Source organism: Phyllobates terribilis, unplaced genomic scaffold (assembly GCF_046119375.1).
Source record: "Phyllobates terribilis strain yellow unplaced genomic scaffold, ASM4611937v1 Scaffold_10__3_contigs__length_209671492, whole genome shotgun sequence".
Taxonomy (NCBI): domain Eukaryota; kingdom Metazoa; phylum Chordata; class Amphibia; order Anura; family Dendrobatidae; genus Phyllobates; species Phyllobates terribilis.
In genome coordinates, this window is record NW_027362770.1 from 193,969,746 (window position 1) to 194,029,593 (window position 59,848).

The 59,848-nt window shown below is 49.6% G+C and overlaps 1 protein-coding gene across 3 annotated transcripts; it reads right to left on the reverse strand.

The window, feature by feature from the left end:
* Positions 1 to 20,175: 20,175 nt before the first annotated feature.
* Positions 20,176 to 50,126, reverse strand: USP18 (ubiquitin specific peptidase 18). Of its 3 annotated transcripts, none has more exons than XM_073649470.1 (11): positions 49,999 to 50,117; positions 41,842 to 41,988; positions 41,338 to 41,434; positions 38,536 to 38,681; positions 34,806 to 34,885; positions 34,290 to 34,436; positions 34,025 to 34,117; positions 33,697 to 33,864; positions 24,237 to 24,368; positions 21,944 to 21,993; positions 20,176 to 21,840 (listed from the first exon to the last, which is right to left on the reverse strand). In XM_073649470.1, the coding sequence occupies exons 2-11, from the start codon at positions 41,957 to 41,959 to the stop codon at positions 21,762 to 21,764; spliced, it is 1,110 nt and encodes a 369-aa protein (XP_073505571.1). In that variant the 5' UTR covers positions 41,960 to 41,988; positions 49,999 to 50,117; the 3' UTR covers positions 20,176 to 21,761. The 3 variants fall into 3 exon arrangements, with proteins under 3 accessions (XP_073505571.1, XP_073505569.1, XP_073505572.1); XM_073649468.1 differs by having other exon boundaries at positions 49,956 to 50,117; XM_073649471.1 differs by lacking the exon at positions 24,237 to 24,368 and having other exon boundaries at positions 49,956 to 50,126.
* Between the last annotated feature and the right edge of the window lie 9,722 nt (positions 50,127 to 59,848).

Consider the following 59,848-nt stretch of genomic DNA (forward strand, 5'->3'; position numbering starts at 1 on the left):
ACAGTAAAGATATAAAATAGGGAGGCCATCTTAGGAGACAGTCGAGTAGTTGGAGAACAGTGTGGGAGCAGAGGGTCTTTAGGAGCTCTGCTCCACTACAAAGGGCCCAGGACTGAGGCCCAGGAGGGGAGCAGGGAGTAGGCTCCGATCTACAGAAGGGATCCTAGGGGGTACGGCGAGTGCAGGCGGCACCCATACACCCCGAACCTGCCAGGTGTCAGGAGGATCTAGGCGACAAGAAGGGGACCGGCCCCTGGCCCAGTCGTGCAGCTTCAAGCCTTGGCTGGAAAAACCGGAGGCTTCTGACTTCTATAGCAGGAGCCAAACTCTCACTTCAATCCAAAAGTAAGGTCGAGCAGGTCTGAGCAACTCCGACGGACAGGGGGGACCTTGCAGCACCCGAACATGATTCACAGTGGGAAGCGCAGGGCAGGAGGGAGTAAGACCCAGCGTGAAGTCGGTCTAGGAAGGTACATATGAAAGTGGGGTTCTGCCAGGTGCGCCCGAGCTGCCTGAGGAAGGACTGAGCCCCTGCCCGGTGAACGCAGTGTGACGCGGGAGGATTGCACCAGTACTGTGCACCTGAGGAACTTGAACAGAACTGTGAGTAAACTCGGATGACTGCACTGAACTGCCTCCGCTCCTTCATTTCGCCGCTACCTTTTCCCTCCCTGCACTACAACGCCCAGCGCACCTCCTCCATTTTCTCCTACACTGCCCTGAGGCCTGCTCCACCTGTGGGGAGCCATTCCATCTTAAGCTGCCCTATCATCTGCCTCAGAGGACTGCCGCAGCGCTGGTGATCCTCACCGGACACCACAGGTGGGGTCACGACAATTTTCCCCAACCAATAAGTTCCCCCTTTTTTTAGTGACCGCCCTGGGCCACGGACCGGGCCAACCACTGTGATATCCCCCGGCTACCGGAGGCCCGGCTGCCGAGTACCCCACGGCCCTGGGGGCGCGTCATCTTCTGGCGTCACGAACAGGATGCGTGACCAGCCCGTACCGTCGGGTGAAGTGTGCCTAAAGAACTGTGTTATGTTACTGAATGTGGCGCCCGCCACAGAAGAACGGACGCCATTATGTGCGTGATCAAAGACAGCAATATGGAACGTCCCATCGTGGGCCGGGTCCCAGAATGGCGCCAAAAGCATACCCTGCCCCTTGCAACTGTGACTGTCTGCATAGATGTGTCCGTCAAGGCAGGAAGGCCGTCACAGGGAGTGACCGACAGCAAATCGCCATGGGACCGCCCCCAAAAGAGGAGAGGAGGAGGAGAAAAGGAATGGAGAGAGGATGTGGTTTCAACCCGTCTAGCCAGACTGCACCCGGCAGCCGAGATGGAAGGGAGCAAAAACCAAGCCTCTGCCTCCTGCCTGCCGCTGCACCAAGCCACCCCCTCCACCATGGAGGAAGATATGGAGAAGCTATCCTTGGAGGATGTGGAGTTCCTCGAGAGCGAGGTCCTCGAAGTGGGCCAGCAAGTGGAGCGAGCCCAGCAGGCAGCGGTCGCCCGGTGGAAAAGTGAGCTGCTGGAGAAATTGGCAGCCCACCGGAAAGCGAGACCGGATGCCAGCAGCCGCACACCAGCCCCGGCGGAGCCCGCAGGAGACCAGGAGGCCGTGTGGAACACAGGAGCAGGTAGGAGAGAATCCCTAGCCCCGGGCACTGCCAGCGCCGACCTGCTCCTGAGCCTCCTGCCCCAGCCCCCGCCATATGCTGCCGCACTCTGGCCGGAACCGATATGCAGCCCGGAACCTCCACCCCCGGGTGCGGAACCCGAAAACCCTCCACCAAGGGCCTTCCCGGAACCCCCGCCTCTGAGCGCTGCACCAGAGGGTCCCCCATACAACGTCCTTCTGGAACCTCTAATCCCGGGCGCTGAAGCTACAGGCCTGTTGCTGGGAGCCCTCCCGCCACCTCCACCCCCGGGTGCGGAACCCGAAAACCCTCCACCAAGGGCCTTCCCGGAACCCCCGCCTCTCAGTGCTGCACCGGAGGGTCCCCCATACAACATCCTTCCGGAACCTCTAATCCCGAGCTCTGAAGCTACGGGCCTGTTGCTGGGAGCCCTCCCGCCACCTCCACCTCCGTCATTTGAGTGGATCTACGGCGCACCGGTCTTCGACTGGTCCGCCCGCTTCGAGGATCAGCAGCCGTGCCGGCTCCTCCCAATACCAGCGCCCCCGGTTGCCTGCCCCGGTGGAGAGGAGTTATGCTGGGACAACCGGGGGGTTGATCTGATGGGGCTCACCTATCAAACAGAGTCCGCCGCCCTGCAGAGGAAGGAGTTCTGCAGGTGGGACCTCCGACAATTGGAGAGGGAGCGACACGTGCGGGAAGCGCACAGTGAACGCCTGGAAGCCCGTGACAAGGCCGCCAAGGCACAAGTCCGCCAGGCGGGGACAGCCCACCCCAGCCCCTGTGAGGAAGGCCTCATTGTCAAGTTTAGCCTCAAGGCTGGGTGGGGCTTCATCCATAGTTCCGAGTTCAGCAGGGACATTTTCGTCAACCGGCGGGATGTGGAGCCTGAGCTGGAGGAAGGCCATCCCGACTGGAACCTGTATCCGGGAGACCGAGTCACGTTCATCCGGCATCATGGTGAATGTGGCTGGAATGCCCTGCAAGTGTACCATGCCAACAAGGACGCACCGCTGCAGGAAGTCCCTCGTGACCCGGCTGGGTCAGGGAAAAACGAAGAATACCCCAGGAGGGGTCCCCAGTACTAGGCATAGTACTGGGACTGCATATAACTGAATATAGTCACCCGTCCGGGTGCTGAGTTTAACATGTTGTTGTTATAATATGTTTCCTTAGGTACCCGTAAGGGTATAGAGACAATAGGGAAGAGGACAGTGATCTCCCTATAAACTTTCCATTGTAAATAAGTTTAGCACTTCTTAAAGTGCACTCTATTGGTTTTATAAGTGCAATCAGTACCTGAGAACAAAAACCCGTTTGGCGTGGCGGAAGAAGAGGTCCAGTATCTGGATCATCTATGCTCTGCAGCCACGCCCAGGGCCTACGTTGAGGGTTTGCGGACGGGTCCCTCATTCTGCTGCTGTTGCACCCTGGTGCAGGAACTCTCTTGAAAATGTTTTACATGAAAAGTGCTCTTATAATGTTTTATAAAATGTAACGTTTAAAAACGATGTGCTTCCCATAAAGGGAAGACAGTCTTATATGCGAATGCATTCAAAAATTTTGTATGTCAAGTATCCTTGTTTTTGCTTTGTTCCAGCCCGCGGACGAGCTGTGTTTTACCGGTGGGGAATGTGGCGCCCCTGAGTGTTCGGTCGCCACAGAAGTACTGCACCTCACCCAGAGGTGTGGTGTCTCTTTCTCTCAGGTAAGGAGGGAGTGCTGCATCCAACACTACACTACCCCAGGCCAGCAGGAGAGGCAAGACGCAATGTAGTTTTCTGCTGAGCCCTGACCCTGGCTGGGGTGGGGGAAACCCAAAGTTAGGGGGAACCAGTAGTGGGTGTGGGTGGAGGAAGTAGTTCATGGGAGCACTCATACAGTAAAGATATAAAATAGGGAGGCCATCTTAGGGTGACAATCGAGTAGTTGGAGAACAGTGTGGGAGCAGAGGCTCTTTAGGAGCTCTGCTCCACTACAAAGGGCCCAGGACTGAGGCCCAGGAGGGGAGCAGGGAGTAGGCTCCGTTCTACTGAAGGGATCCTAGGGGGATATGAAAGTGGGGTTCTGCCAGGTACGCCAGAGCTGCCTGAGGAAGGAATGAGCCCTTGCCCGGTGAACGCAGTGCGACGCGGGAGGATTGCACCAGTACTGTGCACCTGAGGAACTTGAACAGAACTGTGAGTAAACTCGGATGACTGCACTGAACTGCAGCGCTGGGGTCCTGAAGGGGGGGCACCTGGGAAATAGTGACCACAACATTATACAATTCCACATGTGCTTCAGTAGGTGCCCAGCAAGGGAGTCACAAAAACACTGAACTTCAGCTAAGAGATGCCCTTCACCTTATAGACTGGGATAGGATCTGCAGTAATAGGAGCACGGATAGAAAATTGGAAATTTTCAAAACAGTCCTACATAGTCACTGTAGAAGGTACAAACCTTATGGGAATAAAAGGGCTAGGAATAGGAGGAAGCCAATGTGGCTAAATAAGGAAGTCAAGAGGGCAATGAAAAACAAAAAAAGGGCTTTCGGTAAACTTAAACAAGAAGGCAGCGAGGAAGCGCTAATATCTTATAGGGAAAAAAACAAAATCTGTAAGAAACAAATAAGAATAGCAAAAGAGGAGACAGAGAGACTAATTGCCAAGGAAAGTAAAACCAATCCCAAACTGTTCTTTAACTATATAAACAGTAAAAGGATTAAAACTGATGGAGTTGGTCCATTGAAAAATAACCTGGGTAAAATCATAGAGGGTGATGAGGGTAAAGCGAACCTACTCAATAGCTTCTTCTCCACTGTTTTCACAAAAGAAAACAATTTATCGGAGGAAATGCAGAGTGATAAAGTAAACCCTCCGCTAAATATCACCCACCTAACCCAGGAGGAAGTTCAGAAACGCCTAAATAATATCAAAATAGACAAGTCACCAGGCCCAGATGTCATACACCCCCGGGTACTAAAAGAATTAAGTAATGTGATAGACAGACCGCTGTATCTTATATTCAAGCACTGTTTATGGACAGGGACTGTCCCACTAGACTGGCGCCAAGCAAATGTGGTACCAATATTCAAAAAGGGGTCTAAAAGTGACCCTGGGAACTATAGAGCAGTCAGCTTAACGTCTGTTGTGGGTAAATTGTTTGAAGGATTTCTTAGAGATGCTATTGTAGAATATCTTAATGATAATAACTGTCTAACTCCATATCAACATGGATTCATGAGGGATCGCTCCTGATGGCCTTCTACGAGGAGGTGAGCTCACAGCTGGACCGGGGAGAGTCAGTGGATGTTGTAGACCTGGACTTCTCCAAAGCGTTTGATACCGTGCCACACAAAAGGTTGGTATATAAAATGAGAATGCTTGGTCTGGGGGATAATGTGTGCGAGTGGGTAAATAGCTGGCTGAGTGATAGAAAGCAGAGGGTGGTTATCAATGGAGTAAGCTCAGGGGGTGCCAGGGTTACTAGCGGGGGGCCTCAAGGGTCTGTCTTGGGCCCTATATTATCTACTATATAATTGTCTTATCCCGTCTGTCTGTCTGTCTGTCTGTCCTGGAAATCCCACGTCGCTCATTGGTCCGGCAGCGGCCAATCAGCGCCGTGGGATTTCTGAAAAAAGATGGCGGCCGTTAGCGGCTCATCTGGCGGACGGAGGTCAGCGGCGATGCAGCAGGGAGATGAGCGGTGCTAGCAGCACAACTACCCCGACCGGCGCCGCTGACCTCCATGCGGCTAACGTCGGAAGATCAGCGGCTTGGCCCGCTTATCTCCCGACAGCAAGTGTGAACGGAGGACGGGGAGCGGCGCCGCCGGTCAGGATGCCTATGCTGCGAGCAGCCGCTCATCTCCCGGCTTTTCGCAGCAGAAGGAGCCGCACAGGCAGCGCCGCTCCCCGGTCCTCACTAATAAGGAGCTGCACAAGCAGCGCCGCTCCCGGGCCCACACTAATACGACGCTGATTGGTCGCGGTGGCCGGCCGCGACCAATCAGCGAGATGGGCGGCAAATTTAAACGCCACTCTGCTGATTGGTCGCGGCCGGCCACCGCGACCAATCAGCGAGATGGCCGGGAAATTTAAACGCCGCTCTGCTGATTAATCGCGGCCGGCCACCGCGACCAATGAGCAAGATGGGCGGCAAATTTAAACGCCGCTGTGCTAATTGGTCGCGGCCAGCTACCGCGAACAATCAGCGAGATGGGCGGAAAATTTAAACGCCGCTCTGCTGATTAATCGCGGCCGGCCACCGCGACCAATCAGCGAGATGGGCGACAAATTTAAACGCCGCTCTGCTGATTGGTCGCGACCGGCTACCGCGACCAATCAGCGAGATGGGCGGCAAATTTTAGAAGCCGCTCTGCTGATTAATCGAGGCCGGCCACCGCGACCAATCAGCGAGATGGGCGGCAAATTTAAACGCCGCTGTGCTGATTGGTCGCGGTGGCCGGCCGCGACCAATCAGTGAGATGTCCGGCAAATTTAAACGCCGCTCTGCTGATTGGTCGCGGTGGCCGGCCGCGATTAATCAGCGAGATGGGCGGCAAATTGAAACGCCACTCTGCTGATTGGTCGCAGCCGGCCACCGCGACCAATCAGCGATACCGGCGGCAAATTTAAACGCCGCTCTGCTCATTGGTCGCGGTGGCCGGCCGCGACCAATCAGCGAGATGGCCGGCAAATTTAAACGCCGCTCTGCTCATTGGTCGCGGTGGCCGGCCGCGACCAATCAGCGAGATGGGCGGCACATTTAAACGCTGCTCTGCTGATTGGTCGCGATGGCAGACGCGACCAATCAGCGAGATTGGCGCCAAGTTTAAACAACGCTCTGCTGATTGGTCGCGGCTGCCAGCCGCGGCCAATCAGCGAGATTGGCGCCAAATTTAAACAACGCTCTGCTGATTGGTTGCGGTCGCCGGCCGCGACCAATGAGCAGTATTGGCGCCAAATTTAAACCCCGCTCTGCTGATTAGTCGCAACCACCGGCCGCGACCAATCAGCGATTTTGGTGTCAAATTTAAACAACGCTCTGCTGATTGGTTGCAACCACCGGCCGTGACCAATCAGCGATATTGGCGCCAAATTTAAACACCGTTCTGCTGATTGGTCGTGGTTACCGGTCACGAATAACCAGCATTATTGGCGACAAATTTAAACACCGCTCTGCTGATTGGTCGCGGCCGTGACCAATCACCATTATTGGCGACAAATTTAAATAATGCTCTGCTGATTGGTCGCGACCGCCGGCCGCAACCAATCAGCATTATTGCCGCCAAATTTAAACCCCGCTCTGCTGATTGGTCGCGTTCGCTGGCCGTGACCAATCTGCGATATAGGCGCCAAATTTTAACACCGCTTTGCTAATTGGTCGCGGTTGCCAGCCTCGACCAATCAGCGATTTTGGCGCCAAATTTAAACACCGCTCTGCTGATTGCGCCCGGTCGGCCGCATACATATTCTAGAATACCCGATGCGTTAGAATCCGGCCACCATCTAGTTTAATATATTTATTAATGATCTAGTGGAAGGGTTGCATAGTAAAATAACAATATTTGCAGATGATACTAAACTTTGTAAAGTAGTTAATACAGATGAGGATAGGGCACAGCTACAGGAGGATTTAGATAAATTGGGGAGTTGGGCCAAAAAATGGCAAATGGGGTTCAATGCCGATAAATGTAAGGTCATGCACATGGGAAAGAAAAACAGCAGTCACCCATACATATTAAATGGGAAACCGTTGGGGAAATCTGACATGGAGAAGGACCTGGGCGTCTTGGTTAATAGCAAATTAAATTGGAGTGCCCAGTGTCAGGCAGCAGCTGCGAAGGCAAATAGAGTCATGGCATGCATCAGAAGAGGAATAGGGGCATATGATGAGAGCATTGTTCTTCCTCTGTATAAAGCGCTGGTAAGGCCGCACTTAGAATATTGTGCACAGTTCTGGGCTCCGGTGCTCAGGAAATACATATTGGAGCTAGAGAGGGTACAAAGGAGGGCGACTAAGGTAATAAAGGGAATGGAGGGACTAGAATACCCAGAGAGGTTGTCAAAATTAGGCCTATTTACATTGGAAAAGAGAAGGCTTAGGGGAGACCTCATAAACATGTATAAATACATCAGGGGGCAGTACAGAGATCTCTCCCATGACCTGTTTATACCAAGGATGGTGACAAAGACGAGGGGGCACACTATGCGTCTGGAGGAAAGGAGGTTCCTGCACCAGCATAGAAGGGGATTCTTTACGGTCAGAGCCGTGAGACTCTGGAACTCTCTGGGAGAGGAAGTGGTGATGTCCAACTCACTTAATGAGTTCAAGAGAGGCCTGGACGCCTTTCTTGAGAACAATAAAATTGCATCTTATGCTTAGTTAATTAATCCAGGGATTTAATCTGACTGCCAGATTGGTGTCGAGAAGTGAATTTTTCCTCAATGATGTAAATTGGCCTATACCGCATGGTATAGGAATAGCGGAATAGCTGCAGTGCACAAGAAATAGGCTGAACTGGATGGACGCTTGTCTTTTTTCGGCCTTATAAACTATGTAACTATGTAACTATGTAACTATGTCACAGGCAACGCAGAGCGGGACAACGCCAGCGACGCTGGAATCCGGACCTGAGCAGCGGCAGCAAGTGAGGAGGAGTGAGGTGAGTATTTTATTTATTTTTTTTAATGTATGGAGGCATGGGGCATAATATGGGGGTGACATCCTGCATGGGGCATAATATGGGGGTGACATCCTGCATGGGGCATAATATGGGGGGTGACATCCTGCATGGGGCATAATATGGGGGTGACATCCTGCATGGGGCATAATATGGGGGTGACATCCTGCATGGGGCATAATATGGGGGTGACATCCTGCATGGGGCATAATATGGGGGTGACATCCTGCATGGGGCATAATATGGGGGTGACATCCTGCATGGGGCATAATATGGGGGGTGACATCCTGCATGGGGCATAATATGGGGGTGACATCCTGCATGGGGCATAATATGGGGGTGACATCCTGCATGGGGCATAATATGGGGGGTGACATCCTGCATGGGGCATAATATGGGGGGTGACATCCTGCATGGGGCATAATATGGGGGTGACACCCTGCATGGGGCATAATATGGGGGGTGACATCCTGCATGGGGCATAATATGGGGGTGACATCCTGCATGGGGCATAATATGGGGGGTGACATCCTGCATGGGGCATAATATGGGGGTGACATCCTGCATGGGGCATAATATGGGGGGTGACATCCTGCATGGGGCATAATATGGGGGTGACATCCTGCATGGGGCATAATATGGGGGGTGACATCCTGCATGGGGCATAATATGGGGGTGACATCCTGCATGGGGCATTATATGGGGGGATGACATCCTGTATGAGGCATCATATGGGGGAGAGGTGACATCCTGCATAGGGCATTATATGGGTGGAGAAGTGATATCCAGCATGGGGTATTATATGGGGGGTGACATCCTGCATGGGGCATTATATGGGGGAGTGACATCCTGCATGGGGCATTATAAGGGGGAGGGGACAGCCTGCATGGGGCATTATGTGGGGGAACAGCCTGCATAGGGCTTTATGTGGGGGGAATGGCCTGCATGGAGCGTTATATGGGGGCAATATCCTGTATGGAGTGTTTTATGGGGACCAGTATTCTGTATGGAGTGTTACATGGGGACCGGTATTCTGTATGGAGCGTTATATGGGGGTCAGTATTCTGTATGGAGCGTATATGGGGGCCAGTATTCCGTATGGAGCGTTATATGGGGGCCAGTATTCTGTATGGAGCGTTATATGGGGGCCAGTATTCTGTATGGAGCGTTATATGGGGACCAGTATCCTGTATGGAGCATTATATGGGGGCCAGTATTCCGTATGGAGCCTTATATGGGGGCCAGTATTCCGTATGGAGCCTTATATGGGGGCCAGTATTCCGTATGGAGCCTTATATGGGGGTCAGTATTCTGTGTGGAGCGATTCGCTGGTTTCTGAGCTATTGTGGAATTTACAATAGATATCACTCATGTCATGCAGCAAGTGAAATCTTTGCATTGTACTATATATATATATTTCTCTGCGGTATCTGTGCATCATGAATCGTATGTATTAAAGGGGCCACTGAGACTCTTTCGCCCGGGGCCCAGAAAACCTGGAGCCGGCCCAACCCCTTCAGTGAACACTGTAAAATAAAATTAAACGTGGCAAAAACTGATTTTTCATCATATCCCCTCAAAAAAAGTGGAGTAAAACACCATCAAAAAGTCACTTCAAATGTGATTTGGTCCCTAAAAAACGTTTTTTTGTAAATATTGCTAGAAAAATGAGAAATTTCTGATCATCTTTTAACCCTTCTAACTTCCTAACAAAAAAATGATTCTCATGTAAAGGAGACAAGTGGGAAATGTTATGTTTCGGCTATTTTTCACGGCAGAATCAAACGGTTTACGGATATAAAAATAGAAAGTTTGAAATTTGCACAAACTTTTCACAAATAAACCCAAAAAAATTGTGGACTGCACACTTGGAGATTGAATATTTTTTTTCTTTAAAAAATGTTTTTTTGTTTTTTTTTAATGGATAATTTTGTCCTGAATTGTTTAATTCCTATAAAGGCTTGGATATTATATTAAAGTTTGCAGATGGAGGAATTTTCAGACCTTTTGCTCATTCTTTGTCCTTATTTAAAGGGGACGTTGTAAAAAAAAAAAAAAAAAGTGCCCAAATACCAACAGGTACCTACGTGCGCCGTTCTTCATCATAGACCGTTCCTGCCGAGGATTCGGCTGTCTCTGCTGACGTCACATCGACAGAGCGGCGGCTTCTTTTCGGCTGTCGACAGCACGGGGCTGTTGACGTCATGCTGACTGACAGCCAGATCCCTGCTCCCTAATTGGGGGAGCCGGCTGTCAATCAGAATAGGCAGTAGATAAATACCTGCCTGTTAATATTTAGGTTTACAAAGTCCCGGATATCCCCTTTAAGGGGCGTTTACTTCCAATTAAAAACTTTTTACCCCTTAACATTTGAATGATTTTTTTTCCATCTGATTTATTTTCTTTTTGGAGAGTTTTCGTCCATATATCGTCGGGGTTAATGGTGTCGGGGGTTACACTGCCAGTATTATCTGGTGTAATATGAATTGTAAACCTTTTATCTGAAACTTCCAAAAAACCATAAACTTCAATCAATATTTTTAAACTCCCATCATTGCCCCCCGGAGTGTTCACTCCTCTCTGGCGCCGAATCCCTCCCAAATTTGCCACGTTTTTCTCTTTTTTTTTTTTATGTTGTTGGATAACGTCACAATACCTGGATGGTTTTGATTCCCCGAATAATCTTTTATTACTAGTATGAATCACTTGTAGTATAGATGGATCCGTTGCAGGAGATTGCAGCTGGCCGAGGAAACCTCAGGTGTTGAGGTTTTTAACTTTTATGGACTTTTAACTTGATTCAATAAAGTTCGTTGTGCCGGAAACTACCCCCGTTTTTTATCCTATGAATCACTTGTATTTTCTGTTTCTCTATAATAAATGACACAAAAAAATGTAAACCCGCTTTTCCATTCCTTTAGTGTTTCCCGATCACCAATATCCCCAGGTAATGATTTTTGTATAATTAGTCCTTCTAGTTATGGTGTCAGTTGCCGGATAGCGTTGTAATGTGGATATTTCCATTTAATTAAGTCTTCCGCTTTCCGTCCGTTTTATACGACTTTAGTGTCCGAGTCCGATCTGCAAAGTTTATGAGAACAGAACTGTGATGAACCTGTAGCCGCCATCTTGGTAATGATAAATCATATCCAGGGATGGCCACACTTCAGCAGCCCCCACCCTTGGGACCTTCTGTTAAAACGTCAACTAGATAGTTTCCCCCCATCCAGGCTCCTGTAAGATAAGAAGCCCCGGGGCCTACTTAACACTTGAATGCTAGGAGCTTCAAAGACTTCGAGAGGAAACACAGCCAGCAGGGGGGGGTGCTTCGTCTATCTGTACCTGACCATTTGTCCCATAGGACTAGTTTCTTTGTCTGTCACAAGCATGGAGGCATAAGATATAGAAACATGAAAAGTACACGCATGTTGCTTGGGATGGGCCAATAAAAAAATATCACGGCGTCCCGGAGCCATTGCGCACACAAGCCTCCGCGGTAGACGTTTGTACGTGCTCTGGAAGCCAAGATATAGCGCGGAGCCATTCCTGAGGACCGTATGGTATCATAATTGATATCAAAAGGTCGGTTACGGCGGCCCGAATCCATGGGAACCCCTGGGGGTATCATGAGACCATCCCAGAAGAAGTTATTGGGTTCCATAGAATTTGGGCTTCTGATCGAAGTTAGACCTGAGGGTGGAGACTGAGCCAGCTGACCTCACCAGCAGTGGGCGGGACGGGGCAGGTAAGATAGCAGGACAGACAAGAGATAAGGCAGTCTTGACCCAAGAGTGGGGTGCTGAACATCTGAGCACCAGCTGAGGCCACCAAGGGGAGGAGCAGTTTGACCATGCGGTGGTAGGCCTCAGCCTGTAACAAAGAACCGTGCCTGCGACCGCAGAATCCTCTCCCTGCGTCACAAGAAAATCAAGAAACCGGTAACCGATATGCTGTGGTGATTCTGTGTGTTGTATTCCATTGTTGTATAGTTTAGCCTGACCTTATACCTGTGTATATTTAGTTGTATATCGTGTATCTAGTGTATTATTATAATCAATTACCTCAAGTAATTGTGGGCCTGCCTTTTATTCTGCATAACGAACGCACGTCCGTGTGAGCTCGGCTCAAGCCAAAACGCTACCCAGGGTTGGTTCCTGACCCGATATAGGCCCATTCACGGACTGGGCGTATATCTAAAATAGGGACTGGTGGCAGCATACCAACTGGGGATTGGGGAAGGCTGGTAGTGACGGTCGGAGGTTCAGATATATATATTCCTGGCGCGGCCAAGGAAGATATATATACCGCCCTCACTACAGAGGGCCCCGATACCCAGTAGGTTACAGGACAGTCTCCCTGGCGACCGCTTATCCTAGGTGCAGTTCCTTGACTGACCTGAGGCTAAGAGGGCGCTAGCGAGTTGTGCTGTGTAGTGACGTTACGGTTTAGTGACGTTGAAGGGATAACACACTACCGTGTTCCCTGCGCTGGTTGCAGCTACCTGGCACTACTTTCTCTAGGTGCAGTACCTTGACTGACCTGAGAGGTAAGGGGGCGCCAGAGAACTGCACCCACCGGCCGGCTTTCATCACATTGGTGGCAGAGCGGTGGGATTGCAGAATAATAGTGTTGTGGGACCCCTACTCCCAGGCACTAAAGACTGCCAGTGGTAACTTCCACTGCTGGAGTCTTAAGGTCAGCCCAACGTTAGACGGTCAGGCTAAAAGTATAACAAGGTGTGTGCAAACTCAGGGTTGCAGCGGTGTCGGTTACCAAGATGGCAGACGGCACCAGGAGCAAGACCCTGCAGGAGGCTAATGCTACGGTCCGTGTGGCAGGAGGGGAGGACATTGTTACTCATGGCGAGGAGGAGTCCAGCCCGGGCACCTCAGGGAGCCAGTCCCCAGTATACGGTCCCGCAGTGGGCTGCCCACCACCTACCCAGCCCAGCCTGTCCAGATCACAAGCCCTTTTACAAGCGGCTATGGCAAGTCTCCAGTCTCATGGCGATGCCGTCTACAAAACCCTCCTGGCAGCATCAGAGAAGGCAGCGGAGGAGGAGCGCGAAGCTGCGGAGCGCCGGGAGGCTGCGGAGCGTGCAGAGCGGGCTGCAGAGCGCCGGGAGGCTGCGGAGCGTGAAGCTGCAGAGCGCCGGGAGGCTGCGGAGCGTGCAGAGCGAGCTGCGGAGCGCCAGCACCAACTGGACCTGGCCCAGCGGGGGCTTCCGCTAGAGCAACCAACCCATCAGGAGACCAAGTCGTCCAAAGTCCGAGCTGAGGACTTCCCTCTACTGGAGAAGGATGGGGACCTGGACTCCTTTCTGGTGGCATTTGAACGGACCTGTCTTCAGCACCATCTGGCCCGGGATCAGTGGGCCAGATACCTGACCCCCCGTTTGAGGGGTAAGTCCCTGGATGCCTTGGGGGACTTACCTGCCGGGGAGGTACAGAACTACGACTGCATCAAGCGGGCCCTGATCCGGCAGTACAACCTCACTCCCGAGTCGTACCGCCAGAAGTTCCGGAGCCTGCTGCGTGGCCCCAAGGACACCTGGACCGATCATATGCGGGCGCTGTTGAGAGCCGCAGAGCACTGGACCTCGGGTCTAGCGCTTACTACCCGCCAGGAGGTCCAGGAACTGTTCGTCACGGAGCAGTTCTTGTGGAACTGCCCAGAGGACCTCCGACAGTTCCTCCGTGACCGAAAACCAACAGGGGCTTCTGCTACAGCCGCCCTGGCAGACGAGTATGCCAATAACAGGGCGCCTGAGCTGAAGAAGTCTGCCAGCAGCACCTGGAGAGGGGGTAAGCCCAGTCATGCCCCTGTTTCCCCGGCCCCTAGAACACAAGGGGTGTATCCCCCTGTTGCCCTCTCCAGGCAAGGACCAGACGTAAGACGTTGTCATCTATGCAACAAACCAGGACACTTTAGGGCTGAGTGTCCCCAGCGCCAAAAGACCCCATCCCAGTCCCAGAGAGCGCCCAATGTTTTGTGTGTGGGAGGGGGTGGTGGTAGGTCCCTGGACAACATCCAACCCGTCACCATAGGCCGTTCTGCGGTCATGGGACTGCGGGACACGGGCGCTGAACGAACACTGGTACGGCCTGAGATGGTGTCCCCCCAGGACTTGGTACCAGGAAAGACTCTTTCCGTCTCCGGGGTTGGAGGCGTGGAGCCGGCACTTCCCGTTGCCATGGTGTATTTGGACTGGGGTGCCGGAAGGGGGATGCGGGAGGTGGGAGTAACGCCAAATATTCCCGCAAATGTTTTATTAGGGACCGACTTGGGGAGTCTAGTATCGCAGTATGTACCCTCTGAACCCCCAAGTTCGGCCCCCCAAGAGTGTATTGATTTGTCTGCTGCTAATGCCAACCATGTTGTATGTAGTGTGTGTCCTGCTGAGGAGGAGGGAGTGAAACCTGAGGGTAACACCTGCACAGACACAACACAAACAGGGTTAGTGAAAGCAGGTGGGGAGTGTGGGGATGCCCGCAGAGGTGCTCAGCCGGCGTGCCGTGACCTCTTGTCCTCCGGTGAGGGAGGGGGCGGGCAGGATTCTGTAGAGGGAAGCTCAGGGATGGAGAGGGGGGCAGCTACCGGCAGTGTAGGGCTCCCAGGGGTATCCAGGCTGCTGAGTATAGGCCCACTGCAGGGGGAGGAACAGGCCATGGGAGGTGGGGGTGTCCCAAGAGAGGAGCCGCCAGGTAAGACCCCAGGGCAGGAGTTCCCCACATCCGAGATGTCCAAAGGCCTAGGAAGCCTGCCTGATCGGGCGGCTTGGTCAGAAACAGAGGGGAAGCAGGCACTACCCACGGTCACAGCGGTCATAGCCGCTGTCACCAGGAGTGGGAGCGCCGGAGCCCAAGGAGCCTTGCAGAGGTCCGACGGCTTCCCCACTTCTGACCAAGTGTCTGCCGGGTCAGACAGCGGCCAGGTGACATGCCCGGAGGGGCTGACGGAGGATGTGGCAGTTTCGTCGATTCTGGCCACATCAAGTCAGGAATTTCAGGCTGCGTTGGAAGCAGACGACAGCCTGAAAGCTCTCAAGGAACAGGCGGCACAGCCTCCCATGGAGTCAGACTGCGAGCGTGTGGTCTGGGACCAGGGACGGCTGTACCGGGTAACGGTCCAGCAGGGTTCACCGGAGGCGTGGCCCAGGGACCGACAGTTAGTGGTACCCTATCCGTTCAGGGCGGAATTGTTGCGGATCGCACACGAGATTCCGATGGCCGGACACCTAGGGATCGCTAAAACCAAGGCCAGGATAGCTCAGCATTTCTACTGGCCTGGGATGGGAGCCGCGGTGGGTGCCTACTGCCGTTCGTGTGACACCTGTCAGAGGGTGGGGAAGGCGGGGCCGCGCCCCAAAGCCCCACTGGTAACTCTGCCAATCATCGAAGAGCCTTTCTCGAGGGTCGCTGTGGATCTTATTGGACCTCTGTCCACTCCCAGCCACTCCGGGAAATGCTTCATACTCACGGTAGTGGACTATGCCACCCGGTACCCGGAAGCGGTAGCTTTGTCGTCCATTCGGGCCGACAAGGTGGCTACCGCCTTACTGGAGATCTTCTCCAGAGTGGGTTTCCCCCAAGAAATGCTCACCGACCGAGGGACCCAGTTCATGTCGCGGCTGATGGAGTCCCTCTGTAAGCAAATGCAGGTGCAACATCTGGTGGCCAGCCCGTATCCCCCACAGACTAATGGCCTGTGTGAGCGGTTCAATGGCACCTTAAAGCAGATGCTTAAGATGTTGGTCGACTCCCACGGGAGAGACTGGGAGCGTTACCTCCCACACCTCCTATTTGCTTACCGGGAGGTTCCGCAGGCCTCAACGGGGTTCTCCCCCTTTGAGCTCCTGTACGGGCGACGGGTACGGGGCCCCCTGGCTCTGGTGAAGGAAGCATGGGAAGGGGATTTGGCCACCCCCGAGGTGTCGGTCATCGAGTATGTCGTGCGCCACCGGGACAGGATGATGGCCTTGGCAAAGCTGGTGCAGGACAATATGGCCCAGGCCCAGGCCGACCAGAAGCGGTGGTACGACCAGAATGCTTGTGAGAGGACCTACCAGGTGGGTCAAAAGGTGTGGGTACTGGTCCCCGTACCACAGAACAAGCTTCAGGCAGCCTGGGAAGGTCCCTACTTCGTGCACCAGAAACTCAATGCCGTCACCTATCTGGTCACCCTGGATCACGCCCGTGGAAGGAGGAAGGCCTTCCACGTGAACATGATGAAGGCTCATCATGAGCGGGAAGCGACTGCCCACCCAGTGTGCAACCTTCCCGAGGAAGGAGAGGTAGAAACCCTCCTGGATCTGCTCACCCAAGCCAAGGCGGGTGGGTCCATCGAGGATGTGGGGGTTGGCCACCAGCTCACGGAGGACCAACGGTCCCAGCTGGGGACCACCCTGCACCCCTTCCGGGGGCTGTTCAGCAGCCTGCCCGAAAGGACTGAGATGGCTGTCCACGACGTGGACACTGGCGATCACCCGCCGATCCGGCGTTCAGCATATCGGGTCTCTTTCGAGGTGCAGGGAAACATGCGCCAAGAGATAGACGAGATGCTGAAGCTGGGGGTGATCCAGGCATCCAGCAGCGCGTGGGCCTCGCCTGTAGTCCTCGTACCAAAGAAGGACCGAACTACACGGTTCTGCGTGGACTACCGGGGGCTCAACGCTGTAACGGCCACCGATGCGTTCCCCATACCACGCATCGATGACCTGCTCGATCGGATGGCCGGGGCTAAGTACCTGACCATCATGGATCTGAGCCGGGGGTACTGGCAGATTCCTCTGACCCCCGCGGCAAGGGAACGCTCTGCCTTTATCACCCCTTTTGGACTGTACGAGTCCACAGTGATGCCATTCGGCATGAAGAATGCCCCTGCCACTTTTCAGCGGATGGTCAATACGCTGCTTGAGGGACTTGAAGGGTACGCGGCTGCGTACTTGGACGATATTGCAGTCTTCAGTCCCACTTGGGAGGATCACCTAGAGCACCTGCGGCAGGTGCTCGGTCGGATCCACCGGGCAGGCTTGACCATCAAGCCGGAAAAGTGCCAGCTGGGCATGAGTGAGGTCCTCTACCTGGGTCACCGGGTAGGCGGGGGGGTTCTGAAGCCAGAACCGGGGAAAGTGGATGCCATCGCATCCTGGCCCACTCCTAGGACCAAAAAGCAGGTGATGTCCTTCTTGGGGACCGCCGGGTACTATAGGAGGTTCGTCCCACACTATAGCACCCTGGCCAAGCCCCTGACGGACCTCACCAAGAAGAAGCTGCCCGTCGCAGTCGACTGGACAGTCGCCTGCGAGACAGCTTTCGGGGCACTCAAGGCCGCCCTAAGTAGCTCCCCTGTACTGCAAGCTGCCGACTTCGACCGGCCGTTTGTGGTACAGACCGACGCCAGTGACTTTGGCCTCGGTGCTGTGCTAAGTCAGGTCAACACGACAGGCCAGGAACATCCTGTCTTGTACCTGAGCAGGAAGCTACTGCCCCGGGAGGTGGCTTACTCCACGGTGGAAAAAGAATGCCTGGCAATTGTATGGGCCCTGCAGCGTCTGCAGCCCTACTTGTACGGGAGCCATTTCACCGTGGAGACGGACCACAACCCCCTCAGCTGGTTACACACGGTCTCTGGGTCGAATGGCAGGTTGCTCCGCTGGAGCCTCGCTCTCCAGCAGTACCACTTCTCCATTCGCCACAGAAGAGGCCGTGACCACGGTAACGCTGACGGGTTATCCCGGCAAGGGGAGGGTGCAGAAGGACGCACGGGGGAACACAGGAATGTGCTACCCCCTCGCGCCCTCGTATAGGGGGAGGTGTGATGAACCTGTAGCCGCCATCTTGGTAATGATAAATCATATCCAGGGATGGCCACACTTCAGCAGCCCCCACCCTTGGGACCTTCTGTTAAAACGTCAACTAGATAGTTTCCCCCCATCCAGGCTCCTGTAAGATAAGAAGCCCCGGGGCCTACTTAACACTTGAATGCTAGGAGCTTCAAAGACTTCGAGAGGAAACACAGCCAGCAGGGGGGGGTGCTTCGTCTATCTGTACCTGACCATTTGTCCCATAGGACTAGTTTCTTTGTCTGTCACAAGCATGGAGGCATAAGATATAGAAACATGAAAAGTACACGCATGTTGCTTGGGATGGGCCAATAAAAAAATATCACGGCGTCCCGGAGCCATTGCGCACACAAGCCTCCGCGGTAGACGTTTGTACGTGCTCTGGAAGCCAAGATATAGCGCGGAGCCATTTCTGAGGACCGTATGGTATCATAATTGATATCAAAAGGTCGGTTACGGCGGCCCGAATCCATGGGAACCCCTGGGGGTATCATGAGACCATCCCAGAAGAAGTTATTGGGTTCCATAGAATTTGGGCTTCTGATCGAAGTTAGACCTGAGGGTGGAGACTGAGCCAGCTGACCTCACCAGCAGTGGGCGGGACGGGGCAGGTAAGATAGCAGGACAGACAAGAGATAAGGCAGTCTTGACCCAAGAGTGGTGTGCTGAACATCTGAGCACCAGCTGAGGCCACCAAGGGGAGGAGCAGTTTGACCATGCGGTGGTAGGCCTCAGCCTGTAACAAAGAACCGTGCCTGCGACCGCAGAATCCTCTCCCTGCGTCACAAGAAAATCAAGAAACCGGTAACTGATATGCTGTGGTGATTCTGTGTGTTGTATTCCATTGTTGTATAGTTTAGCCTGACCTTATACCTGTGTATATTTAGTTGTATATCGTGTATCTAGTGTATTATTATAATCAATTACCTCAAGTAATTGTGGGCCTGCCTTTTATTCTGCATAACGAACGCACGTCCGTGTGAGCTCGGCTCAAGCCAAAACGCTACCCAGGGTTGGTTCCTGACCCGATATAGGCCCATTCACGGACTGGGCGTATATCTAAAATAGGGACTGGTGGCAGCATACCAACTGGGGATTGGGGAAGGCTGGTAGTGACGGTCGGAGGTTCAGATATATATATTCCTGGCGCGGCCAAGGAAGATATATATACCGCCCTCACTACAGAGGGCCCCGATACCCAGTAGGTTACAGGACAGTCTCCCTGGCGACCGCTTATCCTAGGTGCAGTTCCTTGACTGACCTGAGGCTAAGAGGGCGCTAGCGAGTTGTGCTGTGTAGTGACGTTACGGTTTAGTGACGTTGAAGGGATAACACACTACCGTGTTCCCTGCGCTGGTTGCAGCTACCTGGCACTACTTTCTCTAGGTGCAGTACCTTGACTGACCTGAGAGGTAAGGGGGCGCCAGAGAGCTGCACCCACCGGCCGGCTTTCATCACAAGAACCAGGACCGGAAACCCAGATACTGATGTGTGAACGGCTCAATGAGACCCTTTGTGTCCGTGGGATGTCCGGTCATCATACGTGTGTGAACGCAGCCTTGGCGTCAAACTCCGCAGACTCATCTGGAAAATATAAATTACGCATCGATTCCATCATTGTTCCCCCCCCCCCAGATCTGGGTAAAGGTTAACCCCTTAATGGGGTCCTATTTTTTTCCCTGCATAATTGACGTGACGTTATGTAACTCTTTATCTCTTTCTGATACAATATTACACAACTATATATACAGTATATACTATTAGTACAGGATCGGTTTTTATTTGCAGTTTTGATCTTTTCTGATTGCTGCTTTGTAACGATGGGATTTTGGTGTTTTTCTCGGACCCCCGGTGACGTTTTTGCTTCTTAATTTCGGAAATTCGACAGAAAAGATTTTACTTCTATTTATTTATTTTTTTTCAATTCTCTTCTGACTTAAAAGAAATAAATTATAGAAACGTCGTCCACTTCTGCCTCGGAGGGGTCCGCGCGTCTCCTGACTTTTGGCGTCTCACAACTTTATTTTGGGGGGCTTTTCGCTTTCCGATCGTTGGTATTTATCATGAGTGGCGACTGGAGAGAAGTGACGGAAGGTAAAATCTTTATTCACATTAATGACACAAACGTTACAATGTAAACATCGGCTATGATTCACGCGCTGTAACACTCCGAACGCTGCGGGGGGGGTAAGAAGGCGTATCGGCGATTCTTCACTGTGATCCACCAGCTGTAAGGGTCGGACCCCCTGAAAATGTCAGATTCTGCTATAAGATCTGGCGCTGCGCCGTTATATCACAGTCACATGGTGCAAGAATCCCGCAGATTCCCAGGAGTTCCGGCCTTTTATCCAGACAGATACAATGTAGACTGAGCGATCGTTACAATGTTTTAGAATCTTAATCTCTTCCCTGCACCGATACATTGTAACAAACCCTCAGCTGTGAGCAGGATAGCGTCAGCCTCAATAAGCACTGACAGTAAGTGTAGTAGAAGCTGAGGGACGTTTCGCCATCCGATGATGGAGCCTTACGGACGACACTTTTGCCCGTTGTATAGTGCTGATGTTTCGGGCTTGGTAGAATTCAAGTAGTCCGGGCTGTGAACGATGAGAGTAGTGATACCCATCGTTATTAGCGGGCTGACCTGGATGGCGCCTACTGCACCTATCGGACATTGATGGAGCAGCACTGCCACCTAGAGGCCTTATTTAATAACAGTACAACCTTCAGTATCTGGATATAATGGGAGTTAGAGTTAATATTGCACTGGGAAAAAGTTTTAAAACTTTTTAAAAAGACTTAAAAAGTTATTTTCATCTCTCATCAGTCGAGGTTTGTTGCGTCTTTTCCTTCTGATCCGACATCTTCCTCTCTCTTTTCCCATCTTCAGGTCTTCTCTTGTGCTGCCCCTATTCCCTGGGATTCGCTACCTCACTGCCGCAGACTCCTACTGACCAGCCTAAGCTGCGGGCCGTGATTTTATGATATTGCGGCCACGTGCGCTGATAAAATTTGGCACAATACTGAAATGCAGCCACATAGTGACATTCCGCCCCCAATACGTCCCATGGCCGCACGTCCGACTGAGACCCCCAGTAATGGGCTAGGTGTTATAACAGTAGTGCCGTGCTGCTGCAGCGCAGCTTGCGGTTGATGTACTTACTACTGTTTGTATTGTCTGCAGATATCTTCCTTATGTAATTACAAGATAATAATAATAATATAATAAATGATATAATAATATCAGGTGACACCGATCCTATAAGTTATTAATGAACGACCACCCCCCAATCCTAAGAATGACCCAGTTCTATAAGTGTTCAAGTATCTGAATGACCACAGCTCCACCTGCTGGTGATAAGGTGGAACTGCTATACGAGGACATTGGAGGCGAAGAACGCCCCAAAGTTACAGTAAAGTTGTGCAAAACCGCACAGCCGTATACTCTAATCACATCCAAAGCTGCGCATAAAAGTCTGTAAGATCTGAAGTGTCACTGCCGCCCCCTGGATGATGGGAAATGTAGTGTTTACTCCGGTAGAATGGTATAAACACCCTCCCAGAGCAGGTGTATACGGTGAGGGTCCGTACATTCATCGATGGTGGGATTATGGCGGAGCCCCGGAGCCCGGGGTCACGGTGTTCACATCTGAGTGGACATAGATGAGCAGGCTGGCCGTGCTCCCCCTGAAATACAAGAACAATGGCACGATCCAGAACACCTTCATAACATGCGATCAGCTGCTGCAGAACCTCTTTACAGCAGGCCCTCGCTGCCCCAGATACTCACCAGTGAAAGGCTGTGTTTCCATATGTACATTTCACATCATCCCAGGACACCTAGAACACAGAGATCACACATAATACCGCCACATAGTGCACACTGCTGATACAGAGGACAGGCTGCGGGGGTGAGCTCGCCTTACACACATAATACCGCCACATAGTGCACACTGCTGATACAGAGGACAGGCTGCGGGGGAGAGCTCGCCTTACACACATAATACCGCCACATAGTGCACACTGCTGATACAGAGGACAGGCTGCAGAGCAGAGCTCGCCTTACACACATAATACCACCACATAGTGCACACTGCTGATACAGAGGACAGGCTGCGGGGGAGAGCTCGCCTTACACACATAATACCGCCACATAGTGCACACTGCTGATACAGAGGACAGGCTGCGGGGGTGAGCTCGTCTTACACACATAATACCACCACATAGTGCACACTGCTGATACAGAGGACAGGCTGCAGAGCAGAGCTCGCCTTACACACATAATACCGCCACATAGTGCACACTGCTGATACAGAGGACAGGCTGCGGGGGAGAGCTCGCCTTACACACATAATACCGCCACATAGTGCACACTGCTGATACAGAGGACAGGCTGTGGGGGAGAGCTCGCCTTACACACATAATACCGCCACATAGTGCACACTGCTGATACAGAGGACAGGCTGCGGAGCAGAGCTCGCCTTACACACATAATACCACCACATAGTGCACACTGCTGATACAGAGGACAGGCTGCAGAGCAGAGCTCGCCTTACACACATAATACCACCACATAGTGCACACTGCTGATACAGAGGACAGGCTGCGGGGGAGAGCTCGCCTTACACACATAATACCGCCACATAGTGCACACTGCTGATACAGAGGACAGGCTGTGGGGGAGAGCTCGCCTTACACACATAATACCACCACATAGTGCACACTGCTGATACAGAGGACAGGCTGCGGGGGTGAGCTCGCCTTACACACATAATACCACCACATAGTGCACACTGCTGATACAGAGGACAGGCTGCGGGGGTGAGCTCGCCTTACACACATAATACCGCCACATAGTGCACACTGCTGATACAGAGGACAGGCTGTGGGGGAGAGCTCGCCTTACACACATAATACCGCCACATAGTGCACACTGCTGATACAGAGGACAGGCTGCAGAGCAGAGCTCGCCTTACACACATAATACCACCACATAGTGCACACTGCTGATACAGAGGACAGGCTGCGGGGGAGAGCTCGCCTTACACACATAATACCGCCACATAGTGCACACTGCTGATACAGAGGACAGGCTGCGGGGGTGAGCTCGCCTTACACACATAATACCACCACATAGTGCACACTGCTGATACAGAGGACAGGCTGCGGGGGTGAGCTCGCCTTACACACATAATACCACCACATAGTGCACACTGCTGATACAGAGGACAGGCTGCAGAGCAGAGCTCGCCTTACACACATAATACCACCACATAGTGCACACTGCTGATACAGAGGACAGGCTGCGGGGGTGAGCTCGCCTTACACACATAATACCGCCACATAGTGCACACTGCTGATACAGAGGACAGGCTGCAGAGCAGAGCTCGCCTTACACACATAATACCACCACATAGTGCACACTGCTGATACAGAGGACAGGCTGCGGGGGAGAGCTCGCCTTACACACATAATACCGCCACATAGTGCACACTGCTGATACAGAGGACAGGCTGCGGGGGTGAGCTCGCCTTACACACATAATACCACCACATAGTGCACACTGCTGATACAGAGGACAGGCTGCGGGGGTGAGCTCGCCTTACACACATAATACCACCACATAGTGCACACTGCTGATACAGAGGACAGGCTGCAGAGCAGAGCTCGCCTTACACACATAATACCGCCACATAGTGCACACTGCTGATACAGAGGACAGGCTGTGGGGGAGAGCTCGCCTTACACACATAATACCGCCACATAGTGCACACTGCTGATACAGAGGACAGGCTGTGGGGGAGAGCTCGCCTTACACACATAATACCGCCACATAGTGCACACTGCTGATACAGAGGACAGGCTGCGGGGGAGAGCTCGCCTTACACACATAATACCACCACATAGTGCACACTGCTGATACAGAGGACAGGCTGCGGGGGAGAGAGCTCGCCTTACACACATAATACCGCCACATAGTGCACACTGCTGATACAGAGGACAGGCTGCGGGGGAGAGAGCTCGCCTTACACACATAATACCGCCACATAGTGCACACTGCTGATATGTGGAGCAGGTCCCACCTTACACACACAGGAGTCATTGAAGAAATACCATCCCCCGTCCCTGCAGCTGTGAATGTAGGAACTGAAGTGACCGGAAGTCGCTGTCCCAGAGTGTGAGATCACCGCGAAGAGGCGATAGGTCCAGTGTGTCTGCGGAGATAGCCGGTATCACACAGGAAGGGATTAGATACACGGCTCAGCAGACAGTATCACACAGGAGAGGATCAGATACACGGCTCAGCAGACAGTATCACACAGGAGAGGATTAGATACACGGCTCAGCAGACAGTATCACACAGGAGAGGATTAGATACACGGCTCAGCAGACAGTATCACACAAGAGAGGATTAGATACACGGCTCAGCAGACAGTATCACACAGGAGAGGATTAGATACACGGCTCAGCAGACAGTATCACACAGGAGAGGATTAGATACACGGCTCAGCAGACGGTATCACACAGGATAGGATTAGATACACGGCTCAGCAGTCAGTATCACACAGGATAGGATTAGATACACGGCTCAGCAGACAGTATCACACAGGAGAGGATTAGATACACGGCTCAGCAGTCAGTATCACACAGGATAGGATTAGATACACGGCTCAGCAGACAGTATCACACAGGATAGGATTAGATACACGGCTCAGCAGACAGTATCACACAGGATAGGATTAGATACACGGCTCAGCAGTCAGTATCACACAGGATAGGATTAGATACACGGCTCAGCAGACAGTATCACACAGTAGAGGATTAGATACACGGCTCAGCAGACAGTATCACACAGGAGAGGATTAGATACACGGCTCAGCAGACAGTATCACACAGGAGAGGATTAGATACACGGCTCAGCAGACAGTATCACACAGGAGAGGATTAGATACACGGCTCAGCAGACAGTATCACACAGGAGAGGATTAGATACACGGCTCAGCAGACAGTATCACACAGGAGAGGATTAGATACACGGCTCAGCAGACAGTATCACACAAGAGAGGATTAGATACACGGCTCAGCAGACAGTATCACACAGGAGAGGATTAGATACACGGCTCAGCAGACAGTATCACACAGGATAGGATTAGATACATGGCTCCGCAGACAGTATCACACAGGAGAGGATTAGATACACGGCTCAGCAGTCAGTATCACACAGGATAGGATTAGATACACGGCTCAGCAGTCAGTATCACACAGGATAGGATTAGATACACGGCTCAGCAGACAGTATCACACAGGAGAGGATTAGATACACGGCTCAGCAGACAGTATCACACAGGAGAGGATTAGATACACGGCTCAGCAGACAGTATCACACAGGAGAGGATTAGATACACGGCTCAGCAGACAGTATCACACAGGATAGGATTAGATACACGGCTCAGCAGTCAGTATCACACAGGATAGGATTAGATACACGGCTCAGCAGACAGTATCACACAGGATAGGATTAGATACACGGCTCAGCAGACAGTATCACACAGGACAGGATTAGATACACAACTCAGCAGACAGTATCACACAGGAGAGGATTAGATACACGGCTCAGCAGACAGTATCACACAGGATAGGATTAGATACACGGCTCAGCAGACAGTATCACACAGGAGAGGATTAGATACACGGCTCAGCAGACAGTATCACACAGGATAGGATTAGATACATGGCTCCGCAGACAGTATCACACAGGAGAGGATTAGATACACGGCTCAGCAGACAGTATCACACAGTAGAGGATTAGATACACGTCTCAGCAGACAGTATCACACAGGAGAGGATTAGATACACGGCTCAGCAGACAGTATCACACAGGATAGGATTAGATACACGGCTCAGCAGACAGTATCACACAGGATAGGACTAGATACACGGCTCAGCAGACAGTATCACACAGGAGAGGATTAGATACACGGCTCAGCAGACAGTATCACACAGGAGAGGATTAGATACACAGCTCAGCAGACAGTATCACACAGGAGAGGATTAGATACACGGCTCAGCAGACAGTATCACACAGGATAGGATTAGATACACGGCTCAGCAGACAGTATCACACAGGAGAGGATTAGATACACGGCTCAGCAGACAGTATCACACAGGAGAGGATTAGATACACAGCTCAGCAGACAGTATCACACATGATAGGATTAGATGCACTGCTCTGCAGACGGTATCACACAGGAGAGGATTAGATACACGGCTCAGCAGACAGTATCACACAGGATAGGATTAGATACACGGCTCAGCAGACAGTATCACACAGGAGAGGATTAGATACACGGCTCAGCAGACAGTATCACACATGATAGGATTAGATACACAGCTCAGCAGACAGTATCACACATGATAGGATTAGATACACAGCTCAGCAGACAGTATCACACAGGAGAGGATTAGATACACGGCTCAGCAGACAGTATCACACAGGAGAGGATTAGATACACGGCTCAGCAGACAGTATCACACGAGAGGATTAGATACACGGCTCAGCAGACAGTATCACACAGGATAGGATTAGATACACGGCTCAGCAGTCAGTATCACACAGGAGAGTATTAGATACACGGGTCAGCAGACAGTATCACACAGGAGAGGATTAGATACACGGCTCAGCACACAGTATCACACAGGAGAGGATTAGATACACGGCTCAGCAGACAGTATCACACAGGAGAGGATTAGATACACGGCTCAGCAGACAGTATCACACGAGAGGATTAGATACACGGCTCAGCAGACAGTATCACACAGGATAGGATTAGATACACGGCTCAGCAGACAGTATCACACAGGACAGGATTAGATACATGGCTCAGCAGACAGTATCACACAGGAGAGGATTAGATACACGGCTCAGCAGACAGTATCACACGAGAGGATTAGATACACGGCTCAGCAGACAGTATCACACAGGATAGGATTAGATACACGGCTCAGCAGACAGTATCACACAGGAGAGGATTAGATACACGGCTCAGCAGACAGTATCACACAGGAGAGGATTAGATACACGGCTCAGCAGACAGTATCACACAGGAGAGGATTAGATACACGGCTCAGCAGACAGTATCACACAGGAGAGGATTAGATACACGGCTCAGCTGACAGTATCACACAGGAGAGGATTAGATACACGGCTCAGCAGACAGTATCACACAGGAGAGGATTAGATACACGGCTCAGCAGACAGTATCACACAGGAGAGGATTAGATACACGGCTCAGCAGACAGTATCACACAGGAGAGGATTAGATACACGGCTCAGCAGACAGTATCACACGAGAGGATTAGACACACGGCTCAGCTGACAGTATCACACAGGATAGGATTAGATACACGGCTCAGCAGACAGTATCACACAGGAGAGGATTAGATACACGGCTCAGCAGACAGTATCACACAGGAGAGGATTAGATACACGGCTCAGCAGACAGTATCACACAGGATAGGATTAGATACGCGTCTCAGCGGACAGTATCACACAGGATAGGATTAGATACACGGCTCAGCAGACAGTATCACACAGGATAGGATTAGATACACGGCTCAGCAGACAGTATCACACAGGATAGGATTAGATACACGGCTCAGCAGACAGTATCACACAGGAGAGGATTAGATACACGGCTCAGCAGACAGTATCACACAGGATAGGATTAGATACATAGCTCAGCAGACAGTATCACACAGGAGAGGATTAGATACACGGCTCAGCTGACAGTATCACACAGGAGAGGATTAGATACACGGCTCAGCAGACAGTATCACACAGGAGAGGATTAGATACACGGCTCAGCAGACAGTATCACACAGGATAGGATTAGATACATAGCTCAGCAGACAGTATCACACAGGAGAGGATTAGATACATGGCTCAGCAGACAGTATCACACAGGAGAGGATTAGATACACGGCTCAGCAGACAGTATCACACAGGAGAGGATTAGATACACAGCTCAGCAGACAGTATCACACAGGAGAGGATTAGATACACGGCTCAGCAGACAGTATCACACAGGAGAGGATTAGATACACGGCTCAGCAGACAGTATCACACAGGAGAGGATTAGATACACAGCTCAGCAGACAGTATCACACAGGAGAGGATTAGATACACGGCTCACCAGACAGTATCACACAGGATAGGATTAGATACACGGCTCAGCAGACAGTATCACACAGGAGAGGATTAGATACACGGCTCAGCAGACAGTATCACACGAGAGGATTAGATACACGGCTCAGCAGACAGTATCACACAGGATAGGATTAGATACACGGCTCAGCAGTCAGTATCACACAGGAGAGTATTAGATACACAGCTCAGCAGACAGTATCACACAGGAGAGGATTAGATACACGGCTCAGCAGACAGTATCACACAGGAGAGGATTAGATACACGGCTCAGCAGACAGTATCACACAGGAGAGGATTAGATACACGGCTCAGCAGACAGTATCACACAGGATAGGATTAGATACACGGCTCAGCAGACAGTATCACACAGGAGAGGATTAGATACACGGCTCAGCAGACAGTATCACACAGGAGAGGATTAGATACATGGCTCAGCAGACAGTATCACACGAGAGGATTAGATACACGGTTCAGCAGACAGTATCACACAGGATAGGATTAGATACGCGTCTCAGCGGACAGTATCACACAGGATAGGATTAGATACACGGCTCAGCAGACAGTATCACACAGGATAGGATTAGATACATAGCTCAGCAGACAGTATCACACAGGATAGGATTAGATACACGGCTCAGCAGACAGTATCACACAGGAGAGGATTAGATACACGGCTCAGCAGACAGTATCACACAGGAGAGGATTAGATACACAGCTCAGCAGACAGTATCACACAGGAGAGGATTAGATACACGGCTCAGCAGACAGTATCACACAGGAGAGGATTATATACACGGCTCAGCAGACAGTATCACACAGGAGAGGATTAGATACACGGCTCAGCAGACAGTATCACACAGGAGAGGATTAGATACACGGCTCTGCAGACAGTATCACACAGGATAGGATTAGATACACGGCTCAGCAGACAGTATCACACAGGATAGGATTAGATACACCGCTCAGCAGACAGTATCACACAGGAGAGGATTAGATACACAGCTCAGCAGACAGTATCACACAGGAGAGGATTAGATACACAGCTCAGCAGACAGTATCACACAGGAGAGGATTAGATACACGGCTCACCAGACAGTATCACACAGGAGAGGATTAGATACACAGCTCAGCAGACAGTATCACACAGGAGAGGATTATATACACAGCTCAGCAGACAGTATCACACAGGAGAGGATTAGATACACAGCTCAGCAGACAGTATCACACAGGAGAGGATTATATACACGGCTCAGCAGACAGTATCACACAGGAGAGGATTAGATACACAACTCAGCAGACAGTATCACACAGGAGAGGATTAGATACACGGCTCTGCAGACAGTATCACACAGGATAGGATTAGATACACGGCTCAGCAGACAGTATCACACAGGATAGGATTAGATACACCGCTCAGCAGACAGTATCACACAGGAGAGGATTAGATACACAGCTCAGCAGACAGTATCACACAGGAGAGGATTAGATACACAGCTCAGCAGACAGTATCACACAGGAGAGGATTAGATACACGGCTCACCAGACAGTATCACACAGGATAGGATTAGATACACGGCTCAGCAGACAGTATCACACAGGAGAGGATTAGATACACGGCTCAGCAGACAGTATCACACAGGAGAGGATTAGATACACAGCTCAGCAGACAGTATCACACAGGAGAGGATTAGATACACGGCTCAGCAGACAGTATCACACAGGAGAGGATTAGATACACAGCTCAGCAGACAGTATCACACAGGAGAGGATTAGATACACCAGTCAGCAGACAGTATCACACAGGAGAGAATTAGATACATGGCTCAGCAGACAGTATCACACAGGAGAGGATTAGATACACGGCTCAGCAGACAGTATCACACAGGATAGGATTAGATACACGGCTCAGCAGACAGTATCACACAGGAGAGGATTAGATACACGGCTCAGCAGACAGTATCACACAGGATAGGATTAGATACATGGCTCAGCAGACAGTATCACACAGGAGAGGATTAGATACATGGCTCAGCAGACAGTATCACACAGGAGAGGATTAGATACACGGCTCAGCAGACAGTATCACACAGGAGAGGATTAGATACACGGCTCAGCAGACAGTATCACACAGGATAGGATTAGATACATCGCTCAGCAGACAGTATCACACAGGAGAGGATTAGATACACGGCTCAGCAGACAGTATCACACAGGAGAGGATTAGATACACAGCTCAGCAGACAGTATCACACAGGAGAGGATTAGATACACAGCTCAGCAGACAGTATCACACAGGATAGGATTAGATACACGGCTCAGCAGACAGTATCACACAGGAGAGGATTAGATACACGGCTCAGCAGACAGTATCACACAGGAGAGGATTAGATACACGGCTCAGCAGACAGTATCACACAGGAGAGGATTAGATACACGGCTCTGCAGACAGTATCACACAGGAAGGGATTAGATACAGCTCAGCACACAGTATCACACAGGATAGGATTAGATACAGCTCAGCAGACAGTATCACACAGGAGAGGATTAGATACATGGCTCAGTGGACAGTATCACACAGGATAGGATTAGATACACAGCTCAGCAGACAGTATCACACAGGAGAGGATTAGATACACAGCTCAGCAGACAGTATCACACAGGATAGGATTAGATACAGCTCAGCAGACAGTATCACACAGGAGAGGATTAGATACATGGCTCAGTGGACAGTATCACACAGGATAGGATTAGATACAGCTCAGCAGACAGTATCACACAGGAGAGGATTAGATACATGGCTCAGTGGACAGTATCACACAGGAGAGGATTAGACACACCAGTCAGCAGACAGTATCACACAGGAGAGGATTAGATACACGGCTCTGCAGACAGTATCACACAGGAGAGGATTAGATACACAGCTCAGCAGACGGTATCACACAGGAAGGGATTAGATACAGCTCAGCAGACAGTATCACACAGGAGAGGATTAGGTACAGCGCAGACAGTATCACACAGGATAGGATTAGATACACGGCTCAGCAGACAGTATCACACAGGATAGGATTAGATACAGCGCAGACAGTATCATACAGGATAGGATTAGATACACGGCTCAGCAGACAGTATCACACATGATGGGGTTAGATACACGGCTCAGCAGACAGTATCACACAGGAGAGGAGTAGATACACGGCTCAGCAGTCAGTATCACACATGATGGGTTTAGATACACATCTCAGCAGACAGTATCACACGAGAGGATTAGATACATGGCTCAGCAGATAGTATCACACAGGAGAGGATTAGATACACGGCTCAGCAGACAGTATCACACAGGAGAGGATTAGATACACATCTCAGCAGACAGTACCACACAGGAGAGGATTAGATACACGGCTCAGCAGACAGTATCACACAGGAGAGGATTAGATACACATCTCAGCAGTCAGTATCACACAGGAGAGGATTAGATACACGGCTCAGCAGACAGTATCACACAGGAGAGGATTAGATACACATCTCAGCAGACAGTACCACACAGGAGAGGATTAGATACACGGCTCAGCAGACAGTATCACACAGGAGAGGATTAGATACACGGCTCAGCAGACAGTATCACACAGGAGAGGAGTAGATACACGGCTCAGCAGTCAGTATCACACATGATGGGTTTAGATACACATCTCAGCAGACAGTATCACACGAGAGGATTAGATACATGGCTCAGCAGATAGTATCACACAGGAGAGGATTAGATACACGGCTCTGCAGACAGTATCACACAGGAGAGGATTAGATACACGGCTCAGCAGACAGTATCACACAGGAAGGGATTAGATACACGGCTCAGCAGTCAGTATCACACATGATGGGTTTAGATACACATCTCAGCAGACAGTATCTCACGAGAGGATTAGATTCATGGCTCAGCAGACAGTATCACACAGGAGAGGATTAGATACACGGCTCTGCAGACAGTATCACACAGGAGAGGATTAGATACACAGCTCTGCAGACAGTATCACACAGGAGAGGATTAGATACACAGCTCAGCAGACAGTATCACACGGGAGAGGATTAGATACACGGCTCAGCAGACAGTATCACACAGGAGAGGATTAGATACACGGCTCTGCAGACAGTATCACACAGGAAAGGATTAGATACACAGCTCAGCAGACAGTATCACACAGGAAGGGATTAGATACACGGCTCAGCAGTCAGTATCACACATGATGGGTTTAGATACACATCTCAGTAGACAGTATCTCACGAGAGGATTAGATTCATGGCTCAGCAGACAGTATCACACAGGAGAGGATTAGATACACGGCTCTGCAGACAGTATCACACAGGAGAGGATTAGATACACAGCTCTGCAGACAGTATCACACAGGAGAGGATTAGATACACAGCTCAGCAGACAGTATCACACGGGAGAGGATTAGATACACGGCTCAGCAGACAGTATCACACAGGATAGGATTAGATACAGCTCAGCAGACGGTATCACACAGGATAGGATTAGATACACGGCTCAGCAGACAGTATCACACAGGATAGGATTAGATACACGGCTCAGCAGTCAGTATCACACAGGATAGGATTAGATACACGGCTCAGCAGACAGTATCACACAGGAGAGGATTAGATACACGGCTCAGCAGACAGTATCACACAGGATAGGATTAGATACACGGCTCAGCAGACAGTATCACACAGGATAGGATTAGATACACGGCTCAGCAGACAGTATCACACAGGAGAGGATTAGATACACACCTCAGCAAACAGTATCACACAGGAGAGGATTAGATACACATCTCAGCAGACAGTATCACTAAGGAGAGTATTAGATACACGGCTCAGCAGACAGTATCACAGAGGATAGGATTAGATACACGGCTCAGCAGACAGTATCACACAGGAGAGGATTAGATACACGGCTCAGCAGACAGTATCACACAGGAGAGGATTAGATACACATCTCAGCAGACAGTATCACACAGGAGAGGATTAGATACATGGCTCAGCAGTCAGTATCACACAGGAAAGGATCAGATACAGCTCAGCAGTCAGTATCACACAGGAGAGGATCAGATACAGCTCAGCAGTCAGTATCATGCAGGATTAGATACAGCTCAGCGGTCAGTATCACACAGCATTAGATACAGCTCAGTGTTCAGTATCACACAGGATTAGATACAGCTCAGCGGTCAGTATCACGCAGGATTAGATACAGCTCAGCGGTCAGTATCACACAGGATTAGATACAGCTCAGCTTAGATACACTGGTGTCGCTCTCCGGCTGTACTATGGCCGTCTCTCCTCACCGTTGGCTGCTCGTCCTCGGGGAGATGTTCGGGTCCCAGGATCTCCATCAGATCCAGTGCCGGGGGGAAGGTGACCGTCCGGTTGATCTTCTGGATCTGGGATCTGGTCTTGCAGAGACGCGTCAGCTGGACGGTGAACGTGCGCGGCAGAGAGCGGAAGAGACGGACCTGCCGGACAACCAGACATCAATCAGACCCCCGCTGCTGTCAGTGACTGAGATGTGTCCGATATCTGAGGACGGGGCCTCAATAGCCAACGTCTCCAGGACTACAACTCCCAGCATGTCCTGAGGGCTGCGGACCCCTGGGGCCGGGGATTTGCGCTTACCTTACTCGCTCGGCTGTTCTTTCCACACTTGGGGCAGAAATTCTCTTCTTCATACGAGTCCTGCAGGCGGAAATGTCTCCAGAGCGCTCGCTCCTGACAACACGGGGACAGAAAGACGAGGAGGGCGTCATTTTCAGACAATGGAGCCGTCGCTATAGCAACCGAACAAGAAAGCTTATTATAGGTTGCTATTGGCAACGGCTCCATAATGGTGACCACTCCGAACCCCCCCCCCAGAACGTCGCAGATTTTACGTCTCACTCACCAGAGTCAACTTTCTGTGATATTTGGAGTGAGAAACTCGGAGTGGGAGACACAGGAGGTCGCGGTGGGCGGAACTTTGGCGGTGGCACCTATCGCAAGTGAGACGCTCCTCCAGCGAGATGGTAAACAGCGAGCGCAGCGCCTCCTCCTGGACAAACATGGAAAGGACAGAAGTGAACAGATCGAGTCACACGGCGCGGGGACATGGGGGAATCTGATTATTTGGAAATATTGGGGAATAATTACACCCTTTGGGTCAGATTCATCACAAATGTCTCTGTTGCCAATAACAACCAATCGCAGTGCAGCTTTCATTTCACCACAGCAGTGTTAAAAATGAAAGCTGCGCTCTGATTGGTTTCTACGGGCAACAGAGACTGTTGTGGTAAATGAGGCCTAGTGTGCGTCAGTTCTGGGGCGTCTGGAGATCTCGGGGGGCGACGCTGATGATACAGGGGGTCTCATGTTGTCCACAGACCCCCATAACAAAGCCACAGCCCAAAACTGAGGGTCTTACCAGGGGACGATCCGGCAAGTTCTGGAGAAGATGATTCCAGAAGGAGGAGAAGACGTCGGCGACATCGACCTCAGCGAACACTGAGGAGACAAAACCACAGGGTATAATCCAAAAAATGTGCCCCTCTATAGTGCTGAGTACCCCCATAACACAAGGACCCCTCTATACTGCTGTGTACCCCCATAACACAGGGACCCCTCTATAGTGCTGTGTACCCTCATAACACAGGGACCCCTCTATAGTGCTGTGTACCCGCATAACACAGGGACCCCTCTATACTGCTGTGTACCCCCATATAGAGGGACCCCTCTATAGTGCTGTGTACACCCATAACACAGGGACCCCTCTATAGTGCTGTGTACCCCCATAACACAGGGACCCCTCTATAGTGTTGTGTACCCCCATAGTACAGGGACCCCTCTATACTGCTGTGTACCCCCATATACAGAGACCCCTCTATAGTGCTGTGTACCCCCATAACACAGGGACCCCTCTATACTGCAGTGTACCCCATAATACAGGGACCCCTCTATACTGCTGTGTACCCCCAAAACACAGGGACCCCTCAATACTGCAGTGTACCCCCATAATACAGGGACCCCTCTATACTGCTGTGTACCCCCATATACAGGGCCCCCTATAGTGCTGTGTACCCCCATATACAGGGCCCCTCCTATAGTGCTGTGTACCACCATATACAGGGACCCCTCTATACTGCTGTGTACCCCCATAACACAGGGACCCCTCTATAGTGCTGTGTACCCCCATATACAGGGATCCCTCTATAGTGCTGTGTACCCCCATAACACACTGACCTCTCTATACTGCTGTGTACCCCCATATACAAGGACCCCTCTATAGTGCTGTGTACCCCATAACACAGGGACCCCTCTATAGTGCAGTGTACCCCTATAATACAGGGACCCCTCTATACTGCTGTGTACCCCCAGATACAGGGACCCCTCTATAGTGCTGTGTACCCCAATAATACAGGGGTCCATCTATTGTGCTGTGTACCCCCATATACAGGGACCCCTCTATAGTGCTGAGTACCCCCATAATACAGGGACCCCTCTATACTGCTGTGTACCCCCATATACAAGGACCCCTCTATAGTGCTGTGTACCCCATAACACAGGGACCCCTCTATAGTGCTGTGTACCCCTATAATACAGGGACCCCTCTATACTGCTGTGTACCCCCATATACAGGGACCCCTCTATAGTGCTGTGTACGCCCATAACACAGGGACCCCTCTATAGTGCAGTGTACCCCCATAACACAGGGACCCCTCTATAGTGCTGTGTACCACCATAATACAGGGACCCCTCTATAGTGTTGTGTACCCCGATATACAGGGACCCCTCTATAGTGCTGTGTACCCCCATATACAGGGACCCCTCTATAGTACTGTGTACCCCCATAACACACTGACCTCTCTATACTGCTGTGTATCCTAATAATACAGGGACCCCTCTATAGTGCTGTGTACCCCCATAATACAGGGACCACTCTATAGTGTTGTGTACCCCGATATACAGGGACCCCTCTATAGTGCTGTGTACCCCCATAACACAGGGACCCCTCTATAGTGCTGTGTACCCCCATAATACAGGGACCCCTCTATAGTGTTGTGTACCCCGATATACAGGGACCCCTCTATAGTGCTGTGTACCCCCATATACAGGGACCCCTCTATAGTGCTGTGTACCCCCATAACACAAGGACCCCTCTATAGTGCTGTGTACCCCCATAACACAGGGACCCCTCTATAGTGCTGTGTACCCCCATAATACAGGGACCCCTCTATAGTGCTGTGTACCCCGATATACAGGGACCCCTCTATAGTGCTGTGTACCCCCATATACAGGGACCCCTCTATAGTGCTGTGTACCCCCATAACACACTGACCTCTCTATACTGCTGTGTATCCTAATAATACAGGGGTCCCTCTATACTGTTGTATACCCCCATAATACAGGGACCCCTCTATAGTGCTGTGTACCCCCATAATACAGAGACCCCTCTATAGTGCTGTGTACCCCCATACCACAGGGACCCCTCTATAGTGCTGTGTACCCCCATAACACACTGACCCCTCTATACTGCTGTGTATCCCAATAATACAGGGACCCCTCTATAGTGCTGTGTACCCCCACTACACAGGGACCCCTCTATACTGCTGTGTACCCCCATAACACAGGGACCCCGCTATACTGCTGTGTACCCCCATAACACAGGGACCCCTCTATACTGCTGTGTACTCCCATAACACAGGGACCCCTCTATAGTGCTGTGTACCCCAATAACACAGCGGTCCCTCTATACTGCTGTGTACCCCCATATCACAGGGACCCCTCTATAGTGCTGTGTACCCCCATAACGCAGGGACCCCTCTATAGTGCTGTGTACCCCCATAACGCAGGGACCCCTCTATAGTGCTGTGTACCCCCATAACACAGGGACCCCCCTATAGTGCTGTGTACCCCCAAAACACAGGGAACCCTCTATAGTGCTGTGTACCCCAATAATACAAGGACCCCTCTATACTGCTGTGTACCCCCATAACACATGGACCTATGTATACTGCTGTGTACCCCAATAATACATGGGTCCCTCTATACTGCTGTGTATCCTAATAATACTGAGGTCCCTCTGTACTGCTGTGTACCCCCATAATACAGGGACCCCTCTATACTGCTGTGTACCCCAATAATACAGAGGTCCCTCTATACTGCTGTGTTCCCCTATAATACAGGAGTCCCTCTATACTGCTGTGTACCCCCATAATACAGGGACCCCTCTATACTGCTGTGTACCCCAATAATACAGGGACCCCTCTATACTGCTGTGTACCCCCATATACAGAGATCCCTCTATAGTGCTGTGTACCCCAATAATACAGGGACCCCTCTATAGTGCTGTGTACCCCCATAACACAGGGACCCCTCTATAGTGCTGTGTACCCCAATAATACAGGGACCCCTCTATAGTGCTATGTACCCCAATAATACAGGGACCCCTCTATACTGCTGTGTACCCCTATAACACAGGGACCCCTCTCTAGTGCTGTGTACCCCCATATACAGGGATCCCTCTATACTGCTGTGTACCCCTATAACACAGGGACCCCTCTCTATTGCTGTGTACCCCCATATACAGGGATCCCTCTATACTGCTGTGTACCCCTATAACACAGGGAACCCTCTATAGTGCTGTGTACCCCCATATACAGGGACCCCTCTATAGTGCTGTGTACCCCCATAATACAGGGACTCCTCTATACTGCTGTGTACCCCCATAACACAGGGACTCCTCTATACTGCTGTGTACCCCCAAAACACAGGGAACCCTCTATAGTGTTTTGTACCCCCATATACAGGGATCCCTCTATAGTGCTGTGTACCCCTATAACACAGGGACCCCTCTATAGTGTTTTGTACCCCCATATACAGGGATCCCTCTATAGTGCTGTGTACCCCTATAACACAGGGAACCCTCTATAGTGTTTTGTACCCCCATATACAGGGATCCCTCTATAGTGCTGTGTACCCCTATAACACAGGGAACCCTCTATAGTGTTTTGTACCCCCATATACAGGGATCCCTCTATAGTGCTGTGTACCCCTATAACACAGGGACCCCTCTATACTGCTGTGTATCTCAGTGTTCAACCCAATTGTTATTTCTATTAATTTTCTCTAAATTTCTATGTTACCAAAACACTCACGGGTCAGTTTGGCCATCAGGAGACATCGGAGGAGCCGGTACGGAGGCACGGCGTCCTCTCTGCTGTCCTGCATGTCCATAAACAGAGCAACAAGCTCGTAGGGAAACCTCCTCTCAGCAGGAACATCGTCACCAGCCTCCCCGATCCTGCAGGAGACATGGTGTCATCATCCTGTACCCCGAGCGTCAGTGTCACCATCCTGTACCCCGAGCGTCAGTGTCACCATCCTGTACTCCGAGCGTAAGTGTCATCATCCTGTACCCCAAACGTCAGTGTCACCATCCTGTACCCCGAGCGTCAGTGTCACCATCCTGTACCCCGAGCGTCAGTGTGATCATCCTGTACCCCGAGCGTCAGTGTCACCATCCTGTACCCCGAGCGTCAGTGTCATCATCCTGTACCCCGAGCGTCAGTGTGATCATCCTGTACCCCGAGCGTCAGTGTCACCATCCTGTACCCTGAGCGTCAGTGTCATTATCCTGTACCCCGAGCGTCAGTGTCACCATCCTGTACCCCGAGCGTCAGTGTCACCATCCTGTACCCCGAGCGTCAGTGTCACCATACTGTACCCTGAGCGTCAGTGTCACCATCCTGTACCCCGAGCGTCAGTGTCATCATCCTGTACCCCGAGCGTCAGTGTCACCATCCTGTACCCTGAGCGTCAGTGTCATTATCCTGTACCCCGAGCGTCAGTGTCACCATCCTGTACCCCGAGCGTCAGTGTCACCATCCTGTACCCCGAGCGTCAGTGTCATTATCCTGTACCCCGAGCGTCAGTGTCACCATCCTGTACCCCGAGCGTCAGTGTCATTATCCTGTACCCCGAGCGTCAGTGTCACCATCCTGTACCCCGAGCGTCAGTGTCACCATCCTGTACCCCGAGCGTCAGTGTCACCATCCTGTATCCCGAGCGTCAGTGTCACCATCCTGTACCCGAGCGTCAGTGTCATCATCCTGTACCCCGAGCGTCAGTGTCATCATCCTGTACCCCGAGTGTCAGTGTCATCATCCTGTACCCCGAGCGTCAGTGTCATCATCCTGTACCCGAGCGTCAGTGTCATCATCCTGTACCCCGAGCGTCAGTGTCATCATCCTGTACCCGAGCGTCAGTGTCATCATCCTGTACCCCGAGCGTCAGTGTCATCATCCTGTACCCGAGCGTCAGTGTCATCATCCTGTACCCCGAGCGTCAGTGTGATCATCCTGTACCCCAAACGTTAGTATGATCATCCTGTACCCCGAGCGTCAGTGTCATCATCCTGTACCCCGAGCGTCAGTGTCATCATCCTATACCCCGAGCGTCAGTGTCATCATCCTGCACCCCGAGCGTCAGTGTGATCATCCTGTACCCCAAACGTTAGTATGATCATCCTGTACCCCAAGCGTCAGTGTCATCATCCTGTACCCCGAGTGTCAGTGTGATCATCCTGTACCCCGAGCGTCAGTGTCATCATCCTGTACCTCAAGTGTCAGTGTCATCATCCTGTACCCCGAGCGTCAGTGTCATCATCCTGTACCCCGAGCGTCAGTGTCATCATCCTGTACCCCGAGCGTCAGTGTCATCATCCTGTACCACAAGCGTCAGTGTCACCATCCTGTACTCCGAGCGTCAGTGTCATCATCCTGTACCCCAAACGTCAGTGTCATCATCCTGTACCCCGAGCGTCAGTGTCATCATCCTGTACCCCAAACGTCAGTGTCATTATCCTGCACCCGAGTGTCAGTGTCATCATCCTGTACCCCGAGCGTCAGTGTGATTATCCTGTACCTCAAGTGTCAGTGTCATCATCCTGTACCCGAGCGTTAGTGTCATCATCCTGTACCCTGTGTCTCTGTTATACTGTACCCCAAGTATCAGTGCATGAGTGTCACTAGATACTGATGATGGAGGCGACGGGTGGTCACCAGATACTAATGATGGAGGCGACGGGCGGTCACCAGATACTGATGATGGAGGTGACGGGCGGTCACCAAATACTGATGATGGAGGCGATGGGCAGTCACCAGATACTGATGATGGAGGCGATGGGCAGTCACCAGATACTAATGATGGAGGCGACGGGCGGTCACCAAATACTGATGATGGAGGCGATGGGCAGTCACCAGATGCTAATGATGGAGGCGACGGGCGATCATCAGATACTGATGATGGAGGAGATGGGCGGTCATCAGATACTGATGATGGAGGTGACGGGCGGTCACCAGATACTGATGATGGAGGTGACGGGCGGTCATCAGATACTGATGATGGAGGTGACAGGCGGTCACCAGATACTGATGATGGAGGTGACGGGCGGTCATCAGATACTGATGATGGAGGTGACGGGCGGTCACCAGATACTAATGGGATTTATATTTTTCACTTCTATTTTCGGATGTTTCTCACTTTACAGTATTTTTTCCACTCCTGCCTAAAACTTTTGCACAGTAGTATATTGGGAGAAGATGCTGCCGCTCGTCTCCTGCTCTCTCATCACCCCGGTCTATAAGTATATACTGTATATTCAGTAGTAAGCGCGGTTCTTACGCCTCCGGTTTGGGGAAGGGATCTGGGGGCGCAGGACAATGATCCCTTCATTGCTAGAATAATGGGGGGTGTAAGAATGTATCCGAGCGGAGGCGACATTCCCGAGCATCACTCCCCAGAAATCATCCTCCTGTAATGCAGGGGGGCACTTACTTTCCTGCATACACTGCCTGGTATATAGGTGACATGTAGGTGAGCACGCTCTGTGCAGACACTGATCAAGCAGGGCATGCTGGGGGATTTCAGCTGCAGAATTGTCAGAACTTGTTTCTTACCGGCAGAGTAAATCGGTGAATTCCTTGTACATGTAAAGTGTCTGTAGCATCGGGTTCAGGCAGCTCGTCACCCCGACATTACAGAGTCCGACCGCCCCTGAGGAACAGAGAACAACCTCAACGTTAAGCAGAGAAGAGAAGATTCAGCAGAAGGAAAAGTGTTAATATTCACTGTCACAAGGTACAACCATGACCTAGAAGGATGGAGACTTCACCGGCCGCTCCACTGCATGTAAAGAATATATCATCTACCCTAGGTAACACAATTCATCCAATCCTTTACTAAGTCAGAAGTCTGAGCCGAGAAAACCTGGAGAAATTGTGAATGCAGCTCTGAAGGTGAAGAAAAGACCAAAGGCAGCAAAATATTATACATTGTATTTAGTATATCAACATTAAATGTAAAGATAAAATGGAAAATGGAATCTAAAGGTTAAATTATCAGATGATTCAAAATCAAAGAAACCTAAAAAGAGCAAAAACATCAACTGGAATAAAACTTACCATTTCTAAATTTTCCAGTGGAGTACGACAAACTCTTCAGGGGCTGAACCGCACGTACATCCTGAGGAGAAGCATCACCGTCCAGAAGCTGTGTATCTGCATAACCGTCATCGAACATCCTGCCCCAAAAGTCATTGTAAGAGCAACCTGCAACATATCACATCACATGATGGCCCCATTATACAAAGAACAAATACTATAATACTGCTCCCTATGTACAAGAATATAACTACTATAATACTGCCCCCTATGTACAAGAATATAACTACTATAATACTGCTCCTATATACAAGAATATAACTACTATAATACTGCTCCTATGTACAAGAATATAACTACTATAATACTGCTCCTATGTACAAGAATATAACTACTATAATACTGCTCCCTATGTACAAGAATATAACTACTATAATACTGCCCCTATGTACAAGAATATAACTACTATTATACTGCTCCTATGTACAAGAATATAACTACTATAATACTGCTCCTATGTACAAGAATATAACTACTATAATACTGCCCCTATGTACAAGAATATAACTACTATAATACTGCTCCTATGTACAAGAATATAACTACTATAATACTGCCCCCTATGTACAAGAATATAACTACTATAATACTGCTCCTATGTACAAGAATATAACTACTATAATACTGCTCCTATGTACAAGAATATAACTACTATAATACTGCTCCTATGTACAAGAATATGACTACTATAATACTGCTCCTATGTACAAGAATATAACTACTATAATACTGCTCCTATGTGCAAGAATATAACTACTATAATACTGCCCCTATGTGCAAGAATATAACTACTATAATACTGCTCCTATGTACAAGAATATAACTACTATAATACTGCTCCTATGTACAAGAATATAACTACTATAATACTGCCCCTATGTACAAGAATATAACTACTATAATACTGCTCCTATGTACAAGAATATGACTACTATAATACTGCTCCTATGTACAAGAATATAACTACTATAATACTGCTCCTATGTGCAAGAATATAACTACTATAATACTGCCCCTATGTGCAAGAATATAACTACTATAATACTGCTCCTATGTACAAGAATATAACTACTATAATACTGCTCCCTATGTACAAGAATATAACTACTATAATACTGCCCCTATGTACAAGAATATAACTACTATAATACTGCTCCTATGTACAAGAATATAACTACTATAATACTGCTCCTATGTACAAGAATATAACTACTATAATACTGCCCCTATGTACAAGAATATAACTACTATAATACTGCTCCTATGTACAAGAATATAACTACTATAATACTGCCCCTATGTACAAGAATATAACTACTATAATACTGCTCCTATGTACAAGAATATAACTACTATAATACTGCCCCCTATATACAAGAATATAACTACTATAATACTGCCCCCTATGTACAAGAATATAACTACTATAATACTGCCCCTATGTACAGGAATATAACTACTATAATACTGCTCCCTATGTACAAGAATATAACTACTATAATACTGCTCCCTATGTACAAGAATATAACTACTATAATACTGCCCCCTATGTACAAGAATATAACTACTATAATACTGCCCCTATGTACAAGAATATAACTACTATAATACTGCTCCTATGTACAAGAATATAACTACTATAATACTGCTCCTATGTACAAGACTATAACTACTATAATACTGCCCCCTATGTACAAGAATATAACTACTATAATACTGCTCCCTATGTACAACAATATAACTACTATAATACTGCCCCTATGTACAAGAATATAACTACTATAATACTGCTCCCTATGTACAAGGATATAACTACTATAATACTGCTCCCTATGTACAAGAATATAACTACTATAATACTGCCCCTATGTACAAGAATATAACTACTATAATACTGCCCCTATGTACAAGAATATAACTACTATAATACTGCTCCCTATGTACAAGAATATAACTACTATAATACTGCCCCTATGTACAAGAATATAACTACTATAATACTGCTCCCTATGTACAAGAATATAACTACTATAATACTGCCCCTATGTACAAGAATATAACTACTATAATACTGCTCCCTATGTACAAGAATATAACTACTATAATACTGCTCCTATGTACAAGAATATAACTGCTATAATACTGCTCCTATATACAAGAATATAACTACTATAATACTGCCCCCTATGTACAAGAATATAACTACTATAATACTGCCCCTATGTACAAGAATATAACTGCTATAATACTGCTCCTATATACAAGAATATAACTACTATAATACTGCCCCTATGTACAAGAATATAACTACTATAATACTGCCCCTATGTACAAGAATATAACTACTATAATACTGCTCCTATATACAAGAATATAACTACTATAATACTGCCCCTATGTACAAGAATATAACTACTATAATACTGCTCCTATGTACAAGAATATAACTACTATAATACTGCTCCTATATACAAGAATATAACTACTATAATACTGCTCCCTATGTACAAGAATATAACTACTATAATACTGCCCTTATGTACAAGAATATAACTACTATAATACTGCCCCCTATGTACAAGAATATAACTACTATAATACTGCCCCTATGTACAAGAATATAACTACTATAATACTGCCCCTATGTACAAGAATATAACTACTATAATACTGCCCCTATGTACAAGAATATAACTCCTTTAATACTGCCCCCTATGTACAAGAATATAACTACTATAATACTGCTCCCTATGTACAAGAATATAACTACTATAATACTGCCCTTATGTACAAGAATATAACTACTATAATACTGCCCCCTATGTACAAGAATATAACTACTATAATACTGCCCCCTATGTACAAGAATATAACTACTATAATACTGCCCCCTATGTACAAGAATATAACTACTATAATACTGCTCCTATGTACAAGAATATAACTACTATAATACTGCTCCCTATGTACAAGAATATAACTACTATAATACTGCCCCTATGTACAAGAATATAACTACTATAATACTGCTCCTATGTACAAGAATATAACTACTATAATACTGTCCCCTATGTACAAGAATATAACTACTATAATACTGCCCACTATGTACAAGAATATAACTACTATAATACTGCCCCTATGTACAGGAATATAACTACTATAATACTGCTCCTATGTACAAGAATATAACTACTATAATACTGCCCCCTATATACAAGAATATAACTACTATAATACTGCTCCTATGTACAAGAATATAACTATTATAATACTGCCCACTATGTACAAGAATATAACTATTATAATACTGCCCACTATGTACAAGAATATAACTACTACTAGATGGTGGCGCGATTCTCACGCATCGGGTATTCTAGAATAGGTATGTGGCCGACCGGGCGCAATTAGCAGAGCGGTGTTTAAATTTGGCGCCAAAATCGCTGATTGGTTGCGGCCGGCAACCGCGACCAATCAGCAAAGCGGTGTTTAAATTTGGCACCAAAATCGCTGATTGGTCGCGGGCGGCGGCCGCGACCAATCAGCGATCCGTGTTAGTGAGGACTGGAGAGCGTGTTTAAATTTGGCGCCAAAATCACTGATTGGTCCCGTCCGGCAATCAGCAGAGCGGTGTTTAAATCTGGCGCAAATCTCGCTGATTGGTCGCGGCCGCCAGCAGCGACCAATCAGCAGAGCGGTGTTTAAATTTGGCACCAAAATCGCTGATTGGTCGCGGTCGGCCGGCGGCTGCGACCAATCAGCATAGCGTTGTTTAAATTTAGCGCCAATCTCGCCGATTGGTCGCGGCAGGCGGCCTCGACCAATCAGCAGAGCGTTGTTGAAATTTGGTGCCAATCTCGCTGATTGGTCACGGCTGGCGGCCTCGACCAATCAGCAGACCGTTGTTTAAATTTGGCGCCAATTTCGCTGATTGGTTGTGGCTGGCGGCCTCGACCAATCAGCAGACCGTTGTTTAAATTTGGCGCCAAAATCGCTGATTGGTTGCGGTCGGCTGGCGGGCGTGACCAATCAGCAGAGTGTTGTTTAAATTTGGCGCCAAAATCACTGATTGGTCGTGGGCAGAGTCCGCGACCAATCAGCACAGCAGTGTTTAAATGTGGTGCCAAGATCGGTGATTGGTCGCGGCCGCTATTTAAATGTGGCGCCCAAATCGGTGATTGGTCGCGGGCAGTGTCCGTGACTAATCAGCAGAGCGGTGTTTAACTTTTGCGCCAAGATCAGTGATTGGTCGCGGCCGGAGACCGCGACCAATCAGCGAATCGTATTGGTGAGGACCGGGGAGCAGAATCGTATTGGTGAGGACCGGGGAGCGCCGCTGCCTGTGCGGCTACTTCCGCAGCGAGAACCCGGGAGCTGAGCGGCTGCTCGCAGCAGAAGTATCCCGACCCGCAGCGCCGCTCCCCGGTCCTCCCTTCACACCCTAGCCGCTGATCTCCCGACAGTAGCTGCATGGTGTTACTAAGGACCGGACATTAGTGTCCAAAATCGCTGATTGGTCGCGGGCGCTGCCTGCGACCAATCACAGATTTGGGCGCCACATTTAAATAGTGTCCGCGACCAATCAGCACAGCGGTGTTTAACTTTTGCGCCAAGAAAGTGATTGGTCGCGGCCGGAGACCGCGACCAATCAGCGAATCGTATTGGTGAGGACCGGGGAGCGCCGCTGCCTGTGCGGCTACTTCCGCTGCTACCGGCCGGGAGATGAGCCGCTAACGGCCGCCATCTTTTTTCAGAAATCCCGCGTCGCTGATTAGCCGCTGCCGGACCAATGAGTGACGCGGGATTTCCAGGACAGACAGACAGACAGAAAGACAGACGGGATAAGACAATTACACTGTGTTCCAAATTATTATGCAAATTATATTTTCTCAGATTTTCTCAAATTACCTACATGAATTGCAGTCATTGTAATTTTCCAGTCAAATAACTATTCGAGTACAATTGAAAGGTTTTTGTACAAACTGCCTATGATAACAGGATATTATTAAAAAAATAAAAAACTGAAACTGCGCTCAAAATGCATGTTCCAAATTATTATGCACAGCAGAGTTTTCAACCTTTTCATTTTAATACGGAACAAAAAAATGGTCATTTGTGAAATTCTAAGCATTAGCAGGTTATTACACACTGAAATCAAACAGTTTTCACCTCAAAACTTTATTCTAGGTGATGTTACATTTGCACATAGGACCCCTTGTTGGAAAGGAGCTTCTGAACTCTCTCGTCCATTGAATTTGTCAGGTTTTGGATGGTTTCTGCTTCAATTGTTTTGCATGAGGACAGAATACCCTCCCAGAGCTGTTGCTTAGATGTGAACTGCCTCTCACCATCATAGACAGTCCTTTTGATGATGCTCCAGAGGTTCTCAATGGGGTTGAGGTCAGGGGAGCATGGGGGCCACACCATAAGTTTGTCCCCTTTTATGCCCATAGCAGCCAGAGATGCAGATGTGTTATGTGCAGCATGAGACGGGGCATTATCATGCATGAAATGATCTCGATGGTCCAGATGGATGGAGTGGAGGATGGCTGGTTGATGGACACCCCATGCAAACACGGCTACAGCGCCAACAAGAAGGAGGTGGAGTAATGTTTTGGGCTGGAATCATGGGGAGAGAGATTGTCGGCCCTTTAAGGATCCCTGAAGGGGTAAAGATGAACTCCATAATGTATGTGGAGTTTCTCAAACAGCACTTCCTGCCATGGTTCAAGAAGAAGAAACGTGCATTCCACAGCAAGATCATTTTGATGCATGATAATGCCCCGTCTCATGCTGCCCGTGACCAATCACCGATTTGGGCGCCAAATTTAAATATCGGCCGCGACCAATCACCGATCTTGGTTCCACATTTAAACACCGCTGTACTGATTGGTCGCGGACGCTATTTAAATGTGGCGCCCAAATCGGTGATTGGTCACGGGCAGCGTCGGCGACCAATCAGCACAGCGGTGTTTAAATGTGGAGCCAAGATCGGTGATTGGTCGCGGCCGATATTTAAATTTGGCGCCCAAATCGGTGATTGGTCACGGGCAGCGCCAGCGACCAATCAGCGATTTTTAACACAAATGTCCGGACCTTTGTAACACCATGCGGATACTGTGGGGACATCAGCGGCTAGCGTGTGAAGGGAGGACCGGGGAGCGGCGCTGCGGGTCGGGATACTTCTGCTGCGAGCGCCCGCTCATGTCCCAGCTTCTCGCAGTGGAAGTATCCGCACAGGCAGCGCCGCTGACATCCATGCGGCTAGGGTGTGAAGGGAGGACCGGGGAGCGGCGCTGCGGGTCGGGATACTTCTGCTGCGAGCGCCCGCTCATGTCCCTGGTTCTCGCAGCGGAAGTATCCGCACAGGCAGCGCCGCTGACATCCATGCGGCTAGGGTGTGAAGGGAGGACCGGGGAGCGGCGCTGCGGGTCAGGATACTTCTGCTGCGAGCAGTCGCTCATGTCCCGGGTTCTCGCAGCGGAAGTAGCCGCACAGGCAGCGGCGCTCCCCGGTCCTCACTAATACGATTCGCTGATTGGTCGCGCTCTCCGCACGCGACCAATCAGTGATCTTGGCGCTAAAGTTAAATACCGCTCTGCTGATTGGTCGCGGCCGCTGCCCGCGACCAATTACTGATTTGGGCGCCACATTTAAATAGCGGCCGCGACCAATCACCGATCTTGCCGCCACATTTAAACACCGCTCTGCTGATTGCGCCCGGTCGGCCGCATACATATTCTAGAATACCCGATGCGTTAGAATCGGGCCACCATCTAGTATATATATATTTTTTCTGTGGCATTCCCCAGCTTGTTTCTGCAGATAATGGGTGTGATGGTGATCAGTATTCTTCTCTGCCGTCTGATAGACTTTGTACATCTAGAAATATTTAGGTGTTTTCCTGTCGGGTTCCTGAATGATGAGAGCAGGTTACACCGGTGTGAGCGGCGGAGGCGTCTGACGTCTGTCCTTGGGTTGTGTGTCCGTCTATCTGTGTATGTATTGATCTGCATATTTCAAGTAGAAAAATAGATACTTTTATTTTTATACTTTGGTGAAAATTTCCTCTTGTCAAAGTTTTTTTGTGTGTAACCTGTTATTAGCTCCGGCTGAGACGTCACAAGACAAAAGTATCTATTGACAATGGAAGAATAGGGGCAGCACCAGAGCAGCTAGGAGGGTGCCGAGTATGCGGGGCAAGGAGCCATCCTCCTATATAGCCAAAAATAACTATCTATTATCTATCTATTATCTATCTATTATCTATCTATCTATTATCTATCATCTATCTATTATCTATCTATCTATTATCTATCTATTATCTATCTATCATCTATCTATTATCTATCATCTATCTATCATCTATCTATCATCTATCATCTATCTATTATCTATCTATCTATAATCTATCTATCATCTATAATCTGTCTATAATCTATTCTCTCTCTATCGCTGGTATTACAGTGATTTTGGTGCCACCAGTATTTCCTTTATATTAGGTTTATGTCGCTGATTAATAATGTGACTTGGATTTTGCCGGATCGTCTCTCGTTCTCTAGTTTCTGAGACATTTACTAATTACAGTGGATTTCCGGCTTTATATCATTGTCAGCTACACACTGAAATACACAATAATTCTATGGGATATTTCATTACTTGAGACACTAAAGAGTCAAAAGACCAAAGGAGCAGAAGCGATTGTCTCTGTTATCACACACAGGTCTTTACAAACTTCTATATATTTATGTATAAAAAAACTAAAACTCTATATAATATAAAATATATAGGACACCAGCATATAATACACCCCAAAGTATATACATAACGCCAGCCATCCTGTGTGAGTGATGGGATTGTGCGTCGTTAACTATATATACAAGTGTTTTATGCATCTATGTGTATATGTGTGCGTGTATAACTCTCTCTCTCTCTCTATATATGTCTGTGAGAGAAGCTTGATGTGTAAGAAGTATCATCCCACGGAGATATATACACACACACATATATATATATATATATATATATATATATATATATATACACACACACACACAGACGGCGGCTGTACTTACAGAGCAGGGGGTCCGTGCACAGGACGGCGCTGCGTGCACCTACCTTATATACCGGTGTGGCCGCAGACACGCTCGCTCTCATGCACACTCTCACGCTCGCTCGCTCACATCCAGGACTCGCTTTCCCTCTTAAGTTTCATTTCTCTCTCCTCAGTCAGGAAAATGAAACTAGAAAACTGCAGCTGAGAGCGAGGACCCTGCAGAGCACAGCGCTATTAACCCCTCCTGCGCTGCACACACACAGACAGAAGAGGCCCCCCCCAATGTGCAAGGACAATATATGGACCCTTCACAGTCAACAAGGATTTGGATTTCTGGATCACGGAATGAATTACCTATATGATGGACTACTTGCTAGAGATGGGGTGCACCTTATGAAGACTGGAAAACATGTATTTGGAAGTAACACACTCATCAGGAGAGCTTTATACCAGAACAATGTGGGAAGTACCTGGATAAGAATGAAGTGATTAACCAGAGTCAGCATCTAACAAGTCATGTCAGACTAACTTAATTTCCTTCTATGACAGAATCACTGACTGGGTGGATCAGGGAAATGCTGTAGATATAGTATATCTTGACTTCAGCAAAGCATTTGACAAAGTATCTCACACCATCCTTATTGAAAAAATGACCAAGTATGGAATGGACAAGGCAACTGTTAGGTGGATTCATAACTGGCTTAGTGATCGGACTCAGAGTGGTCGTAAATGGCTTCACATCCAGTTGGATGAATGTCTCAAGTGGGGTACCACAGGGCTCCGTCCTGGGACCTGTATTGTTCAACATCTTTATCAATGATTTAGATGAAGGAATTGAGGGTAAACTGATTAAATTTGCTGATGACACAAAGCTAGGAGGGATAGCTAATACTAGAGAAGAGAGAGAGAGGCTTCAAAAAGACCTAAATAAACTGGAGCAGTGGGCAGCAACCAACAGAATGGTTTATAACAGGGAGAAATACAAAGTCCTACATCTGGGCAATAAAAATGAAAAAAGCATATACAGAATGGGAGGAATAGAGCTAAGCAACAGTACATGTGAAAAAGACTTAGGTATACTAATAGATCATAGACTGAACATGAGTCAACAGTGTGATGCAGCAGCAAAAAAGGCAAATACAATTCTGGGATGTAGTAACAGAAGCATACAGTCTAGATCACGTGGAGTCATTATCGGTCTTTACTCCTCTTTGGTCAGACCTCATCTGGAATACTGTGTACAGTTTTGGGCACCACATTTTAAAAAAAGACATAGACAAACTGGAGCAAGTTCAGAGAAGAGTGACCAGAATGGTGACTGGTCTGCAAACCATGTCCTATGAGGAACGGGTACAGGATCTGGGAATGTTTAGCTGCAAAAGAGAAGACTGAGAGGAGACTTAATAGCTGTCTACAAATATGTCAAGGGCTGTCACATTGTAGAAGGATCAGCCTTATTCTCATTTGCACAAGGAAAGACTAGAAGCAATGGGATGAAACTGAACGGGAGGAGACACAGATTGGATATTAGAAGACACTGTATGACAGTGAGGTGATTAATGAGTGGAACAGGCGGCCACGAGAGGTGGTGAGTTCCCCTTCAATGGACGTCTTCACACAGAGGCTGGACAGACATCTGTCCGAGATGGTTTAGTGAATCCTGCTTTGAGCAGGGGGTTGGACCAGATGACCCAGGAGGCCCCCTCCAACTCTACCATTCTATGATTCTATATTACAATGCCGCCCGCCATGTGTCTTCCAGAAGCCGCCTGCAGTTTTGGAGCTGGTTGTGGCCCCCTGACTTTTCGGGCCCCTCTGTGGCTGCACAGGTTGCACCAATGATCTGTCCGCCCCTGATTTAACCCCTTAATGAGACGACCATAAAGCAATCTTCGGGGTATTGCGCAGTTTCATGTAGCTTGCTGGTTGCGATGAGGGATAAATTGCACCAGATTCACCAATGAAACATAAAACAGTAAAATGTTGCATGGGAGCGGTATACATGGACTGACAGGAATCACTGGGAGCGGTATACATGGACTGACAGGAATCACTGGGAGCGGTATACACGGACGGACAGGAATCACTGGGAGCGGTATACATGGACTGACAGGAATCACTGGGAGCGGTATACACGGACGGACAGGAATCACTGGGAGCGGTATACACGGAATGACAGGAATCACTGGGAGCGGTATACACGGACAGACAGGAATCACTAGGAGCGGTATACACGGACGGACAGGAATCTCTGGGAGCAGTATACACGGACGGACAGGAATCACTGGGAGCGGTATACACTGACGGACAGGAATCACTGGGAGCGGTATGGGTAGATGGACAGGAATCACTGAGAGCAGTATACACGGATGGACAGGAATCACTGGGAGCGGTATACGTGGACGGACAGGAATCACTGGGAGCAGTATACATGGACGGACGGGAATCACTGGGAGCGGTATGGGTAGATGGACGGGAATCACTGGGAGCAGTATACATGGACGGACGGGAATCACTGGGAGCGGTATGGGTAGATGGACGGGAATCACTGGGAGCAGTATACGTGGACAGGAGGGAATCACTGGGAGCGGTATACGTGGACGGACAGGAATCACTGGGAGCAGTATACATGGACGGACAGGAATCACTGCGAGCGATATACATGGACGGACAGGAATCACTGGGAGTGGTATACGTGGACAGACGGGAATCACTGGGAGCGGTATACGTGGACGGACAGGAATCACTGGGAGCGGTATACGTGGGAAACTGCGACGGGCCTCGAGGGTTGCTGAGCGTAGAAGGAAAAGGTCCCACTCCCAAGAGCACTTCATCGCATTCAAACAGTCCCTCACTACCTTCAACTCCACACTCACTGCAGCAAAACAAACATACTTCACATCTCTCATATCCTCCCTGTCTCACAACCCCAAACAACTATTCAACACCTTCAATTCTCTCCTCCGTCCCCCAGTGCCTCCTCACTCTCCTCTTATTTCAGCCGAAGACTTTGCTTCATTCTTCAAGAAGAAGATTGACACCATCAGACAAAGCTTTTGCCTAAAGTCCCCACAGCCCCTCCTCATAGCTACTCAACCATCTTCCTCCAAAACCAGCTTCTCCACCATTTCTGAAGATCAACTTTTCTCCTTACTCTCCAAATCACATCTCACCACCTGTAAACTTGACCCAATCCCATCCCACCTCATCCCAAACCTTACCACTATCTTCATCCCATCCCTAGCCCACCTCTTCAACCTGTCACTAACAACTGGTGTCTTCTCCTCATGCTTCAAACATGCCTCGATCACACCCATCCTCAAAAAGCCCTCCCTTGACCCATCCTCGCTGTCTAGCTATCGCCCCATATCACTTCTCCCCTATGCCTCAAAACTACTGGAACAACACGTCTATCTTGAACTGTCCTCCCACCTCTCCTCCTGCTCCCTCTTTGACCGCCTACAATCTGGCTTCTGACCGCACCATTCTACTGAAACTGCCCTGACTAAAGTCACCAACGGCCTACTAACTGCCAAATGCAAGCGACACTACTCTGTCCTCCTCCTCCTGGACCTGTCATCGGCCTTCGACACAGTGGACCATTCCCTCTTACTCCAGACTCTCTCATCTATCGGCATCACAGACTTGGTCCTATCCTGGATCTCCTCATACCTAACAGACCGGACATTCAGTGTCTCCCACTCACACACCACCTCCTCACCTCGCCCCCTATCTGTCGGTGTCCCCCAAGGTTCAGTTCTAGGACCCCTGCTCTTCTACATCTACACCTTCAGCCTGGGACAGCTCATAGAGTCTCACGGCTTTCAGTATCACCTGTATGCTGATGACACACAGATCTACCTCTCTGGACCCGATATCTCCTCCTTACTAACCAGAATTCCACAATGTCTGTCCGCTATCTCATCCTTCTTCGCTGACAGATTTCTAAAACTTAACATGGACAAAACAGAATTCATCATCTTTCCGCCATCTCACTCAACCCCCCCAACTGACCTATCTATCATAGTCAATGGCTGCCCACTCTCCCCAGTCCCACAAGCTCGCTGCCTCGGGGTAACCCTGGACTCTGATCTCTCCTTCACACCACATATCCAAGCCCTTTCCACTTCCTCCAACTCGAAAACATCTCCCGGATCCGTGCATTGCTCAACCACGAATCTGCAAAAACACTAGTGCATGCCCTCATCATCTCCCGCCTCGACTACTGCAACCTCCTGCTCTGTGGCCTCCCCTCTAACACTCTCGCACCCCTCCAATCTATCCTAAACGCTGCTGCCCGACTAATCCACCTGTCCCCCCGCTATTCCCAGGCCTCTCCTCTCTGTCAGTCTCTTCACTGGCTCCCCATTGCTCAGAGACTCCAGTTCAAAACCCTAACCATGACATACAAAGCCATCCACAACCTGTCTGCTCCATATATCTCTGACCTAGTCTCCCGGTACATACCCGCACGCAACCTCCGATCTTCACAAGATCTCCTTCTCTACTCCCCTCTCATCTCCTCTTCCCACAATCGCATGCAAGATTTCTCTCATGCTTCCCCCCTACTCTGGAACTCTCTACCCCAACATATCAGACTCTCGCCTACCGTGGAAACCTTCAAAAGGAACCTGAAGACCGACCTCTTCCGACAAGCCTACAACCTGCAGTAACCCTCGCTCCACTATACCACTGCACGACCAGCTCTACCCTCACCTACTGTATCCTCATCCATCCCCTGTAGACTGTGATCCCTCGCGGGCAGGGTCCTCGCTCCACCATACTGCTGCACGACCAGCTCTACCCTCACCTACTGTATCCTCACCCATCCCTCGTAGACTGTGATCCCTCGCGGGCAGGGTCCTCGCTCCACCATACCGCTGCACAACCAGCTCTACCCTCACCTACTGTATCCTCACCCATCCCTTATAGACTGTGAGCCCTCGCGGGCAGGGTCCTCGCTCCACCATACCGCTGTACGACCAGCTCTACCCTCACCTACTGTATCCTCACCCATCCCTCGTAGACTGTGATCCCTCGCGGGCAGGGTCCTCGCTCCACCATACCGCTGCACAACCAGCTCTACCCTCACCTACTGTATCCTCACCCATCCCTTGTAGACTGTAAGCCCTCGCGGGCAGGGTCCTCGCTCCACCATACCGCTGCACGACCAGCCTTACCCTCACCTACTGTATCCTCACCCATCCCTTGTAGATTGTGAGCCCTCACGGGCAGGGTCCTCGCTCCTCCTGGACCAGTCGCTGTCACACTGTGTTCAAGATTATTGTAATTGTTCTTGTATTATACCCCTTTTTCACATGTAAAGCGCTATGGAATAAATGGCGCTATAATAATAAATAATAATAATAATACGTGGACGGACAGGAATCACTGGGAGCGGTATACGTGGACAGACAGGAATCACTGGGAGCGGTATACGTGGACGGACGGGAATCACTGGGAGCGATATACGTGGATGGACAGGAATCACTGGGAGCGATATACGTGGATGGACAGGAATCACTGGGAGCGGTATACGTGGATGGACAGGAATCACTGGGAGCGGTATACGTGGACGGACTGGAATCACTGGGAGCGGTATACGTGGATGGACGGGAGTCACTGGGAGCGGTATACGTAGATGGACAGGAATCACTGGGAGCGGTATACGTGGATGGACAGGAATCACTGGGAGCAGTATACTTGGATGGACAGGAATCACTGGGAGCGGTATACGTGGATGGACAGGAATCACTGGGAGCGGTATACGTGGACGGACGGAAATCACTGGGAGCGGTATACGTGGACAGACGGGAATCACTGGGAGCGGTATACGTGGACGGACGGGAATCACTGGGAGCGGTATACGTGGACAGACGGGAATCACTGGGAGCGGTATACGTGGATGGACAGGAATCACTGGGAACGGTATACGTGGATGGACAGGAATCACTGGGAGCGGTATACGTGGACGGACGGGAATAACTGGGAGCGGTATACGTGGACGGACAGGAATCACTGGGAGTGGTATACGTGGACGGACAGGAATCACTGGGAGCGGTATACATGGATGGACAGGAATTACTGGGAACGGTATAGGTGGGCGGACGGGAATCACTGGGAGCGGTATACGTGGATGGGCGGGAATCACTGGGAGCGATATACGTGGATGGACGGGAATCACTGGGAACGGTATACGTGGATGGACGGGAATCACTGGGAGCAGTATATGTGGATGGACGGGAATCACTGGGAGCGGTATACGTGGATGGACGGGAATCACTGGGAGCGGTATACGTGGACGGACAGGAATCACTGGGAGCGGTATACGTGGACGGACAGGAATCACTGGGAGCGGTATACGTGGACGGACGGGAATCACTGGGAGCGATATACGTGGATGGACAGGAATCACTGGGAGCGATATACGTGGATGGACAGGAATCACTGGGAGCGGTATACGTGGACGGACAGGAATCACTGGGAGCGGTATACGTGGACGGACGGGAATCACTGGGAGCGGTATACGTGGACGGACGGGAATCACTGGGAGCGGTATACGTGGATGGACTGGAGGGATCATGGTGATTTTTGCAGTTTACAGAAGTGGAGGAAAGTCGTCTTTTAGATGTTATTTGCAGGGTAATGGTACATTACATGGACGCCAGACGTCTGTGCTGCAGACTATTCCCCCGGCCGGGATGGGAGGGGAGCGATGGAGACGCTGCAGATCGCTGGTTTCTTTTCTTCATATCGGTGACTCGTTTCCTGATGATCATTTATTTATTTATTCCGAGCATCTGTCACCAGACACAAAACATGTGAGTGATATCATTGAGAAGTGGAAGGAACCGCACAAAGTGGAGACCCCGTAACGTTACAGAGCGGGGGGCCAAGTGCTGAGGAGCAGAGGGCAGAAAAGTCGGCACCGGTCTCTCACGGCAGTGACATTATGCGTCACCATAGCAGGCACACCGATATCAGCTGCCGGCCTCCAATTGGCCAAATCTGTGTATTGCAGCGCAGGGAGCCAGTGGGTCCCTGCGCAAAAATAGAACTGAGCTGAATAGGCCCAGGATGGGGGACATATATACCAGGATGGAGGACAGATATACCAGGATGGGAGACATATATACCAGGGCGGGACACATATATACCAGGATGGGGGACATTATACCAGGATAGGCCCAGGATTGGGGATATGTATACCAGGATGGGGAACATGTATACCAGGATGGGGAACATATATACCAGGATCGGGGACATGTAAACCAGGATGGGGGACATGTATACCAGGATGGGGGACATGTATACCAGGATGGGGGACATACATACCAGGATGTGGGACATGTATACCAGGATGGGGGACATGTATACCAGGATGGGGGACATGTATACCAGGATGGGGGACATATATACCAGGATGGGAGACATATATACCAAGTTGGGGGACATTATACAAGGATAGGCCCAGGATGGGGACATGTATACCTGGATGGGGAACATGTATACCAGGATGGGGGACATATATACCAGGATGGGGGACATATATACCAGGATGGTGAACATGTATACCAGGATGGGGGACATATATACCAGGATGTGGCACATATATACCAGGATGGGAGACATATATACCAGGATGGGGGACAATATACCAGGATAGGGGACATATATACCAGGATGGGGGACATAAATACTAGGATGGGGACATATAAACCAGGATTAGGTACATTATACCAGGATGGGGACATATATACCAGGACAGGGGACATATATACCAGGAAGGGGGACATATATACCAGGACGGGGGACATATATACCAGGATGGGGACATATTTACCAGGATGGGGACTTATTTACCAGGATGGGGGACATATATACCAGGACGGGGGACATATATACCAGGATGGGGGACATATATACCAGGATGTGGCACATATATACCAGGATGGGAGACATATATACCAGGATGGGGGACAATATACCAGGATAGGGGACATATATACCAGGATGGGGGACATAAATACTAGGATGGGGACATATAAACCAGGATTAGGTACATTATACCAGGATGGGGACATATATACCAGGACAGGGGACATATATACCAGGAAGGGGGACATATATACCAGGACGGGGGACATATATACCAGGATGGGGGATATATATACCAGGACGGGGGACATATATACCAGGATGGGGGACATATATACCAGGATGGGGGACATATATACCAGGATGTGGCACATATATACCAGGATGGGAGACATATATACCAGGATGGGGGACAATATACCAGAATAGGGGACATGAATACTAGAATGGGGGACATATAAACCAGGATTAGGTAAATTATACCAGGATGGGGACATATATACCAGGACGGGGGACATATATACCAGGATGGGGACATATTTACCAGGATGGGGACTTATTTACCAGGATGGGGGACATATATACCAGGACGGGGGACATATATACCAGGATGGGGGACATATATACCAGGATGGGGACATATATACCAGGATGGGGGACATATATACCAGGATGGAGGACATATATACCAGGATGGGGGACATTATACCAGGATAGGCCCAGGATGGGGGACATGTATGCCAGGTTGGGGAACATGTATACCAGGATGGGGGACATATATACCAGGATGGGAGACATATATACCAGGATGAGGGACACATATACCAGGATGGAGGACATATAAACCAGGATGGGGTACATTATACCAGGATGGGGACATATATACCAGGACGGGGGACATATATATCAGGATAGGGACAGATATAACAGGATGGGGGACATATATACCAGGATGAGGGACATATATACCAGGATGGGGGATATATATAGCAGGATGGCGAACATAAATACCAGGATGAGACACATATATACCAGGATGGGGGACAAATAACCCAGGATGGGGGAGACATATATACCAGGATGGTGGACATATATACCAGGATGAGGGACATATATAGCAGGATGGGGAATATATATACCAGGATGGTGGTCATATATACCAAGATGGGGGTCATATATACCAGGATAGGGGATACAGTATATATACCAGGATGGGTTCATATATACCAGGATGGTGGTCATATATACCAGGATGAGGGACATATATACCAGGATGGGGGATATATATACCAGGATGGGGAACATATATACCAGGATGGGGGACATATATACCAGGATGGGAAACATATATACCAGGATGGGGGGACATATATACCAGGATGGGGGTCATATATACCAGGTTGGGGGATATATATACCAGGATGAGGGACATATATACCAGGATGGGGGGACATATACCAGGATAGGAGAAATATATACCATGATGGGGGGCATATATACCAGGATGGGAGACATATATACCAGGATGGGGAACATATATACCAGGATGGGGAACATATATACCAGGATGGGGGGACAGATATACCAGGATTGGGGACATATGTACAGGGATGGGAGATATATGTACCGGGTTGGGAGACATATATACCAGGATGGGAGACATATATACCGGGATGGGGAACATATATACCAGGATGAGGGACATATATACCAGTAGGGGGAACATATATACCAGGATGGGGGGACATATATACCAGGATAGGGAGATATATATACCAGGTTGGGGGACATATATAGCAGGATGGGGGACATATGTACCGGGATGGGGGATATATGTACCGGGATGGGAGACATATATACCAGGATGGGAGACATATATACCAGGATGGGGGACATATATACCAGGATGGGAAACATATATACCAGGATGGGAAACATATATACCAGGATGGGGGTACATATATACCAGGATGGGGGGTCATATATACCAGGTTGGGGGATATATTTATAACAGGATGAGGGACATATATACTG

Excerpts from the sequence above, each read along its gene's own strand:
- USP18 (XM_073649468.1), bottom strand. The coding sequence starts at position 50,037 with ATGAGAGCGAGCGTGTCTGCGGCCACACCGGTATATAAGGTAGGTGCA. Across the intron at positions 38,682-41,337 it reads TTCACCGATTTACTCTGCCG|GATCGGGGAGGCTGGTGACG; the intron begins GTAAGAAACAAG and ends TGTCTCCTGCAG. Across the intron at positions 34,437-34,805 it reads ACTTGCCGGATCGTCCCCTG|GAGGAGGCGCTGCGCTCGCT; the intron begins GTAAGACCCTCA and ends ATGTTTGTCCAG.